At 44.5% G+C, this 71,894-nt stretch overlaps 1 protein-coding gene across 4 annotated transcripts; it reads left to right on the forward strand.

The window, feature by feature from the left end:
* Positions 1-7,751: 7,751 nt before the first annotated feature.
* On the forward strand, positions 7,752-36,771 carry CDH26 (cadherin 26). Of its 4 annotated transcripts, none has more exons than XM_028735369.2 (18): positions 7,752-8,055; positions 14,524-14,604; positions 15,265-15,381; positions 19,533-19,700; positions 19,795-19,942; positions 21,474-21,640; positions 22,895-23,023; positions 24,180-24,365; positions 24,566-24,831; positions 26,996-27,138; positions 27,574-27,807; positions 29,424-29,654; positions 30,373-30,506; positions 31,054-31,134; positions 32,945-33,049; positions 35,556-35,660; positions 35,845-35,931; positions 36,402-36,771. In XM_028735369.2, exons 1-18 carry the CDS (start codon positions 8,005-8,007, stop codon positions 36,594-36,596), a joined length of 2,628 nt encoding a protein of 875 aa, XP_028591202.2. In that variant the 5' UTR covers positions 7,752-8,004; the 3' UTR covers positions 36,597-36,771. The 4 variants fall into 4 exon arrangements, with proteins under 4 accessions (XP_028591202.2, XP_028591200.2, XP_028591203.2 ...); XM_028735367.2 differs by having other exon boundaries at positions 7,754-8,055; positions 35,842-35,931; XM_028735370.2 differs by having other exon boundaries at positions 7,755-8,055; positions 32,945-33,013; positions 35,842-35,931.
* The last annotated feature ends 35,123 nt before the right edge of the window (positions 36,772-71,894 follow it).

The following is a 71,894-nucleotide window of genomic DNA, read 5'->3' on the forward strand; positions in this document are numbered from 1 at the left end:
AGTTTCAGTGAAAGAGTTGCATCTCTCAGCAGGAATTATACACTGATGTTCCTTAGTGCACTGAAAATCTAGAGGTCTGTTTCAAGGCACGTTTTCCTATTCTCTTAATAAGGAATTTGTTTGAGGCCCATACAGCATTCTGCTCTTGGGTAATCTACGGGTCACTGTGTTTCTCCCAGTCTGTGGACTCTACCTGCCAGATGACCATTTATAACAGGATGGCAGATTAGGGAGTCAAGAGAGCCTTTGGGCTTTTAAGTGGGTAGTCATTCAGCTCACTCCAACCTCTGATTAACATCTTGAACGCGTGAGCAAATAAAAGGTTAAAGTTAACTCAGGGACTGTTTTCATTCCTGAAGCAGTTGACAGTCTATATAAACAGAAACAAATCCCACAACCCAAGCAATTGTAACTCTGGGATAGAAGCCTCTGAAATGGCAAACACTGATATAGTGGAGGTGCTTTCCCCCTTTCCTGACACAGGTCAAGGAAACTTCAAAAACAAAACAAAAACACCTCATAGTTCTCCATTCAACACAACACTTCCAACAGCCTGTTAATCATCAGCTGCAAAAAAATATTGGCTTGCTGGAGAAAGCTGTGACTGGCTAGTCCAGTAACAGTAATCGTTCTATTAAGTAGCAAGGATACATGGCAAAATTTTGTTGCATGTTCCACTTGTCCCCCCCCCCCTTTAAGTTTAGCACATCCCTTCATCTATCTTTCACTTTTTGCTATGTTGCACAAGTCCATCTCCTGGCTTCTTTGTTCCTTGAGCTGCGTTATGTCTGTAACATTATGTTCCAGTACAACTGAGGAGCAGCAAAACACTGGACAGAACAGTTAAAGCAATTCTCAATCAAAACAGGTTGTTATTGTTAAGTTGTGGGTGAACATATCAGACGACACAGCGATTCTTCAAACAGCTCTTGTTTATTCACAGGCCAGAACAGAACTGGGCTGAAGGGTTCAGCCAACCTGCTTATATAGAGCTCAACTACAAAGCAACAGTAACAGCTTTCTGTAACTATCGAATCACTGAAGGTCACTTTCAATTCCTTATTTGCATATGTGGACCTGAGTGTAAACTATCTACAGTATCCCCCTGCTGGCCCAGGGTGAGAACTTCAGTACATAACAGTTATCTCTTTGTGTTTTCACAAAGAGGCAGATGGAATAGCATCTTTGTAGCATCTCTAGGCTTTCTGCATCAAAATATTGCAGCTGCTGCTTGTGTTCATGATATATGAAGCTTGCAAACGGCTGGGCTCCAGCCAGTTTTCATAAGGCAATACACTTGCAATATGTAATCATTATAACGAGGTTTGTTTTTATATATATAAAAAAACTCTTCTCTTTTTTCACATAAGTGGATGGAATTTGCAGGCAAATTAGTCCCTCCAGAGTGGATTTAAGCAGATTCATCTAGGGGTTTTCATTCAGGAAAACTCAATTTTATTTGTTTGTAAAAGAATAAAAGAAAATGTCTCTAACTTTTTTTATTTTCAGCAGGAACTGGCAGGAAAAGCAAGCTGTTGGAACGCCGGGACCCTCAGTGAGAAATCTGCCAAAGGTCAGGTCCGTGGGCTATAGTGCTAGGCAATTTTATCTTCATTATATAAAAACACCTGGTAAAGTCACAGCTTTTCCCCCCACACCTCTTCCTTTTCCCTGGAACTCCATGCCATGGAGAGAAAAATAGAGCTTTAAAAATTGTTTAAAAAGGAACAGTTGAGCATTGGAAGCTACATTATAGTGAGTCTGACCACTGATTCATCTATCTCAGTATTGTCTACACAGACTGGCAGCAGCTCTCAGGGGTTTCAAGCAAAATATACATACATATAGAGGCTTAGTTTGGTCAGAATCAAGTACACACTTCCAGGTAAAGGTAAAGGGACCCCTGACCATTAGGTCCAGTTGTGACCAACTCTGGGGTTGCGGCGCTCATCTCACTTTATTGGCTGAGGGAGCCAGCGAACAGCTTCCGGGTCATGTGGCCAGCATGACTAAGCTGCTTCTGGCGAACCAGAGCAGCACACGGAAACGGCATTTACCTTCCCGCTGGAGCGGTACCTATTTATCTACTTGCACTTTGACATGCTTTCAAACTGCTAGGTTGGCAGGAGCTCAGACTGAGCGATGGGAGCTTACCCCGTTGTGGGGATTCGAACCGCCGACCTTCTGATCGGCAAGCCCTAGGCTCTGTGGTTTAACCCACAGTGCCACCCGCACCCCACACACTTCCAGAGCTAACACTAAATACATTACTTCTGGTAAATGAGCCACCATAGCTGTTTAAAGGTAAAGGTACCCCTGCCCGTACGGGCCAGTCTTGACAGACTCTAGGGTTGTGCGCTCATCTCACTCTAGAGGCCGGGAGCCAGCACTGTCCGCAGACACTTCCGGGTCACGTGGCCAGTGTGACGAAGCTGCTCTGGCGAGCCAGAGCCGCACACGGAAACGCCGTTTACCTTCCCGCTGGTAAGCGGTCCCTATTTATCTACTTGCACCCGGGGGTGCTTTCGAACTGCTAGGTTGGCAGGCGCTGGGACCGAGCAACAGGAGCGCACCCCGCCGCGGGGATTCGAACCGCCGACCATGCGATCGGCAAGTCCTAGGCGCTGAGGTTTTACCCACAGCGCCACCTGCGTCCCCTCACCATAGCTGTTTAGAGGGCCGTAAAAATTTGTGTCCCAGGCTTTTTAGACTCATCTACCCATCTGAAACCAAAGGGGCACATTGGTGGCCAGATGTGAAATATACTGGCATTGTTTTCAGCTCTCCTTCCCCACTAAATAGTAGAGCCGACCTTGTTCTTGGTTCACAGTTCCACTTTGCACATGTGAGGGCTCACAATCCACTCCATATAGAAAACTCAGGGCCTAGAATCATTCTCCCTGGTATTACGCCAAATGTCTGTGAAATAGCTGCCCTATCTCTTCTCAAAGACAGATGCATTGCTCATGTTTGTACATTATCTCACTAATGCCAGGGCAGCAGTTTACTGAATCTGGCAGCAACATGCTGTACCGTCCTGCCAGGGTGTCCTTAAGACTCCGTCTCAAGCTCATTGCTCACCTTCCCATAAGACAACCACAGCTGTACAAGCACAACTTACCAGGCGGTTGATTTTGAAAAGGAAGGAAGGCGGAAACATTAGCTAACTCTGATTTCTAGATAATTTGCTGTAGCAAGTCAGGACAAGCACTTGAAGTTTCTTTTGGGGAAAAAACGCTAGGGGGTGAAAGGCATATTTGGAGAGAGGCTAAACAAATGTGGTTTGCTGCCAGAAAGCCCTTCCCTGAGGCCTGGGGCACAACTTGAGGTGTTTTGGCTCACTTGCAATACATGCGAGTAAAAAGGTCTTGACTTTCAGGGTGTGTATCATGGCTCTGTCCAGCTGCTGAGCAAATTGTTCCTCAGGCACCGGGAGCAGATCCTGCAAGAGATTTATCTCAGGGTTCTTCCTAAAGGGATATACTGTCCAAATAAAACTTCCAGCCTGAGCCCTTCTAGGAAATCTGCACATGCCCAGGTACATCAATCCCTGGTATTTGTCAAAGCAACTGCAGAACAACTTTGAAGAGTTCTGCTCACAGACTTGCCATCATGACGGCAAAAGACTTCGAGAATTCCACTCTTCCTAGGCGCAAAAAGCCTGAACTACGTGCTGATTTATTACCGTATTTTTCGCTCTATAAGACGCACCAGACCACAAGACGCACCTAGTTTTTGGAGGAGGAAAACAAGAAAAAAATAATTATGAATTTCAGAAGCCAGAACAGCAAGAGGGATCGCTGCGCAGTGAAAGCAGGAATCCCTCTTGCTGTTCTGGCTTCTGGGATAGCTGCGCAGCCTGCATTCACTCCATAAGACGCACACACATTTTCCCTTACTCTTTAGGAGGGAAAAAGTGAGTCTTATAGAGCAAAAAATACGGTATGTTTTCCTCACCAACTTGAATCTCCTAAGGATTTCTACAGGACATCATGAAATCATTGATAATGTCAACAGCAGTTTACGAAACCACTTTTTCCTCAGATGTGTGGCAACATAGGAGCAAAATGGAAAAGTTTGCCACAGGAGTGGATGATAGTGTAGCTATTATTTTTAAAAAATTAATTAATTAATTAATTAATTAATTAATTAGGTTTACCATAGGTCTTTATTAAGGGCCTCTGAAGGGACTCATAGCAAAGGACTTCTATATAGGTAAAAAAAACATACAACTGTCAGACTTCAAACATAAATCAGGATGGTAGATAAGAGATATAATTTACGCTAAGTACTATAAAACTACTAAAACAAAGCACCATCTTCTCAAAGAAGTTCTTCCTTTCGGATTAAGAGAAATGCAAATTTAGGAGGACAGCCACGCTGCGGTTCTTTTACATTGCTTCAGAAAATGTGCATTGGGTAGATTTGCCTTTGAATGGAAACTGAATCAAATTTCATCCTAATCACGATGCACAGGATGAGTACAGTTCAAGAGAATAATAAACAAATCCACATGGGCACCTAAAGGCCTTTCTTCTCAGTGTCTGCCTACAACCCAGATGGGCAGCATGTTTCCTATTTGTGGCTTGGATCCTCCCTGTCCACTTTCAATCAAGGTCAAATCTTCTGTAGGGACCACAATTAATGCTTCTTCCAACCAGAAACATGTGTCTTTCTAATCCTGATAGATCCAAAGTCTCAGCCAAGCAATTTGAGTGGTTTGACAGTACCATAAAGATTAGGGAACGTAAGTATTAATAGCGGTGATCCCCAAGAACCAGGACGGTTTCAAAACAGTCCCATCTTTCCAAATTATGTTTGATCTTTTCAATTGCTCTGCTCCAGCTTAAGTTAAACAATGTTGATAGGTCTCATTTCTGCTTCATGCCTCTGCATCTAATGGAGTTGTCTGAGCAGTCAAAGCCCAGTTTGCTACAGACTCCAGAATGAGCTTCAGCTGAAAGATTTATTACAGACCATGCTGACTTTTCCTGACCCAGCTATTGGGCTGTAGCAATCCATTACATGGTAAAGATTAAGTTAAGGGGAGTAAGGGCTGCTCTAATGGCAGCCTTGCACCATCTGCAAACAAAGATAGGCTAGCTTGGCTTTGACCTACCCTAATTCCCCTAAAGTTTATTGTTTCTGAAATAAATGGTTAAGGCAAAAGAATGATTAAGGCAAAAGAATGTTTGGTGTAGGAGTTTGTACGGTGGTCTTGCACCTGGGAGACAAGGGTTCAAATCCCCACTTGGCAACACAGCTTGGACCACTCACTGTCTCTCGACCTAACCTACCTCACAGGGTGGTTAGGAGGGAAAGGGGAGGAGGAGGAAAGGGGGATATATAAATGTTATGTACTGAAGTTCTCACCCTGGGCCAGCAGGGGGATACTGTAGATAGTTATGCAAATGAAGGATCGAAAAGTGACGTTCAGTGATTGGATAGTTTGTATGCAAATGAAGGATCGAAAAGTGACGTTCAGTGATTGGATAATTTTAGAAAATGGCAACAGTTACATTGTTCTGGAGCTCTATATAAGCAGGCTGACTGAGCTCCTCAGTTTGTTCTGTTCCAGCTTACAATAAAGAGCTGTTTTGGAAGAATCGCTGTGTTGTCTGATATGTTCGCCCACAACCTAACAATAAAAGTAACAGTAAATAAATTAAAAGAACAGAGACAGTGGACAATCACGTCTTGCCCACCTGGTCAGTGAAATTGTTCAGCTTACTTATGAGCCTTACTTATGACCCTTTCTGTAGGAGTTTAATGTCCTTAAATTAGTCCAGTTTCTAAACTGTGTGCCAGCACTGAATCCTTCTGAACATTGAACCAGACAGCACACAGGAGATTGTGATTGTCTTAGCCCCCTCCTCTTTTTATAGTTTAATGTAGCTGGACTGGGGGACGCGGGTGGCGCTGTGGGTTAAACTACAGAGCCTAGGGCTTGCCAATCAGAAGGTTGGTGGTTCGAATCCCCGCAATAGGGTGAGCTCCTGTTGCTCTGTCCCAGCTCCTGCCAACCTAGCAGTTCAAAAGCACGTCAAAGTGCAAGTAGATAAATAGGTACCACTCCAGCGGGAAGGTAAATGGCGTTTCCGTGCGCTGCTCTGGTTCGCCAGAAGCAGCTTCATCATGCTGGCCACATGACCCGGAAGCTGTACACCGGCTCCCTCGGCCAATAAAGCGAGAAGAGCACCGCAACCTCAGAGTCAGTCACGACTGGACCTAAAGGTCAGGGGTCCATTTACCTTTACTTTAGCTGGACTGGAGAGGGGGTCCAGCTTTGGGGGAAAGCTCCCCCTTCCGCCTGTGTCATTTCCTCAGTAAAGATACCTGTCTGTTTTCCATCACGGGACAGATACCAGCTTGGGAGGGCAACTTAGATCTGAGAAACAGGGTTGTGCTGGAGGGGAAAGGGTTAAACCTTCTCCCTGTGTCATGGCTCCAAACTGATTCAGCCTCCTTTTAAGTTCCACCTGCTTTTAACTTGGAGAGGGGAAAACATACAGGAAATTAGGAGCAAAGTGTGATTAGAAACACTGTGTGTGTTGGGGAGCTGAGCTACATTTTAAGCCTTTAATGTGTACCCCAATTTCTCTTCCTCTAAATGTCAAAGCAACTTTTAAGACCTCAGAGAAACCGCTGTGAAGGTAGGCAATCTTTGCCTACTCTTTGATTAATTCCTCTAAAAATAATTCATCTGTTCTAACCTTCCTTAGGTGCTATAAGATTTAGTAAGTGGTGTTTAGAACGGTCACTGAAGCATCATTGAACCTTTCTTGCTTGGAAGATGGATGAGTCAGTCTATTCCTCTCTCTTAAGCTTCTAATTTTGTACTGCGAAGGAACACTTGGATCTTGAAATGCTGGTGGCCAGTGGAGCTCATTTTTGGTACGCACATGGCTGGCGATGAGAACTGGGTACATTTCCAGGAGATGGCCACGCGTAGTTCAGGCTTAAAATCTATGGTTTTCCCAGTAGTGATGTATGGAAGTGAGAGCTGGACCATAAAGAAGGCTGATCGCCGAAGAATTGATGCTTTTGAATTATGGTGCTGGAGGAGACTCTTGAGAGTCCCATGGACTGCAAGAAGATCAAACTGATCCATTCTGAAGGAAATCATCCCTGAGTGCTCACTGGAAGGACAGATCCTGAAGCTGAGGCTCCAATACTTTGGCCACCTCATGAGAAGAGAAGACTCCCTGGAAAAGACCCTGATGTTGGGAAAGATGGAGGGCACAAGGAGAAGGGGACGACAGAGGACGAGATGGTTGGACAGTGTTCTCAAAGCTACCAGCATGAGTTTGACCAAACTGCGGGAGGCAGTGGAAGACAGGAGGGCCTGGCGTGCTCTGGTCCATGGGGTCACGAAGAGTCGGACACAACTAAACGACTAAACAACAACAACAACAAGTGTGAGAGTGGCTCAGTGGTGAAGGAACAAAAGGCAATCTGTGCGTCCTCAGAGATTCTCTTGCTTGGTAAAGATTCCCTGCGCAGTCCTTTTGTTTACTAGATTTTAATCTCCTCAGGGTTTATCAAGTTACTGTGATAGTTAAGTATTGATAATTAGTTGACTATTGGTTATTAGCTGATTATTTGAGGAAGATTGCATTTTTATTACTGTCCTAGTCGTCTCTTGCTGTTTGTTTGTGTCAGTGAATTGAAAAAAGTGCCCGGAAGATAAATATTCAAGTGTCTCTCCCCCCCCCCCCCTTTAAGTGGGTGTAGCTGGTGTTCAAATGAGCCTGGAGGAGGTGGGGCCAGCCAAGATCAACAATACCTGTGGAAGGCATATATTCTCTCCCTCCGCCGGTTTGTGGAATTCCTGGTCGAAGACCTTGAGAGTCCTTTGTCCACACACTTCTCTCCATAGGAAGTACTTCGGGGCTCGGGAGGCGCATCTTCCTGCGGCCAACAGGCGGGTGCAGAGAAGCCCAGAGGATCGCCCCCTTTGCGAGGAGCCGCAGCGTCGTCTCCCCAGCCGCGAGCGCCGCGACGATGCCGCTGAGACGCGCCTTTTTCTCCGGCGCTGCGCTTTTCCTCCTGACGGTAGGGCTGGAGAGGGGGTCATGGGTGGTGGGGGTTTGTCTGGCGAAGGGGAGATCGGAGATGGGGCCTCCGGAGGCTCCACGCTTTGCCTTGTCTAGCCCAAGGAGGAGATCATGCAGCAGCGTCCTGGGATTCAAATATCCCCGTCTCCTTGGAAACCGCCAGGTAGCATCACCTGCTTCTTAAAAATAGTCCCTAGTGCGTCGGGGCGCGCACGGTACTGAACTCCAGGACGCGCTCTGCCCCTGTGCCTTTTTCTCCTCCGGGTCAAGTGAAAGCCACATGCATACAAACGTATATACAATTTTATTTCCCCAGGTTTTTTTCCGGTGCTTTTAAGCTCTTTTGGACTGCTGTTGGTCCCCATGGCATATTCAAATTAACTTAATTTGCTCATTTATTCGTCTGTTTTAAAAATATACTCATAAGGTTATTGCAATAATCCTGCCAATGTCAATGTTCTTATCTGTTTAGTTTGTAAATATTCAACAAACCATTTCTATTCTCTTATAATAAGTTTATTATCTTGATTTCTTATTTTTCCGGTAAGTTTCACAATTTCTGCACATTCCATAAGTTTTTGTATCCATTCTTCTTTTGCTGGGACTTCTTTCCATTTAACGTTCTTGCCACTGTAGTTGCATACATGAATACATTTCTATACAGTTTGGGTAGTTCCATCCCTATAATTCCCCAAAGGAAAGTTTTTGGGTTTGTTTGTTTTTTACAAACATTATTTCAAAAATATTTTCAATTCATTATATATCATTTCCCAGTAAGCTTTTTTAAACCTTACTACTGGTTAAAGGGACGCGGGTGGCGCTGTGGGTAAAAGCCTCAGCGCCTAGGGCTTGCCGATCGAAAGGTCGGCGGTTCGAATCCCCGCGGCGGGGTGCACTCCCGTTGCTCGGTCCCAGCGCCTGCCAACCTAGCAGTTCGAAAGCACCCCCGGGTGCAAGTAGATAAATAGGGACCGCTTACTGGCGGGAAGGTAAACGGCGTTCCGTGTGCTGTGCTGGCTTGCCAGATGCAGCTTGTCACGCTGGCCACGTGACCCGGAAGTGTCTTCGGAGAGCGCTGGCCCCCGGCCTCTTGAGTGAGATGGGCGCACAACCCTAGAGTCTGTCAAGACTGGCCCGTACGGGCAGGGGTACCTTTACCTTTACCTTTTACTGGTTAATATCATCAGTTGTTTTTCCTTTAGATAAGCGCAATTCAAGTTCTCTCCAGGTCTGGCACTTTCCTAAGCAGTCAGTATTCCTCTCATGTGAAGACAAAATTGTTCCAATATCCTTCTAGGGTTTTGAACCTGTTCTCCCCCCCCTTGTTAAATGAATGGGGGAAAATAGATCCCTTTTTCAACAACATCTAAATTGTTCCAAAATATGAGTTGAATTGGAAAGATACCAAGTGTGTCTAAAACATAGCTGCTGCTTCCTGAAACTACAAATCTAGATAAAAGTCAAATCTTTTTGCCTTGTGCACATTCTATCATCCCACTGCCCCAAGTAAGTACTAAAGCTTAGGACATTGTCTCAGTGTTACAAGAAGAATAATGCTGATGGGGGGGGGGGCTATTGCTTTTATTTTTATATGTATTTTGCGGTTTTATATCTTGATCTTACTCTGTGACCCGCCCTGAGACTCCCGGATATAGAGCAGTATATAAGTTCAATAAATCAATCAATCTAGGCACACATGCTGGGGAATGTGTCCTCCTGAACTCAGTGAGACTAGTGACTGTCAACAGGATTGCACAGTAACAGACCCTTCTTTGGGACCAAGAACTTTTAAGCTATTGGAAAGTGAAGTAGCCAGCAAGCTAAAAGCAATTCTGCATTCTTTTGTGGGGTAGGACAGATCCTCGCGGGACTCTGGTGTTCCGTCATGCTGTTGTTTGCTCTGTTTCCAGCTTGGCACCAGGCATTATGAAAACTTAAATTCCTGAGGTTTCAGTGACGTAACAGCATCAACATTCTGTAAAACAAGCTATTCCTTTAAAAATGTCTTGAGAGAAGGAGATTGTACAACTTTGCAGTGCAACATGTTCCACTGTCTTATCAGAATGGATTTCCCCCCACTGTGGTACAGTTCAGCCATAAGCTGCTAGAACCTAATGAATTACCTTTATTTTTATGTAGCTGGCTGCCCATTTTTCTTCTTCCTCCTCCTCTTCTGATATTAGTTTATCCCACACTCCTTCCAAAGAGATCAGGACTGCATGCATATTTACAACAAGATAGGTTGGGCTAAGTTGGAGATAGCAAGCATTCCACGGAGAAATCAACCAGTTTGTTTCATAGCTGAGCAGAAATGCGAATATAGGACTTCCTGACCCAAGTCTGACATTTTGTCTACAGTTATTCACAGCGCAAAGGGAACTGGCTAGAATAGAGCCAACCAGGTGGATTTCAATCTCTCTTCCGACCTTTTATGTTTTATTTACAAATAATTCTACTTGAAGGAAACTTCATTTTGTCCCAAATCCCACTTTAAGAAGAATTCTTCAACACCCTGCCTCAGAACACATGTAAAGCTCTCATTAACTTCTAGAACCATTTTCTTAAGGATTAGTAGTTTTGGGTTCTTTTGAAACCCTGCTGATAATTTATTGATGCCATCTCTGGAACATGTTTCCAGCACTGAGCAGCCCCTCCAAGCTTTTGTGGCGAAAGGATTGCTATTGAGCAGAGGGCTTTGTTTTTGTTACAAGAGATTAAGTGCATGCCTGCTGCAAAAAAGAAAACTGAGGAAGTGTTCCAGAACATGCCCCAATAGTCAACAGAAAGTTATTATAACTGAAGTGTGATATGCCCCAGTTAATGTGAATAGCACATGTCTTATTTCACAATTCCTAGGCTGATCTTCTTTCTTGCTTGAGGGAAGAAAAGGATACAGGCATCAGTGAGAATAGAACTTGGTTTAAACACTTCTTATCCTTGCATACAAATTCTTCCCCCCATTGTTCTTTCATGTTTACTCTTTCTTTGTTTTCATAGAATCCTAGAATCCTAGAATCATAGAGTTGGAAGAGACCACAAGGGCCATCGAGTCCAACCCCCTGCCAAGCAGGAAACACCATCAGAGCACTCCTGACATATGGTTGTCAAGCCTCTGCTTAAAGACCTCCAAAGAAGGAGACTCCACCACACTCCTTGGCAGCAAATTCCACTGTCGAACAGCTCTTACTGTCAGGAAGTTCTTCCTAATGTTTAGGTGGAATCTTCTTTCTTGTAGTTTGGATCCATTGCTCCGTGTCCGCTTCTCTGGAGCAGCAGAAAACAACCTTTCTCCCTCCTCTATATGACATCCTTTTATATATTTGAACATGGCTATCATATCACCCCTTAACCTCCTCTTCTCCAGGCTAAACATGCCCAGCTCCCTTAGCTGTTCCTCATAAGGCATCGTTTCCAGGCCTTTGACCATTTTGGTTGCCCTCCTCTGGACACGTTCCAGTTTGTCAGTGTCCTTCTTGAACTGTGGTGCCCAGAACTGGACACAGTACTCCAGGTGAGGTGTGACCAGAGCAGAATACAGTGGCACTATTACTTCCCTTGATCTAGATGCTATACTCCTATTGATGCAGCCCAGAATTGCATTGGCTTTTTTAGCTGCCGCGTCACACTGTTGGCTCATGTCAAGTTTGTGGTCAACCAAGACTCCTAGATCCTATTCACATGTACTGCTCTCAAGCCAGGTGTCACCCATCTTGTATTATATTTTTATCACTCTGACATTATTTCAGTTTGAATGAACTCTGTATTCCAGTTGCCATGTAGGTATGTGAAGGCAGATGACTTCAAGGATTTGTTTGTTTTTTCATAAATGTTTGGAATGATAAATTGAAAATATCCTTTGGCTACAGTTCCCAAAGATGGTTGGGTTTATATTTCTCCTTAGCCACAAACTTGGTAGGTGACCTTAAGCAAGTCACTGACTGCATTCAGACATTGTGCTAAACGATGGTTTGGTGTGTCCTGTGTGGAACATTAGGTGAAAGAAGCATGCGTATATTTACCATGCTAGGCATTACTTTTCACTTCTGATGTCTAATCACTGAAAACATTAAGGAGTTTTTGCACATTTCAGTCATTCCCAGGAACACCTGTATCAAAACCTCCCTGGCTACCTTTTCTCTAAGCTGAAAATATCCTGTGTTTTGCTTATCTTATCAGTTTGTTTGGGAAGTGATCATCTCAGTCGTCCAAGAACCCCTGCACTAGTATATCATAGTATTTGCATATGTTTGTTCAAGTATTGTCTCATCTGCCTTGAGTTAGCATTGCCTTCTCCAAGGACTACAACTTGCAGCATAAGTAACCAGCACAAACATCTGGGAGGATTACCGGGTTGGGCAAGGCTGGGTTGGAACATCCTTGGATTGTAGAATCTGAACAAGAGAAAAGTGTGTGTGTGTGTGTGTGTGTGTGTGTTAGCCTGAAGGTACACTGTGTTTGAAACTGCTACATTTGCTTGTACATTGGGATAAAATTACAGGTGTTGGTTAATGAAACTAAAATTTGATTGAGTCTAGACTTCAGGAGTCAGTTGAGTATTTCCATTACTTAGAAGTGCTGGTTGTGATCCAGTTAAAGTTGAGCACTTTGCATTCCTGCTGAAATCATAGGCGTACTTACCATTGTCTGAATTGTACTCATTCTTACAGATGGTGGAAAAACCTTGTTGATACTGAATTTTCTTATGCATCAATATCTAGGAATAATACTTTTTATATTGCTGTTCAATATACAGTTATCAGGGTAGTTTACGGCCGTTAAAATAAAATATGAATGCACCAGAACACTAGCAAAATCGTAAAGGTGCAGGGTAAAAGCAGTAATAAACATTCATGATTCAAATTCCTGCACGTGGCAAAAGTCTGGGGAAATAAAAAGGTTTTCGTATGGCGCTGAAAAGTGATTAAGGGTGGCAATCCTATACCCACTAACATGGAAGTAAAAAGGAAAAGGGACCCCTGACCGTTAGGTCCAGTTGTGACCGACTCTGGGGTTGCAGCGCTCATCTCGCTTTATTGGCTGAGGGAGCCGGCGACCAGCTTCCGGGTCATGTGGCCAGCATGACTAAGCCGCTTCTGGCAAACCAGAGCAGCACACGGAAACACTGTTTACCTTCCCACTGGAGTGGTACCTATTTATCTACTTGCACTTTGACGTGTTTTGGAACTGCTAGGTTGGCAGGAGCTGGGACCAAGCAACAGGAGCTCACCCCGTCACAGGGATTCGAACCGCCGACCTTCTGATCGGCAAGTCCTTAAGTCCCATCAAATTCAGTAGGGTTTACTTCTGGATACCATGTATAGGATTATTCTGTGATGTAGGGGACAGGTGAGCCTATCTGGGGTGAGACTTCTGTAAGTGGGGTTTCACAAAAGAACAGGTCTTCTCCCTGTTGTCCACTTGACTCATCTCAAATAGCAGGGAAAGACAAGCAGCTGCAGCTCTGAATACTGCCTCAGTGCCCAGGAAAGTTGGTGTGGAATTAGACATTTCTTCAGGTCCCAAGCTGTGTAGGGCTTTAAAAGTAAATCCTGGCACTCAGAAGCACTCCAGCTCCTTAAGCACAGGTAAGATATAATCCGATGCATGGCCCCAGTTACCGTAGTTGCTTTGTGCTTGCTTTCCTTACTAACCTTTTGCAACCTGGTGCCCTTCAGATGTTCTTGGACTACAATTCCCATCAGTCACAGCCAACATGGCCTTGCTGGCTGGGGATGATGGGAGTTGTAGTCCAAAACATCTGGAGGGCAGCAGGTCAGGCAAGGCTGTTCTATAATAAATCCATTTTCTGGACAGTCCTTAAACAGGGAAGTCATAGAGGAAGTCCCAGAGGAAGACTTATTGAGTAATTAACTGTTGAGCAGAGCAGCCCAGAGAAATTTGACGCAGGTACCTTGGAGATCAACAGGTTCAGCAACATTTCAGTGCTTGGCCAGATACAGTTGATTGCAAATGACAGTTACGTTATAGTTGAGTATAATCCTTAGGAAAACAGCTACAGTTCTGAGTAAGTTTGTTGCATCAAGGCAGATGACACAGAACAGGGAAAGCTGGTGACCTCTACAGAGTTGACTCATTTTTTGTTCAGTTTTTCAGGTGAATGGAAGGGCAACATTGGCATAAATGCTCAGGGCTGGGGTGAATAAAATAGGTTGGTGTTTGTTGGCAATTATTGCCTGGTTGAGGAACATGGGAAGACACTGCCGGGGTGTGGAAAGAGATTATGGGACATTATAGCATTATAAGCACCCTTGAATTTTGAAGCCTCTGTGGCCACAACAGCCTCAATCACCCAGTGAAAACATCACATTCCTAACAAAGCCAGATCTTTAATTGAAAAACGCACTCATTACAGATGTCAAAGTTGCCTGGCTTTTCAGGGTGTGATACTGTGGGTATTGCCAATGCAGCATCCTTCTTACTCTTGCCCTTTTCTTCATCCATTAAGGTTCTTGCCATCAACAGCTTCTACCATGTCCTGGGAGATGACCGCAGTCTAAGGAAGACCGTCCACAAGAGAAGCAGTCAGGTGGGGACTCGGTTAAGTTCTCCAGTAGATAACATTACAGTGGTACCTCGGGTTACATACACTTCAGGTTACATATGCTTCAGGTTACAGACTCCGCTAACCCAGAAATAGTACCTTGGGTTAAGAACTTTGCTTCAGGATGAGAACAGAAATCTCACAGTAGCAGTGCAGCAGCAGCTGAAGGCCCCATTAGCTAAAGTGGTGCTTCAGTTTAAGAACAGTTTCAGGTTAAGAACGGACACCTGGAATGAATTAAGTATGTAACCAGAGGTACCACTGTACTTTAAAAACCAGATAGACATTATCTGCAAATCTTTTTTTTTTTTTTTTTTTTACAATGGCTTGTGTGTCTGTTGATGGGGGAGGATAATTGAATCTGGGTCTATATTTTGATGAGGCTGGACAGATTTTAGATTCTGAGTCCTTAAGAAGTTATGTACATATTCATCTAGTTATGGCATGTGTATGAAAGTCCCACAGGTCAATGAACAAAGGAGGAAGCTTATCTTCTGTTACTGAACTTATCAGTGTGGGGCGGAAGGATATATTTGGAACATTATGTTAAGCTCCCTATATTTTAATGTTTGTTTTGAAAAAGAGGACCTGCTACAGTGATGCGCATAGGTGGCTGTAACATAAGTGCGCTCTTTTGACTCCCAGGATCTGAAGGTGCTCAACAGTCTTCGTCCTTTGCGTCGCACCAAAAGGAGATGGGTTATTACCACCCTAGAACTTGAGGAGGAAGACAAAGGGCCGTTCCCAAAACGTGTCGGAGAGGTAAAAGCCAATGTGTAACGTGTTGGAAAGCCCTGCATATTTATAGTCTAATATTTTGTGTTTCTGGCTGTCTTCCCCAAGGGCAATTTGCATCTGAGTCAAGCCTTCAACAGCTTGTGCCCTGATACGTTTGCTCATGTGTTGCAGGAAGAACAGCCAAGAACATTGTGTGTGCACCTTAAAGTGTGTGCATGTTGGGAGTTTCTTCTGCCTGAGGGCCATATTTGCCCTTTGTCAACCCTTCAGGGGCCACTTGCAGGTGGGGGCATGAATAATAATAATAATTTATTATTTATACCCCGCCCATCTGGCTGGGTTTCCCCAGCCACTCTGGGCGGCTTCCAAAAGAATATTAAAATACTGTGATACATCAAACATTAAAAGCTTCCCTAAACAGGGCTTCCTTCAGATGTCTTCTAAAAGTCTGGTAGTTGTTGTTCTCTTTGACATCTGGTGGGAGGGCGTTCCACAGGGAGGGCGCCACTACCGAAAAGGCCCTCTGCCTGCTTCCCTGTAACTTGGCTTCTCGCAGTGAGGGAACCGCCAGAAGGCCCTCGGCGCTGGATCTCGGTGTCCGGGTAGAACGATGGGGGTGGAGACGCTCCTTCAGGTATACTGGACCGAGGCCGTTTAGAGCTTTAAAGGTCAGCACCAACACTTTGAATTGTGCTCGGAAACGTACTGGGAGCCAATGTAGGTCTTTCAAGACCGGTGTTATATGGTCTCGGCAGCCGCTCTCAGTCACCAGTCTGGCTGCTGCGTTCTGGATTAGTTGTAGTTTCTGGGTCACCTTCAAAGGTAGCCCCACATAGAGCGCATTGCAGTAGTCCAAGCGGGAGATAACCAGAGCATGCACCACTCTGGCGAGGCAGTCCACAGGCAGATAGGGTCTCGGCCTGCGTACCAGATGGAGCTGGTACACAGCTGCCCTGGACACGGATTTAACCTGTGCCTCCATGGACAGCTGTGAATCCAAAATGACTCCCAGGCTGCACACCTGGTCCTTCAGGGGCACAGTTACCCCATTCAGGACTAGGGAATCCTCCACACCTGCCCGCCTCCTGTCCCCCAGAAACAGTACTTCTGTCTTGTCAGGATTCAATCTCAATCTATTAGCCGCCATCCATTCTCCAACCGCCTCCAGACACTCACACAGGACCGTCACTGCCTTCACTGGTTCTGATTTGAAAGAGAGGTAGAGCTGGGTATCATCCGCATACTGATGAACACCCAGCCCAAACCCCCTGATGATCTCTCCTAGCGGCTGCATGTAGATGTTGAAAAGCATGGGGGAGAGGGCAGAACCCTGAGGCACCCCACAAGTGAGAGCCCAGGGGTCTGAACACTCATCCCCCACCACCACTTTCTGAACACGGCCCAGGAGGAAGGAGCGGAACCACTGTATAACAGTGCCCCCAGCTCCCAGCCCCTCAAGATGGTCCAGAAGGATGTTATGGTCGATGGTATCAAACGCCGCTGAGAGATCCAGCAGAACTAGGAAACGGCTCTCACCTTTGTCCCTAGCCCGCCGGAGATCATCAACCAGTGCGACCAAGGCAATTTCAGTCCCGTGATGAGGCCTGAATCCCGACTGGAAGGGATCCAAATGGTCCGCTTCTTCCAGGCATGCCTGGAGTTGTTCAGCAACCACTCGCTCAATCACCTTGCCCAAGAATAGACACCTATTGACACCTTCTCTGACCACATCTTCACCCTACATTCAAAGCATTCTGATCACATAGGAACTGTAGTTTAATGGTGCTGAAAGCTGTTAGGAGACCCCTGTGCTCTGAGTTACAATTTCCAGAGTACCCTGGGAAGAGGAATTGATTGTTAAACTGCTCAGGAAATTGCAGCCCAGTGAGGGGCTGCTACATGCAAGGTGCAGATGTGGCCATTCTCAGATGCACACCACATGCCCACAGCTTCACAGCTTCCCCACATCTGACCCTTGTAGATAAGCTGAGAAGACGGCTAGTACCCCATCCCAAATCATTAGATCAATCATCTGAACTGTGGGGAGGGAGTGACCCTCATCTCCTAGGCCGGGCAGAGAGCTTAAAGTTTTTCTGCCAAGGTCACAGTGTGGATTGCTTTTAAATAAATGGAAATTGGGTCAGGGGCTGGCGAATCACCACCTTAAAGATGATCAAGAGTATCTGCACTCCACCCCCCAGAAGAATGTCAGTTGGAGTTACTAGGAAGTCTCCAAACCAAGGAAGACTCGGTTTGGCAAGTCTCTAAGTCCTCACTTTCATGCTTGTCACATGGATGACAGGCCCCATTGAAGCTTAAAACAGGAGGAAGCTACAATTGGAAATTTCAAGCCTGTGCATGTTTATAATCTTCTTCTTTAAATATAAGTGTCACTGGCAATGTTTACTTATCTTCTGGCACAATTTTTTTGTCTCCTCCCCACAAAACACACACGCACAGTCTCTGGCACTTTCTTTAAAATATATCTTAGGAGGCAATTTTTAAAAACACTTTAGAAAATTCAGAGTTGAAACGGAGCAAAGAAGTAGCGTATATAATTGCATCTCTTAGTCTGTGCCACTTAAAAATTGCACATATCTCATTTTTTTTTTAAAAAAATAGTTTCTATTAAGTTTTCAGGGACGCGGGTGGCGCTGTGGGTAAAAGCCTCAGCGCCTAGGGCTTGCCGATCGAAAGGTCGGCGGTTCGAATTCCCGCGGCGGGGTGAGCTCCTGTTGCTCGGTCCCAGCGCCTGCCAACCTAGCAGTTCGAAAGCACCCCCGGGTGCAAGTAGATAAATAGGGACCGCTTACTGGCGGGAAGGTAAACGGCGTTTCCGTGTGCTGTGCTGGCTCGCCAGATGCAGCTTTGTCACGCTGGCCACGTGACCCGGAAGTGTCTCCGGATAGCGCTGGCCCCCGGCCTCTTAAGTGAGATGGGCGCACAACCCTAGAGTCTGTCAAGACTGGCCCGTACGGGCAGGGGTACCTTTACCTTTACCTTATTAGGTTTTCAAGTTACACATCTCAAAATATGCATTTTACACAAGACTATATATCCATCGACTGCCCTCCTTCTCCTTCCCATGGTTGATTTCACTTGTCTATCATTCCTGCATATTTTACTGTAACCATTTTACTCAGCTCCCCAATTTAAATCATTCAAATATTAATCACACTGTTGAATTTACCTTAATGCTGCCAGCGCCTTCAGCTGTACACAGTTGTTTTACAAATACTCAGCAAAGATTTTCCACTCCTCTTTAAATAAATGCTTTCCCCCCCATGTCTTAAACCTGCTAGTTCTGCAAATTCTATCATCTCAAGTTGCCAGTCCTCCTTACTTGGGACCTCCCTTGCTAACAAAACTCTAGCTGACGTTGTTGCATACATAAATATACATTTTTTAATTTGTAAGTTCTATGCCCGAATTCTATACTTTGGATTTCCCTGTTTTCCCTTATATTCTGAAGTAATATTTCCAACGGCAAAATAAACAACAGTGGAGATAAAGGGCAGCCTTGTCTATTCCCTTTTCTTACTTGGCATTTGTCTGAGAGATTATTATTTACTAATATACTTGCAGATTGGTCATTATAATTGAAAGTACTCTCTTACCATAAAAGGACTGACTGTTGTGTGTCACCAAACTGTAACTCTTGGGATTTTGTTTGTTTGTTAAAAAAAGCCTTGAGGATTTCATTGCAATGGCATTGGCATCACTAAAACATCTGTCAGATGGCACAAGAATTAAGGCTGGGAAACTTTTCCTTAAGAATCATGCTGCTGATGGTGATAAATACTATTATTATTATTATTATTATTATTATTATTATTATTATTATTATTATATCTTTTTAAAAAAAAACAAAAAAAAACTACATTAGGGGTGGATCTACACACAGGGACCCCCCCCCCCCGCTATAAATAAGTCAGATATTAAATTGTTATAACAAAAGAAGAAAAATGCTCTGGAAAATCGCTTCAAATTTTTTTCTTGCTCTCTGGTGCCATCTGGTGTTGCATGTTTATAATGCATTCAAAAAGGTGTTTCTTGACTAATGTAGCTGAGTCCCTGGGATTATCAGAATAGTAAAATGTAAAAGAATCTTGCCATTAAAATATTACTCTGCTGATAAGATTAACCTTTAATCGACAGCCTGTTTTGCTTTGTAGCTCTTTAATGATGTATCACGCAAGCGTGATATAAATGTGAAATATTTAATCAGTGGACCTGGTGTGGATGAATATCCAGAGCCTGGACTGTTTTCTATCGAGGATGATGTGAATGGACATGTATCTGTGCACCGTTCCATTGATCGAGAGAGAAACCCTTCTTTCACGGTATTTACTTTTAACTTTTTTTTCTTTTTAGAAGTCCATAGAACACATGAGCCAGTCGCTAATTTAATTTTCTTGCTGATTGTCCATTGTTCAGATACGTTTTGATGTTGCGGATAGGACGACGAATGAAATAGTGGATAGATCTTTACTCTTCAATGTTAAAATCAAGGATATAAATGATAATGCGCCTGAGTTTTCTAAAAAGGAATTTAACATCACAATGAAAGAAAACCACGACAGAAGTGAGTATCCTGGATACTGTTGATAGCTTCTCTGCATATGGTCCTTGTCAAGGACAGTGTTGCTCAAACTTTCTACTCTCAGGGCCCACCTGAGATAGCTGCAGATTACTGAAGCCAACCCGTCACAAAATGACAGAGCAGTGGCAGAGCCAGTCACAAAATGGTAGCCAGTGCAGGCAGACTTTGGCATAATCGGCTGGCAATTACTGAGATCATTTTCTATTGCTATTTAATCCATCTTTGGAAACTGCCAACTTCTTTGGCACAGACAACATTTTCTTTATGGCTCAGCTTTCCTTAAGCTAAGTACAGAAATTTGATCTGGAGTTATTTTGACTCAGTTTTCCCATTTTAGGAAGAATTTGCTGACCCAGAGGATCTAAGTAAAGAAGGCTTTTTATTTTATATTGTTCCTTTTCCCACCCCATATTCCTAAAGCATTTTTACTCATCTCCTGTAATTTCTTCTCCCATTTGCCTTTCATCCCTTCTCTGGTCCTTTTACATTCACTTCCTCCTCCTATAGCAGCTTTCATCTTTCTTATCCTCTATCTATCCATCTCATTTACCACCGTCATCACACTCTTTGTCCTACCATCTAATTTTGCTGAAGACCTCCTCTTGCTCTTTATTCTCAGAAGTGAAAGACTCTCCTTTCTTCTCCACTCCACTTTTGAACCTCTCTGCTTCCCAGCCACCTTTACTCAGAATGGAGTTGCTGGCATTGGTGGAGCCTAAAGTCTATGGCATAGCTAGGGGTTGCAGCAGGCAAACGAGAAGGCACTGAGCAGGCTGTGGTAAAAGCTGGTGGCTTTGCTCTGATTCTGGTAACAAATTTGCCCACGTGTGGAGATTGCCAAGAGGTGGGCATAACTATACAAGTGCCAAGAAGGGAAGTACAGTCGTACCTCAGAAGTCGAACGGAATCCGTTCCAGAAGGCTGTTCAACTTCCAAAACATTCAGAATTCAAGACGCGGCTTCTGATTGGCTGGAGGAAGCTCCCACACCCAATCGGAACCCGCGTAACCCGCGTCGGATGTTCGGGTTCCAAAGAATGTTCGCAAACTGGAACACTCACTTCTGGGTTTGCGGCTTTTGGGAGCCAAAACGTTCGAGTTGCAAAGCGTTCGACTTCTGAGGTACAACTGTATAGTAAAGACACACTATAAAGATAAAGGGACCCCTGACCATTAGGTCCAGTCGTGGCCGACACTGGGGTTGTGGCGCTCATCTTGCTTTATTGGCCGAGGAAGCCGGCGTACAGCTTCCGGGTCATGTGGCCAGCATGACTAAGCCGCTTCTGGCTAACCAGAGCAGCACATGGAAACGTCGTTTACCTTCCCGCCCGAGCGGTACCTATTTATCTAATCGCATTTTGACGTGCTTCCGAACCGCTAGGTTGGCAGGAGCAGGGACTGAGCAACGGGAGCCCATCCCGTCACGGGGATTCAAACCGCCGACCTTCTGATCGCCAAGTCCTAGGCTCTGTATTATTCCCTTGCTATAAACACTGTACCTTCCCCAATCATAGATGAACCAGTGTTCAATGCCACAGCCTATGACAAGGATGAAGAAGGCACTCCGAATTCTCTAGTGGAGCATTCTCTGGTTTTGCAGACACCTCGTACAAAAGAACCTATCTTCACCATTGATCCTTCAAGTGGCCTGATTCGTGTCACGGGATGCTCAGATTATCAGGTATAGAACTTGTAAATAAAGCCTGTCTTCTTAAGCTCTGCCCCCCCCCCTTTTCAGCATGTATACACTTGTGAAAATAATTTTGCCTTCAGTATGTCACTCTTTAAATCCACTGCCCTAGTATTTCCTCTACAAATTGCCTTTCAGCAGCCTAATCTTTGTAAAAAAAAAAAAATCCCATGCAAGGCAAACAAATGCAGTGTAAACAAATGGGCCATCAATGTTGGTGTTGGGTCAGGGAGAACTGGCTCAGCCTGATCCACTTAGCAATGAGTCACTGAGTGACCTTTTGCCTTCACTTTGCTTCAGTAGCAGATGGGTGGTGGTGGTGGTGCAGTGGAGCTTACCTGACCACCTGATACTGAGCTGCTGCTTATTGGGAGGAAAAATGGAGGTGCTGGGGAGGTCAGCATGGTGCAAATGCATCAGCAGGCTCCTATTGCTGCATTTGCAGTGTGGGGGCTTCCCCAGAGCTCTGCTTTTCCCAGTAAGCAGCAGTGACTCAACAGCTGGGAGGTCAGATACGTGCCACCTCCTCAACATACCATACGTTACTGCTCTGTCCTACATCACTGGTGCTGAGAGAATGAAGAAGAGCTTGGATTTGATATCCCACTTTATCGCTACCCTAGGGAGTCTCAAAGCGGCTAACATTCTCCTTTCCCTTCCTCCCCCACAACAAACACTCTGTGAGGTGAGTGGGGCTGAGAGACTTCAAAGAAGTGTGACTGGCTCAAGGTCACCCAGCAGCTGCATGTGGAGGAGCGGGGAAGTGAACCCGGTTCCCCAGATTATGAGTCCACTGCTCTTAACCACTACACCACGAATGAGATGAGGGATGGGGAACACCACCACCACCATAGGGTCTAAATGCCATATTTATACAGAATTACGGTCCTGTGCAAATTACACCATGGAGCAAAAACATTTGAATTTACCCAAGGCCATGGACCTCAAAACTCATCTTTAAAGGTGGTCTCAGTTGTGGCCACACAACATGCATGGGGAAAAAAAATTGAATAAAGCTAATAGGTATCTTAGCAGCAGTATCAATCCAAAGTTTCTGGTGGCTAATTGTGGCCATTTCAGGAAAGCTGGATTCTAACTTGGTCATTCAGACCACGGGCCTTACGTTTTGCAAATGCATCTTTCCTCTTTGGAAAGTTTGCATGGCTTTGGAGTTAATGAATTCACACCAATATCATCTCGGACATATGGAGAGTGATGATGTTTTCATATTTTAACGTTTTCAAGGAGACCTCGACTTTCAGACTTCTGGTCAAAGCTACAGACCATGGGAATCCACGGCTGTCATCAACAGCAACCATTAATATTGCTGTGGAAGATTCAAACAACAACGCACCATTGCTTGCTAAAGGAACTGTAAGGACATATTGCTTGAGGGCTATTGTCAGGGTGGGAGAGAGTTTTCCAGGTCCCAGTTATGAAGTCAAATGGTTTGCCTTTTTAAGGGCATACTTTAAGGCATTATTTCCCATCAGTGCTGACAGCTCTGCAGGTATACAGCCTAATCAGAATGCTACTGCAAATTCTACAAAAATGTAAATTATTTGAACTCTCTTATTGTTTGAATCAGATTCACCCTGGCTCTTGGATATGCTTAAGTCATGCCCAGCTTTTCCCTGACCTCTAGGATAGGGCTCTGTCATTACTGAGTCTATTTTTGTATGCTGCTTGGAGAATCTAAAATATGAAGAAGATTGGAAATGCTTCAAAATAAGTAATAAACATGCAAATGCCAAACTCTGTACAGGGGTCAGTGGCATGTATACAAGCCCTGCTTCTGAAGTCATTCTGCATGTCATTGCCCTTGCGCTGACTTTCCCTAGTGTTGTGCCAGGAATTCAAGAATAGAACTCTCTGCATAATTGAGGACCACACTTTATCAATGCAACTGCACAGTCCAATCCTGGGGGCATATTCAATTAAATAGTTGCACTAGCAGGAACAACAACAACAACAACAACAAATTTATTTATACCCCGCCTTCTGGCTAGGTTTTACCAGCCACTCTGAGCAGCTCCCCAAAGAATATTAAAACCACGATAAAACATCAAAAACTTCCCTAAACAGGGCTGCCTTCAGATGTCTTCTAAAAATCAGTTAGTTATTTCCTTGACATCTGATGGGAAGGCGCCACTGCCAAGAAGGCCCTCTGCCTGGTTCCCTGTAACCTCACTTCTCACAGTGAGGGAACCACCAGAAGGCCCTCAGAGCTGGACCTCAGTGTCCGGGCTGAGCGATGGGGGTGGAGACGCAGTATAACATGTCCCACTTCTGCAGTTGGGTTTTCCCCCTGTCTCCACTTCCTACGCCTCAAAACAGTGCACAGTGGGAAGATAGGGGAAATCATTTCACCAGGCAAGCAGGATTTCCTTGTGCTTATAGAGGAATCTCCTTAGCAGTCCACTCCACCCTGGGTTATGTATCTTGGTCACATTGCAGTGTGACAGAAAATGGGAGGAAATGTTTGGAGCTGTCTTTTGTTCACTGAGATGCCCTGTCTGTGTCTTCCAAGCATTATCTGAACATCCCAGAAGGCAAAACAGAACATGGCATCCTTCGCCTCCAGGTGGAAGATAAAGATTCTCCCAAGACTCCTGCTTGGAGAGCCAAGTATAAGATATTGGGAGGAGATGATACAGAGAACTTCAGCATTGAGACGGATCCTGATACCAATGAAGGGGTTTTAAGCATCACAAAGGTAATGTAGATGGACAAAGCTATTGACAGGATTTGAAGAATTGTTCCAAGCATAGAACTTTTATCAAGATTTGGGTAGCAGCACGTTATCATTTACAACCCCCCACCCCACCCCACCCTACTGGTTCTTGTGTACAGTTAGTCAGAATTTACTAATGGGAGATTGTGATTTTGTGGTTGATCTGCATCTTTTATTTACAGCCTTTGGTTTACGACAAACATAACAAGAGGAGACTCGTGATTTCTGTGGAAAATGAAGAGCCCTTCTTTTTCTGTGAAGGCGGTCAGATGCAGAGTTCTCCAGGCAACCAAGAAGCATATGTGAACATAAATATCATTGATGAGAACGATGCTCCTCAGTTCCATCCTCCTGCTCTTGTTCTTTGGAAAGAGGAAGGGATTACCCCTGGGAACACGATTGCACATTACACAGCCAAGGATCCAGACACAACACCACACATCATAAGGTGGGGAAGATCTGCTGGTCATTCTTGTACGCATGTCCCAAATGATTGGGTCTTCCAAATGAGCTTGCTTTAGGGTTCCACTTCAGTGAGAGTGAGGAGGAATAGATTCAAGAACCGAAGAGTACAGGGAGTCATTGAACATTACACTTTGCCCAATCACATGTCCCATGACCGCCATTTTGCCAAGTGTGGTGTAGTGGTTAAGAACAGTAGACTCGTAATCTGGTGAACCAGGTTCGATTCCCTGCTCCTCCACATACAGCTGCTGGGTGACCTTGGGCCAGTCACACTTCTCTGAAGTCTCTCAGCCCCATTCACCTCACAGAGTGTTTGTTGTGGGGGAGGAAGGGAAAGGAGATTGTTAGCTGCTTTGAGACTCCCTAGGGTAGTGATAAAGTGGGATATCAAATCCAAACTCTTCTTCTTCCTTTAAGCATGAGTAGTCTACCTGTTTGAGTGCTGTGTCAAAACCTTTCTTCCGATTTTTCAAATGTTTCATTCCCCTGTGAAATTCGCTTCTCTTTTCCTGCTTCATTCATGGAGCACTTTAAAAATGTCCTTAACATGAAAAATAAATTAATTTGGACCTTACATTATTGTTGCGAGTTGACCGTGGGTAGTGTGTATGTGGTCACCATGCTCCCAAATTTAAAGTATATTTGCAGAACAGTATACTTACCTGGCTGCTTATGCTTCCTGATCTGAAAAGAAGTCTCATGGGTGGAGTTACAACATGGGAGCATCAGCATCAGGATGTCTTCCCCTAGGGCAGGCACAGGCAAACTTTGGCCCTCCAGATGTTTGGGACTGTTTGGGCAATTCCCATCATCCCTGACTACTGGTCCTGTTAGCTAGGGATGATGGGAATTGTAGTCCCAAACATCTGGAGGGCTGGAGTTTGCCTATGCCTGCCCTAGGGTATTATAGAAGTGGGAGATACTGGGGGAGAATGGTTACCACGTTAGTGAGATTGTTGCACACCCTGATTTTTGTTTCTGTAGCAATTGCAGTGCTTTTACTGTCAAAGAAGTTTTCTTTTTAAGAAAATGATAAACTGCGGTCTGGTGCATGGAAGACAGCCTCCCTGCCTTCCATCTCAGCTGTGGAAACCATGGGGATTTTAGGAGGCATAGCACCCAGGAAGGCTGCAGAATGCAGACTAGTGGAGAATTTTCTTTCCACGGCTGTTTGTTTTTCACCTAATACTATGCCATTCATCTTGCTGTCTGCTATTTAACATAGTTTACACAATTAATTCTGCCCTATTAATTATTTAATTTGTATATCGCCCGTCACCCAAAGATCATAGGGCAGTTCACAACATAGAAATACAAAAGGGGGACTTGCTTACTTCACGAATTTAACATACCGTATTTTTTGCTCTATAAGATGCACCAGACCACAAGACACACCTAGTTTTTGGAGGAGGAAAACAAGAAAAAAACTATTCTGAATCTCAGAAGCCAGAACAGCAAGAGGGATCGCTGCGCAGTGAAAGCAGCAATCCCTCTTGCTGTTCTGGCTTCTGAGATAGCTGCACAGCATGCATTTGCTCCATAAGACGCACACATATTCCCCCTTACTTTTTAGGAAGGAACAAGTGAGTCTTATAGAGCAAAAAATACGGTAATTAGTAACATTTTCACGCCATACATTTCAATGTAAACAAAATGTCAAAACCATACAAATAAACCCCACCACAAATTATGTATTGGCTGTAAGATTAAATAAAGACCCCCAATAATTATGTGAGCGAATAGCCACTGTATTTGCTAGATTGAGTTCTGCGCTGGACCTGGGACAAAAACGCGAGTGGCGGCAATTTTTGCTACTGCTTCAGGCTGAATTCCCTGACACCCCTACTCTCAAAACCCTGGAGCCATTTTGGAAGTAATGTAAATGCAACCAAAGCCTTCCACTCCCCCATGAGAATTTTACAGAATCTCTTCTTTCCACCTGACTTTTATGAGTGCAGTTTCTTTTTCTTTTCACTGTTGGAGAATGGTTGGAAAATGAAGTGGAAGGAAATGTTCAGCACAGCACAGCACTAAGTATACCCTTGATCTCCAATCTCTTGGAGGGTGGGAAAGCAAACCTTGCATGATAGCTACTCTGGAGCCTTCATCGCTCATTTAAAAATAAAACCTTTGATTTCCTCTTTAAGGTACAAAATAGCTTCTGACCCAGGTGGCTGGGTGACTGTTGACGAACACTCGGGGACCGTGACAAATGTGAAAACACTAGATAGAGAATCTCCCCACGTGAACAACAGCATATACACCATTGTGATTCACGCCATTGACGACGGTAAGCATCTTCTCAAACAATAATGGTGCAAGATGCAAAGTGTCCCAAGGCAGCTCTGGTTTAGCACCTAACACTCAGCTTTGAATATTTCCGGGCAGAAAATGAAAGCAACAGAATTATCTTGTGATGTCTAAAAATATGTTGAGAAGCTGTCTTAAAAATGCTTCCCAGTCATAGAGCCGTTTCTTGGGCCCCAGTGTAAACTCTGACCTAGATGATCCTTTCTTGAGAGTTTGCAAAACAGGTCCAGCTTGAATGATGTGGATGACCTGACATTTGCAACAGAGAAATACAGTGTGGGAAGCGTTTGCTCAGGAGGTCAGATGCCGAAAGCCAGTGGGTGAAATCCATTTCTCATTCTGTGAGTTCCTTCCTGCTCTGTAATATTTGCGCTCTCTCTTTTTTAGCATTGTGCTCATTTGTTCCCCCTATTAGGTGTTCCACCACAAACTGGCACAGGCACTATCCAACTTCATCTCTCTGACCTCAATGACAACGCTCCCATGTTAGTTACATCTTTGCTGGTGGTCTGCAGCGGAAAAGAAAAAGGCCCATTCCTTGTAAAAGCAGAAGACAAAGACTCTGATCTCTATGCAGAGCCTTTTACATTCCAGCTAGTAGAGACCAATGGGAACGTGCAAGACTCTTGGAAACTGGGACAGAACTTTGGTAAGCTACCCTCCTACTGTGACGTAGGGATTTTCCATGTTCTGCCCTGTACGGTGGTACCTTGATTCTCAAATGGCTTAGTTGTTGAACAAATCGGCTCCCAAACGCCACAAACCCGGAAGTAAGTGTTTCAGTTTATGAATGTTTTTCGGAAGCCGAACATTCGACGTGGCTTCCACTTGAGTGCAGAAGCTCCTGCAGCCAATCAGAATACGTGCCTTGGTTTTCGAATGGTTTAGGGAGTCAAATGGACTCCCAAAATGAATTAAGTTCGAGAACCAAGGTACTACTGTACTCTTCACATGCAGAACTCTATAGTATCTCATATGCTAAATTATGCAAATTGCATTGTCATTACATTATTCCACCCCATTCATTTCAGTGCAAGGAAAACTCAATGCAAATAGGGTTTTGTCTTGTACTGTATATGATTTTGATATTCTGTACATCGCTTTGACAGTCTTCAGACTAATAAAGCTATAGGAGCCATTTTTTAAACAGACAGAGTTCAGGTAGGGGAGGAGACAAAAGTTTCTGGCCTTTCAGCAGAGCTAATGGGGCTGCAGGATATCTCCATCTCCTCTTCGACTATAAGCCTGATAGAATGGCAGGTGCTGTTAGATGTGGATTTTGACCTCCATGCTCTGGCCTGTTGTCTGCAGCTTTTCCTGACACCACAGGTCGTCTTGTAAGTACCATCTTCGTACTCGGAAATAAGTAGGGCTATTTTATCCAGCCCACAGCTTTATGGGCTTTTCAATGGAGGTGGTTCAAAGTTGATTTAAGTAGCTTTGAAAGGGGGGGGGAGGTTTAAAAGTTTACCTGGCAGCTCCCAGAGTCTTTTACTGATAAAAGTTGGCAGATATTTTCATAGTTTGAGCCTTTTTATCAGGGTAATTTGATCATTAGAGCTCTTACTCACACAGCAGAGACTCAAGTTGAGACTTGACCCGGCGCCACAGGTTAATAAACTACCTATAAATGATAGGGATGCGGGTGGCACTGTGGGTAAAAGCCTCAGCGCCTAGGGCTTGCCGATCGAAAGGTTGGCAGTTCGAATCCCCGCGGCGGGGTGCGCTCCCGTTGCTCGGTCCCAGCGCCTGCCAACCTAGCAATTCGAAAGCACCCCCGGGTGCAAGTAGATAAATAGGGACCGCTTACTGGCGGGAAGGTAAACGGCGTTTCCGTGTGCTGCGCTGGCTCGCCAGATGCAGCTTTGTCACGCTGGCCACGTGACCCGGAAGTGTCTCCGGACAGCGCTGGCCCTTGGCCTCTTGAGTAAGATGGGCGCACAACCCTAGAGTCTGTCAAGACTGGCCCGTACAGGCAGGGGTACCTTTAACTTTTTATAAATGATAAGAGAAAGCATTTCTTCTGAAGTTTTCAAAGAAGGCTGGACAGCTAACCAAAGAATTGCCTAGAGGATTTGCAAGCAACCATTCAATTCTTAAGAACCTAAAAATGATTTAATTCTGGTTAATAATATTTGGAAGGGTTCAGCCTGCTCATCCTTGTCTGCACCATCACTATTGTCTCATTACCAGCATGGTATTATTATAATTAGCGAAAAGAAATAATGTAAGTATTCTTCCTCTCGCCCTTTCCACCCACTTTAGATGACTCAGTCGAGCTGTTTATGTTGAAAAGCCTCCCTTCTGGCATTTACGAAGTGCCGCTCCACATTTTCGACAGGCAGGGGTTTTATGTGGAACAGACCCTCCATGTCGGTGTGTGTTCCTGCCGGGATGGGATCACATGTGAGCAGGAGCTGAAGCTGGCTTCCATGTCGGTGGGTCTTGGAGCAGGAGCAGTCGCTGCAATCGTGGCTGGGTTCCTGTTACTGATTTGTGAGTGATGTCGTAAAATTGCTTACTGGCAGAAATAACGTGCTCAGATCTTGTGCAGAGAGAATGTAAACATGTTATCCTTGTTCGTCAGTGACTGATTTTTTTTAGTGGGTGCTCAATTTCAATTCAGAGTGCATGCACACGTAGATTAGTAGGGCGAGCTGCTTCTTCATGGGATTAAACCACTGAGCCTCTTGGGATTGCTGATCGGAAGGTTGGCACTTTGAATCCACCTGACGGGGTGTGCTCCCGTTCCTCCATCCCAACTTCTGCCAACCTAGCAGTCCAAGAGCACACCAGTGCAAGTAGATAAATAGGTACCGCTGCGGCAGGAAGGTAAACAGTGTTTCCGTGTGCTCTGGTTTCTGTCACGGTGTCCTGTTGCACCAGAAGCGGTTTAGTCATGCTGGCCACATGACCCAGAAAGTTGTCTCTGCACAAATGCCGGCTCCCTCGGCCTGAAAAGTGAGATGAGTGCCGCACCCCATAGTTGCCTTTGACTGAACTTAACCATCCATGGGTCCTTTTACCTTTTACCTTGACCTATTGAATTAATTAATTCAGGCAATTTCTATATGCTTAAGATATAAATATATCTTTAAACGGTGTACAACAAACTAACCGGGAGGTGGAGGGGATCCTAGGATGGATTTTCCCTCCCACTCATCCAAAAAAGTGTTAAAGCTCATCCTTTGTTTTTCTTTTCCTTCTTATGCAGTGGGCTTAGCTCTCCTACTTTGGTGTTCTTCAACACCAGAATTGAAGAAAGGCCCTCCCTTCATTCCATACGAAGAAGGCAACCAGACTCTGATCCACTACAATGAGGAGAGCCAACAAGCTTTGTCTCAGGTGGTAAATAATACTGCTATCCATTGTGTTTTTAGATGGAAAACAGCACAGGGCTCTTGCAGTTGTATAGAAGAGGGAGCTTCTGCAACAGTAGCTTTCAATTCAGATATTAAAGATGTAGGGGTTCTGCTGTCTTTCGCACCTGCCCACCTTGTACTCTCTCCCTATGATGGTCCGGGGCAATGCTATTGGGATTACTGTACAATCATCATGTGAGATTCATTAAGCCGAATGGAATTTATTCCTATTGAGTTGTATAAGATGGTAGTCTTTGATTCTTTGGGACCAGAGAGCAGTGGAGACTTGGAGTGCCTTTGTAACATCTGCTTTCTTTGCATATATACTAGCAGGACAAATAGGCAAGCAGGCACTCCTTCAACAGGCAGCAGATCCCCAGAGAACATTTGTGTCGACCTTTTCCAGGAAGGCACCCACAATTTTAGTAGTTCCAGCTAGATTCTTGTATTGCTCTCTGTCGATTCAGAACAGCTGCTTCACACGCAACCAACGTGTAATAATGCATTTGATTTTGACTTAATGTCCCATTTAGGATACACCCGATATGGGAGATCCTGCTACATCATCCACAGTCTATGCACAAATTTCCAAAGAGAAAGCACAAACAATTAAGGTAACCACAGAACTCCTTGAGCTTTATTGAATGTATATTTAAAGGGCCTGTAATGGAACAGTACAGTTTCCTTGCCTGGTGTTGCTCTTGTTTGTCCTCCCCCCTCCCTTTCTATTGGGTATATTAGGAGAGAAATTTATTTCAGTTTGCTTTTAAAGGTGAACTTGCCTAACTCACACTTTCCCCAACAATATATGAACTGTAAGGAAGCCGTCCTTCAAAATTCACAGTTCTCTGAATTTTGCAATGAAGTTCTTAGGCCAAGTAATGTGTACAAAAATGCATATACTAGGGCACAATTTTGATTAAAAATGCATACCTTGCTGAAAATGACATACCAAAATGTATGCTATGGGGAAATCGCATCCATAAATGTGTATACTCAAATGCTCAAATGTACACGAGGGCTTTTACAAAAAAATTCGCAGACTGACGTGGTCGTGAATTTAAGATTGGAAAAATGAGAAACACTGAGAAACTAACGGCAGATCCACCCATCTCTAGCATAGAGTGCATATTGGACTAACTGGAAAGCTATCCGGGGGTCTCTGCCTTGCTGAAAGATAACTGCTCTGACCCTCAAACTCTGCTTGTTCAGCAAAAGTCTCTCCTCTTGTAGGCTATTCTTAGAGGCACTTGTGTAGGTGAGTGGGAGTCTGCATCATGAAGGGCCTCCTGATCATGTGGAAGATCCTATACAAAAGCTACTGGCTCCCCTTTCAGACCAGCTCACGGAGGCTGGGGTGGTTCTCAGCAGGCCATTAATGCCAGAGGCAGGGATTGACCTGGAGGTCAGAGGCCTGTAGGTATCTCATAGCCTAGGATGTTGTCGAAGGCAATCACTCAGGGCTGAAATCTGCCTTGTATGTTGGGATTGAGCTCCTTCAAATTGTCCTTATACAGTGGTACCTCGGGTTAAGAACTTAATTCGTTCCGGAGGTCCGTTCTTAACCTGAAACTGTTCTTAACCTGAAGCACCACTTTAGCTCATGGGGCCTCCTGCTGCCGCCGTGCCACCGCTGTGCGATTTCTGTTCTCATCCTGAAGCAATGTTCTTAACCCGAGGTACTAGTTCTGGGTTAGCGGAGTCTGTAACCTGAAGTGTCTGTAACCCAAGGTACCACTGTATATGCTTGTTTATTTATTGTCCGATGCTTTTAATGCCTTGATATTGTCTTGCATCCCATGCTGCACCAGCAGGGCTTTGCTGACACCCAGGGCCGTCTTAAGCTTATCCAGCGCCGTGGTGCAAAGATCCCTCCAATGCACCCCCCCATTTCCCATAGTTGCTGACCTTTTTTAGGGAGGACGGCACTGCCAGCCCCCAGCTTTGCTGGAGGGCAGCTCCTCTGGCGGGGAAGAGGTGGAGTCTGGATACAGCGGCTCCTGGTCCAGCTGGTTGCTTCGTGCCATGGTGGCCATGGCAAGCAGAGGCTCCAGGTGTGGTGCTGCTTCGGCAGAGCATGGCGGAGGCAGGTGAGGGCGGCGAGCTGATGCTGGGAGGCGCCGTGTCCAGCCTCTGCCTCTTCCCTGGCGCCCTCCAGAACTTGGCTCCCTGCACCACTAGCCTATATGGGTAAGGCGCCCCTGCTGGCACAAATGGAGTTTTGTTTCCTTTCTTTTCCCCATGTGCCTCAAAAATCTACTCTAGAAGGTCTCCAACCACCTGGAGCTGATTTTGAGGGTGGAGTGGAGGAGGCAGGAGAAGGAGGGAAATTGACTCCATTGCACATGTGGAAGTCTTGTTATGTCAGCAGAGCTACAGCGCTGGATAGGGGCCAGTCATTTCTTTTGGCATTTTATTTCTTAGAGGCCAACTGGAGCGAGCACCTCACATTCACGGACATCCAGTCAAGTACACTATGAACAAAACCTACCTGTGAGTAAAATGTGTACGAAACCACCGTTGCTTCAGGTATAGAAAAATGTATGATGGTATGCAGTAGTTCACGGGTGCTAGATTTTGTTGTTGCTTTCAGTTTGCAATCATTTATCATCATCATCATTTTAGTTGTATGCTGCTTTTCCATAGTTAAAACCATGGGTAGGCAAACTAAGGCCCGGGGGCCGGATCCGGCCCAATCTCCTTCTAAATCCAGCCCGTGGACGGTCCGGGAATCAGTGTGTTTTTACATGAGTAGAATGTGCCCTTTTATTTAAAATGCCTCTCTGGGTTATTTGTGGCATAGGAATTTGTTCAATTCCCCCCCCCCAAAATATAGTCCGGCCCCCCACCAGGTCTGAGGGACAGTGGACCGGCCCCCTGCTGAAAAAGTTTGCTGACCCCTGGTTAAAACAATTCTCAAGGCGACTTACAGAATGACAAGATTTACATAATTACCTTTATCTTTAACAAAAGTCACCAACGATAAATCACATCAGAAAGTACACAATTTCCACATAATTCATAAAATCTAAAATTAAGAATACAGCATTAATATCAGTCACAATTCAAAATGACATAGATAAAAAATAAAAGCAATTAAAAAAAACAAAAACAGAGCCCTCTCTGCGCAGCAGCAGCAGCAGTACTCCTTGTAGAGCCTGTCAGGCCCTGCCCCAAGCCAGGTGGAGAGAACCAGGACAGGGCCGTGTTAAGTTGTGGGTGAACATATCAGACGACACAGCGATTCTTCAAACAGCTCTTGTTTATTCACAGGCCAGAACAGAACTGAACTGAAGGGTTCAGCCAGCCTGCTTATATAGAGCTCCACTACAATGCACCAGTAACAATTTTCTGTAACTATCCAATCACTTAGCGTCACTTTCAATTCCTTATTTGCATATGTGGACCTGAGTGAAAACTATCTATAGTATCCCCCTGCTGGCCCAGGGTGAGAACTTCAGTACATAACAGCCCTTCAGGCTCCCAGCAGGTCAGTCCTGGGCAGCAGCAACAGCGGCAGCAGTTCTTTATTATGCCCCCAACTTTACATTGCATTTCCTTTGCATTAAAATGAATGGGGTGGAATAATTAATGGCAATGTAATTTAGGGTTTTTATGTATTTAATTATGTAAATTACATAAGTTACATAATTTCACCATATTTTTGCAGAAAATAGTTATTCATTTTATCCTTATACTGCTTTATATTTTTTATGAAGGAACCTACATTAAAACATCAAAGCATTCAAAAACAAAACATTACAGGAGATCAGATTTAAAATATGAATCTAAATATAGTTAACAGGAAACAAAAATATTGCCTTAAATGTTTCACATTAAGACATTACAAAGGAAGGCCAATTACAGAACACCTTAGAAAATGAATTGCAGAAGGACATAAGCAGCACTGCATGCAATGAATATAAAAGAATACGTTGTTTGTTAATTTATCGTTCAGAATATTGCTCAAGGTGGCTGACAATAAAATGGAAATTTATCAAACTAGAGTAAAACACTTTAAGCATATTAAAATACATGATAAAAATCACGCAGCACAGAGATGAAAAGCCCTTACAGCAAAGAGGAGCACTTGTCATAGCTACAGGCAGCAGAAAGGTTTGTAGCAATTGTGACTTTCTGCTCCCAGAAAATTATCAATATTCTATGACCACCACTGCAAAGTTGGAGGCAGGGATTTTGAATTGAAATGGGCGTCTGAAAGTCCCTGGCAGGCAAGGTCACCTGACACCATTGAGGCATTGGATAATTGACAGCTGGGTGGCTCCACACACTTGCCATACTTGGATCACAAGGGTTGGGGGAGATGATGATGATGATGATAATCATAATAATAATAATTTATTTATATGCCACCCTCTGGCTGGGTTTCCCCAGACACTCTGGGCGGCTTCCAACAAAATATTAAAATACAATAGTCTGTTAAACATTAAAAGCTTACCTAAACAGGACTGCCTTCAGATGTCTTCTAAAAGTCTGGTAGTTGTTTTTCTCTTTGACATCTGGTGGGAGGGCGTTCCACAGGGCGGGCACCACTACTGAGAAAGCCCTCTGCCTGGTTCCCTGTAACTTGGCTTCTCGCAGCAAGGGAACTGCCAGAATGCCCTCGGAGCTGGACCTCAGAGTCCAGGCAGAATGATGGGGTTGGAAACGTTCCTTCAGGTATACTGGACCGAGACCGTTTAGGGCTTTAAAGGTCAGTACCAACACTTTGAATTGTGCTCGGAAATGGAGAATCTGACCCACTGGGCGAAAAAGGTTCTTCACTCCTGTTCTGTTCCATCTGTCCACACACCAGAGGACAATGTGTTTTATGTGGCAGTCATGTTTGCATGCTAGTGTTCTGCAGGACTTGAGAGAGCAGTTTTATAGTGAACTGTCCTGAGGCTTTCTGCAGTTTCATGTCCTAATGTGTTTCAAATATTCTAATTTTAAGGAGAGTGGTTTTAGCAAGATGCATGGAAATACCTGGACTGCAACTGTATTTTTATAAGCTAACCTTCATTTTCTTTTAAAGGATGACCATAGAATGACCCAAGCAAAGCTGACAGTGCCTGTTGGAAGTATAGCTTCACCCATAACCATCCCAGAATATTTCCAGATGATCCCTGGCTGGCATCAGGTTAGATAAATCACAACAGGATCCCGCCCCACCCCCACACTTTTAATCTCTAATAACTCAAGATGTGTCACGTTACAAAAAATTGCTATCTGTAGATTTCATAGTTTCCCCTTACATTTGAAGAAATTCTGGATGGAATGTAAGCAGGTGATGGCTCTAAAATTCATTTTCTCTGCTTCAGCAGACAACCTTGCTCCCCCAAAACAGTAAGAAGCGCTGGAAGAACCCACATGACCGGATGCTGGAAACATTGGATGAAATCTTAAATCAAGTGAGAAACAGGAAGAGGTTCATCAGTTCCCCTTCTCCAAGAACTATGAAATGCGTCCAGTGGAATGAGTTTCAATAATGGCTCAAATTTGCTTTTGTTAATGCAGAAGCCCAAAGATCTTCTCCTGCCACCAAATTATTTTAAATCGGGGAGGGTAGAAAATCAGTCTAGGGAGCTCCTGAATGCACAAAAGATACTCTACTACTGAGCTGTTGTCCTTCTCCCTGAATGTGCTGCAGATAACAAAGATTTATTTCATTAAGCAGGGCTGGGAACCTTTGGCTCTCCAGGCCTGTTCTGAACTCCAGTTCCCATCAGCCCCAGCTACAGCACGGCCAATGGTCAGGAATGATGGGAGTTGTAATCCAGCGATGTCTAGAGGGCCACAAATTTCTCATCCATGTAGTAGAGGCAGGAAGGCGCTCTTGTTTAGCTATCTAAATGCTCTTTTGCTTACTTTCTTTCCTCAGAAACTTAACCACATCGCAGATCTAGAAGATAACGGGGTCTCTTACGCTCCTCATGTTTATGCAGAAGAAGGAATTTTGGAGAAAAGTGAATCCGTTCTCTCCCTACCAGTTGTGGATGATCACAGCCTACCTCCCGATTTCTTGGCTACTTTGGGGCCGAAGTTCACCACTCTTGACAAAATCTGCAGCAAGTGATTCCTTTAAAGCTGCCCTATGAGCAGCTGGGAATCCTCCCAGTTTAATTTGAAATGGAACTATAGCTATGCCGTTCATAAAGGGATTTTTGCCAGCATTCATTCTGCTGAATTTTTATACTTGAATAAATGGATTCTTTTTTTATCTTGCAATAAATACCGTGTTTTTAAATTTTGATGTTGCATTGTGGGAAATGTTGTGCTTCGCATTGTCTTATCCAGAAAAATAACATAAAAGCTTAAGCTACCCTAAGCCAATTGTCCTCAACTTGGTGCTCTCCTGATGTTTTGGAATACAATTTCCACCATGTGTGTTGGTTGGGACTGTTGCCTGATGGAAGCTGTAGTCTACAATGTCTGGAGGGCACCATGTTGGATGCTGCCCCACCAACTTATCTGCTCTCTGCCAGCTCTGCCTATCACTGAAGGTCCATGTTAATGTTGAAAAACCGCCCGGGAAGGCCACCACCTTCCCAAGACACCGGGGTGTCTCTCCGGTGGTCACCCTCTGGCTGTAAATCTTCCCCAGTCCAAAGAGACCGGTGATAAGCGACCCCTCCCTCCTGAGAGGAGCACGCTCGTCTTCTGGCATCTCATTGCAGAAGAAAAAGACATCATAGTTTTAAAACTTCCGGTACTTTATTTACAGCCAACCTAGCAGTTCGAAAGCACGTCAAAGTGCAAGTAGATAACCAGGTACCACTCCGGCGGGAAGGTAAATGGTGTTTCCGTGCGCTGCTCTGGTTCACCAGAAGCGGCTTAGTCATGCTGGCCACATGACCTGGAAGCTGTCTGTGGACAAACGCCGGCTCCCTCGGCCTATAGAGCGAGATGAGCGCCGCAACCCCAGAGTCGGTCACGACTGGACCTAATGGTCAGGGGTCCCTTTACCTTTATACAGAGACTCCATCAGCTCTCTCAGCACCAGTACAGAACAGCAGCTCACACTGAAGTGAAAGTAACTTCTCCAGCAGTACTGAGACTTCCTGTCTCACGCTCTCAGACACTCACATGATATAAACAACCATAGTGCTACTTGCTGAGCAGCACGGTGAGATAAAAATCCTAACATCACTCCCCCATTTTTAGGTAACCCTTGCTGCGAAAGCTAGTGCAGCATCAAGTGACATAAACAAACAGTTGTCATACACATAGTATACCCCTGCCGTACCAGTTCCATTTTTGGAACCACCTGCAACAGGTTTATGCCATGTTGCTGAAGCCAGCACCGTAACTTAAACATGGTTACTGGGTTGCACCGGGCAGCCATCAGGTCTCTGAGCACTGCAAAATTCATTAGAAAGAAGGCTTTAAAAAAGAATAGGAAGACACTGTGATGCAAAATCTACAGTGTGCAGAAAAAGGGGTGTTGGACATTCCTCTCTTGAAAATGATTCATGCCTTTGATCCTTTCCTCTAAACCAGGGATGGGGAGCCTGTGACCTTCCACATGATGCCAGACTACAAATCCCATCAGCCGCAACCAACCTCGCCAATGGTTGGGATAATTGGAGCTGTAGTTCAACGTGTGGAAGGCCACAGGTTCCCCATCACTGATGTAAGCAATGTATAACTGTAGTGGGGTTGACTTCATGTTCACAACAAGCCTACAATGGAGACAGAAGAACAACGACAGCGGAGTTGGACTACATGACCTATGGCACCCCTTCCAACTCTACAATTCTATGATTCTGAAACCTTCAATGGGTTACAGCAACAAAAAGAATTTCTTTGTTGTTGCTAAAGGCTAGCACCCAAAGCTATGGTTAAAGCTATGGTTTTCCTAGTAGTGATGTATGGAAGTGAGAGCTGGACCATAAAGAAGGCTGATCGCTGAAGATTTGATGCTTTTGAATTATGGTGCTGGAGGAGACTCTTGAGAGTCCCATGGACTGCAAGAAGATCAAACACATCCATTCTTAAGGAAATCAGCCCTGAGTGCTCACTGGAAGGACAGATCATGAAGCTGAGGCTCCAATACTTTGGCCACCTCATGAGAAGAGAAGACTCCCTGGAAAAGACCCTGATGTTGGGAAAGATCACAAGGAGAAGGGCACGACAGAGGACGAGATGGTTGGACAGTGTTCTCGAAGCTACAAACATGAGCCTGACCAAACTGCGGGAGGCAGTGGAAGACAGGAGTGCCTGGCGTGCTCTGGTCCAGGGGGTCACGAAGAGTCGGACATGACTAAACAACTAAACAACAAAGCACCCAAATTAATGGCTGTTAAGAGTATGGAAAGACTGAGCAGAGAACATCTGTCTACAGTCAGTAGCTGCAGAGCTGTGGAAGGTTGAGGTCCTCTGCTAGTAGGGTTGCCAGACCCCCAGGGCTAACCTGAAGTCTCCAGATTTGCTTGGCTGCCCCAAGGTGGTTGGGAGAGGGCTTGAATCTCCAAGTGCGCAGGTCTGCCTTTATTTATTTATTTTAAATTAAAGATTGTGTGCAGCTTGCAAGCTTCAGCCCAGCAGAATGTTGCATAGACTCTCTGGGGACCCTTAAATATCTGCGGCCTTGAATGTGTGGAATGTTTTAATCCTGTCTTTATTATTAGAGTTTTGTATTTTTCTGTTTTGCCTGCCTCAACGAACACACTCGTTTATATTTGGCTAGTTGCCCTGTGTTACCGTGGTAAAAAAAGGCAACCAATCAGTTTAAATAATAAAAACAATAATTAATAATAATCCATGACCTCGTGGATCCCTTCAGATATTCCAAGCACTGTTAAGCTACCATCTATCACAACATCCTACAAATTCTCAAAGACAGGGAATGAATGAATGAATTCAAAGGCAGTTGAATTAATGAGACACTTTAAGAGAATGTTACCTACTTCAGTCTTGCCTGAGTTCATTTTTTTGTCAAAAACTACTCCTCGGCTATCTTTCCTTCACTTCCTGTGTTTTGCTTATCTTGACAACCTGTGTGGTGAGGTTTCTGGATCACTTCATCCCAAACCTCCAAAAACAGCTGTGCTAAGGCAGCATGTGATGGGATTTGTGTGCCTATAATACGCAGTCTTGTCAGCTTTCTGTTGGTACATCCCCAGAGTACGGAATGTGCTTGCAAGATACTTTGGCTCTCAGTGGAGTCAAGCACATTGTGTACACAGTCATTTCCTTCCACAAAATAAATTGCAATAAAATCATATTTAAATAAAGGTGATTTCCTCCCAGTTAAAGGATACATGCATTTGCCTTGGGTTCAGTTTATTTTCTATTTTTATTTTTTGGGTTCAGTTTAGAAGGGTTGGAAGAACCAAGGAGCAGAAACGACAGCAGCGCTGATACTACTGGCCCAGGGATGGAAAGAAGATAAAGTCCCAACCAGAGATGAATGGTTGATGAAGATGATGGACTACGCAAAAATGGCAAAATTGACCGGGAAAATCAGAAACCAGGAAGAGAAGAACTTTAAGAAGGAATGGGAAAAAATTACAATGTATTTAAGAGAATACTGTAAACAACTAAAAACTTTGGCAGGATTTGAGTAATGCTTGTAATGTACGAAAAACTATGGTAAAAATGGGTTATTTTTTAAATAGAGAAAATAAGAAGCAGCTGAGAAAAGATTGATAATGGTAACCATGGAAGGGCAGAGGGGAATCGAAGGAATCTGGGAATCAAATGATGATGTTGATGTTTAATGTTTGAATTTAAATTTGCAATGTAAAACTCATTAAAAACATTTGACAAAAAATAGAAGGGTTGGAAGAACATAAGAACAGTCTTAACACCCTCTTCTTTTTCTGAGTTAATTTTTTTATTAAAGTTTTTTACATTATACGATAAGAAATAGTACATTCTTTTCTCACAGTAGCCTGTGGGAAGTCTTGGTACTGAGAAATGATTTTCTTCTGTCATTAGGGTTTTCACTAAGATTTTATACATGCTTGAATTGAGCTTTCTAAAGAAAAATAAACATTACCTTAACAATGCTTTTGCTACACTATGGAAGATGCAGAACTCCTTTGACTTTCGTTCAGGCCACTGGAAAAGCGCTGCTGTAATTTTTAGTAGCAGCTGAAAACGCAACAGTTGTGACTTAGCAGTGTGTTCTGCTGTCTCCTTGTGTCTGTTTCAGGTAGTACAATTTTGCAAACGGATGTCGTGCCTTACATTAGAGGAATTATTTTCAAAGTCCCCCTCTTTTTCCACACCATTCATAAGCTCATAAATATTGTCTGCCACTCATTTAGGGGGAAAACAACAACCCCTGACTCCTAAACTATTAAAATCTTGAATATGTGAAAAAAAGAAACCATTGAATGCCTTCCTCCCAAAGGAGGAAGGATGGGAGATAAAAATATAGCAAGCAAACCAGCAAAATAAACAATCAAACAACAACAAATTCTCTCTAAAAGAGACTTTGGGTGGTTGCATGATGACAAGAGGGAAATATCAGCATGTATCCCAAGCTATGCATGCAAAAGTACAGTGGTAGCTCAGGTTAAGAACTTAATTTGTTCTGGAGGTCCGTTCTTAAGCTGAAACTGTTCTTAACCTGAGGTACCACTTTAGCTAATAGGGCCTCCCGCTGCCCCTGTGCAATTTCTGTTCTCATCCTGAAGCAAAGTTCTTAACCCGAGGTATTTCTGTTTTCATCCTGAAGCAAAGTTCTTAACCCAAGGTACTATTTCTGGGTTAGTGGAGTCTGTAACCTGAAGCGTCTGTAACCTGAAGCATATGTAACCCGAGGTACCACTGTACAATACATCACCAGAAATGGTCCACCTCCAAAGTCCTACAAAGATGCAACATGCTTAGGAGTCCCTGAATGTTAGCAACATACGCAGCTGCCTTATACTGAGAGTGATTGGGAACCTGGCGCCCAGTGGTTCTTGCTTAGGCCTTGTCCTTTAAGTAGGTTTTAATCCACACCAACAAGCCGGCAATGGCATACGCTCCAACATTCCTCAGATGAAAATAGGGACATTTCTTTTTTAAAAAGTATTTGGTTTTTCAACTTAAAATTTTACAGAAATATATCAAAGATAAATCATAAAAACAAGATGCCAAGGAATCTCCTGGACTTCCACCCTTCCCTATGTGGGTCCTATTATTAATCATTTCCTCCTGCATCTTTTATGATAATCCAAACCCTTCACCTCTCCATTGGGTCCAAAATTCACCATTAAACTGCAATTGATATTCCTACTAACGATTTTAACTGTTTACAATGGTCTTTAAGTTATAAATCTTTCCCATTCCTTATTACAATGTTGGTCTTCCCGATTTCTAACTCTTCCGGTCATTTTAGCCATTTCAGCGTAGTCCATTAACTTCATCTGCCATTCTTCTCTGGTAGGGACTAGATATTCTTTCCATCTCTGGGCCAGTAACATCGGTGCAGTTGTGCTCACATACATAAATAGTCTTTTCAGCACCTAGAATTCCTAAAAAGAAGGCTTCAGGTTTTTTAAACAAAGGTTATTTTAAACATTTTTTTTCCAACTCTGGAGCATCTAAAATGGTTCAGGGGATATGCGAGGAACAAGCTGGAATAGCTAGGCTTCTAAGAGAAGTGGCTCTACACAGAAACGGAAGGTTAAGCCTCATTGGGTCAGGGCCAAGGAAGGAATGCTTGCATCCTAGGTTTTACACCAGATACCTTCCTCGACAAGGAAGCATAGAAGTTTAAGCCTGCCAAGGCCAGCAGCATGGAAGCCATGCACCCAGGAAGAGAAGGGCTACCAAAGGACACATTGGTGAGAGCAACCTGGGATACAGGTGGAAGCAGGTAAGCAGGTTATGATACTGGGCTTGATTAAGGATCCCCTTACACAGGCAGGAGGTCTGATGTGTCTTTGAAGTGCTTCCAACTGTGGAAAGCTACAGTAGGGAGTCTGGATCCATTCCAAAGTTTAATGTGTGCTTCAGTTCCATGATAGCTTGAAGCGACACATTTAGGCTCATGCGGTGAATATTATTATTCCTGGGCTATGACTGTCAGTCTTTTGTGCCAGTGCAATCCAGCTGTGCTTCTCCCATCCGTTGCCAATCAGTATGTGCATCTTGACTAACTTGCTATCTGCCCTCAAGAGGGACCGAAAAACAGAGTCCATTAATCTCAAGTGGGCTGAGAAACAAGGAACATCTGTTCCTGCTTTTCCAGTGGCACCTGCCTCCAGGGAGCTAGGAGTGATGAGTTTAGTGCTCACCGCTAGATACCCACTCGGAAAACAAGCTATTTTAGAGGTTTTCGAGAGACACGGTAATAAATAATTGGAATATCAGAAGGCAGAATGAAAGCTTGTTGTTGTTTAGTCGTTCAGTCATGTCCGACTCTTCGTGACCCCATGGACAAGAGTATGCCAGGCACTCCTATCTTCCACTGCCTCCCGCAGTTTGGTCAGACTCATGTTTGTAGCTTCAAGAACACTGTCCAACCATCTCGTCCGCTGTCGTCCCCTTCTCCTTGTGCCCTCCACAGAAAATACAAAATACAAAAATACAAAACTCTAATAAAAGACAGGATTAAAACATTCCACACATTCAAGGCAGCAGATATTTAAGGGTCCCCAGAGAGTCTATGCAACATTCTGCTGGGCTGAAGCTTGCAAGCTGCACACAATCTTTAATTTAAAATAAATAAATAAAGGCAGACCTGCCCACTTGGAGATTCAAGCCCCCTCCCAACCACCTTGGGGCAGCCAAGCAAATCTGGGGGTTAGCCCTGGGGGTCTGACAACCCTACTAGCAGAGGACCTCAACCTTCCACAGCTCTGCAGCTACTGACTGTAGACAGATGTTCTCTGCTCAGTCTTTCCATACTCTTAACAGCCATGCCTTTGGGTGCTTTGTTGTTTAGTTGTTTAGTCATGTCCGACTCTTCGTGAACCCCTGGACCAGAGCACGCCAGGCACTCCTGCCTTCCACTGCCTCCCGCAGTTTGGTCAAACTCATGTTTGTAGCTTTGAGAACACTGTCCAACCATCTCGTCCTCTGTCGTCCCCTTCTCCTTGTGCCCTCCATCTTTCCCAGCATCAGGGTCTTTTCCAGGGAGTCTTCTCTTCTCATGAGGTGGCCAAAGTATTGTCCTTCCACTGAGCACTCAGGGCTAATTTCCTTAAGAATGGATGCGTTTGATCTTCTTGCAGTCCATGGGACTCTCAAGAGTCTCCTCCAGCACCATAATTCAAAAGCATCAATTCCTCGGCGATCAGCCTTCTTTATGGTCCAGCTCTCACTTCCATACATCACTACTGGGAAAACCATAGATTTTAAGCCTGAACTACACGAGTTGTACTTCTCTGTCCAACCATCTCGTCCTCTGTCGTCCTCTTCTCCTTGTGCCCTCCATCTTTCCCAGCATCAGGGTCTTTTCCAGGGAGTCTTCTTTTCTCACGAGGTGGCCAAAGTATTGGAGCCTCAGCTTCAGGATCTGTCCTTCCAGTGAGCACTCAGGGCTGATTTCCTTAAGAATGGATGCGTTTGATCTTCTTGCAGTCCACGGGACTCTCAAGAGTCTCCTCACAATTACCTTCTAGCTATGGCTGTGATCTTGTCAGGGGTGGGTGAGGAGGCACTGGCCTTTACATGCACCTAGGCATGGGGAATAAATTTTATTCAGTTTGCATTTAAAGGGCAGCCCAACTCATCCACACTTTGTGATACAGTTTGCAAACAGAAAATGCAGCCATGCTTTGAAATTTGCTCTCCTCCAAATTTTACTATGCAGACCTCCAGCCAAGTAACATCTACAGAAATGAATACTTTAATCTTTTTTAAGTTTATTAAGTTATTATTTTATTTTAATTAATTGCCAGTGCTGTCAGACCATTGGTCCACATTCAGCTCAGTATTATCAATAATGATTGGCACTGGCTAGCACCGACCTTCCAGAGTTTCAGGCAAGAGTGTTCCCTACCAGAAGCTGCCAGGGATGGAAAATGCGACCAACATGTATCCCGGGGGTTGGCAATGTTTTTGTGTCTTGGGCTGGTTCACGGTCCTGCAGATGCCACGGTGGGCCGGAGTTTGCGTGCGCGTGCACGTGCAAACACTATTTCCAGAGCTCCTTCTAGCGTGGAGGAGGCATGCACAGCTTCCCATTGGCTGCAGGAGCTTCCTGCAGCCAATGGGAAGCCAGCCAGCGTCGCTGAAGGCGGTCCGTGCTCTGCTCTGCACTGGTTTAGCGCGGCGCACAGGAGCCAACTGAGCAGGTGGTGGGGGTCCCCAAGCCAGTGGTGGAGGTCTCTGGGCCGATTAAACGACCCCCATGGGTTGCTTGGGGCCCATGGGCCTTAGGTTGCCGACCCCATATGTATTCTATCTGACAGAATATATGTGTTCCCTTCAGAAGTCCTCGCTTTGATTCCTGGCACCTGCAGTCTGGCCTTGAGCATTTCCCCATAGGACATAGTAACCAAGAGGCACTTCATAATGCTAGGCCGCATCCTGCCACTGGAATTTAAAGGACAGAACCCATTTGCTTGCCTTCTTATCTATCTGGACACATCTTTCTGGGGCAGCCTTAATCATTTTTGTGTGCGTTTTTGTGTGTGTTTTGCTGCCACCTCCTGGTGGGACTCAGAGCCAAGCCGAGAAGCATTCGGAGAATACACTCACCTATGCAAAACCATTTTTAAAGTACCATAAATATCATGTTTCAGGTTCAGTCTTGCAAAGGCTGCTCTGCTTAATGAGGTGCAGTACAGGCACCAATATGCCTCTCAATACCAGTTGCTGGGGATCACAGATGGGCAGAGTGCTGCTGATCTCAGTTCCTGCTTGCAGGATTTTTATAAGTAATTGGCTTGCAGTTCTATAGGTAACTGTGCAAACAGGATGCTTGACTAGATGGGCTTTTGCCCTGATCCAGCTGCTTGTTTCCTTATAAAATTATGGAACACCCCTACACTCTAATTGATTCAATGAATTCAAATGGTAAGAATTCCTTACCATAGTAATTCCTGGTAGCCTATACTGTTCAACAGTGGAACGGACTGCCTCAGGAGAGTTTTTCACGAGACATTTTGAAGCAAAGGCTAGATGGTCAGGGATGCGGCAGGGGCACATTTCCCTGCATCAGCAAAGTGCTTGAACTAGATGACCTTTGAGGTATCTTCCTAATCTATAATTCTACCATTCTGGCTGCCCTGGGGTTTGCAGAATTTGTTGCCTCCTTGGGCCTGGCGGAACTCCATTTACAAGCCTCCACAATTGCTTTGAAAAGCAATGGAGAGCCAACTGTGACTTTAAAGAAGAATGGGAACTTTTCACAAATTACTTAAAAGGACAACAAAATGAATTGGACTCCTTGGCAGGTTTCGAATAAACATACACAAATTTATTGATTGATAACATGGTAGACAGATAATGCAAGGATTCGCATAATTTTATAACATGCAGAGAATAATACGTGTTGAGAAATCAGAGAGAGGAGCTGAGGGAAGTCACTGGGGGAGAGGAGGGAGGGTTTAAGGGGTGGGGAAAAGGGGGAAAATAATGAATATGATATGTTTTGATAAGCTGTTATGTTGAAATTGCTAATAAAAATCTTTTTTTATAAAAAGCAATAGAGAGCCAACACAATAGGTCAGGATCAAACACCTGTGAAGCTGATAGGAAGCTGCAGTTAGTAACTTCCAGATGATTTGCATGAAGCATATGTAAGGAGCCCATCATCATGAACTTCCGCATAAACTGGGTCTGGGGCTCTGGTGCCAGGGCAACCATCCAACCAACCAACCAACAGAAATGCAAGCGTCGCAACCAAGGATTTTCCTAGTGTTATCCATTGGAAAGGTCTGTCGCAATGCCGGTTTGTGACTGCCAGTCTGATCATGCTCAATCCTATACTTTGGGCTTGGATTTAGAGTTGCATATCTAGCTCACAACACAGACCGCAATTGACTAGCTGTCCTAGGTATGGGGCTGAACTACCCTGCCTGTCAGCTATCTGATCAGCTTGCAATTATTGGCCAAGATAGAAACCCGTGTTTGAAATAACTCTCTCATTAGCCTCAATTTTCAGCACTAGCACACATGCAAAACAAATAAATAAATAAGAAATCACCCCCCCCCCCTTCAGCTGTCATTAGTATTTGGAGTGCAATGGCTGAGGAATGAGAAGCTGCCTTTTAAGAGTAGCAAAAGTTTCTCGCCAGAGTGGAGCTGAAAATTGAACATTGATGCAGACGACCTATTAAAAGTCTTCCCTCTCCTGCAGGCTGTGAAATGGCCCGAGGAAGACTGAAAGTGGTGGAAACCCTGGAATTAATGGGTCCTAACTTAACCTTTAGGGATGCGGGTGGCGCTGTGGGTTTAACCACAGAGCCTAGGACTTGCCGATCAGAAGGTTGGCGGTTTGAAACCCCGCGACGGGGTGAGCTCCCGTTGCTTGGTCCCTGCTCCTGCCAACCTAGCAGTTCTAAAGCACGTCAAAGTGCAAGTAGATAAATAGGTACTGCTCCAGCGGGAAGGTAAACGGTGTTTCCGTGCGCTGCTCTGGTTTGCCAGAAGCAGATTAGTCTTGCTGGCCACATGAGCTGTACGCCGGCTCCCTCAGCCAATAAAGCGAGATGAGCGCCACAACCCCAGAGTCGGCCACGACTGGACCTAATGGTCAGGGGTCCCTTTACCTTTACCTTTAACTTAACCTTTAAATTCAATGGGTCTACTGTGAGTAAAACTTAGCTGAATGCCACCCTGAGTGGGGCTGCTGTGGTGGTGGTCCTGAGGAATGACAAGACTCGAGTTACTGCCAGACACAGGAGCCAAGGCAGCAAACTCGAGTTGGGAAGTTGGCATGGAAAGCTCTTGTGCCCGACTTAATGGAAACAGAACATCTTGCCATCTTCTGTGGTGGGGTCATCACTAAGTGGTGCATGGTTTAAAATATTCACTCCTTGGCCCAGCTCAGAACAGACTAAGATCTTAAACTGGAGAAAAATGGTGCTTCCAGACTAGGGATGTTGGAGGAATCCATGGAAAATGGACTATCAAACAAATTTCATTCTGTCTGAAGCCTGCCATCACGCCAAGCCACCTTTTCACCTTTCAGTGTTCCTCCTTTCTTGCTGTACTCAAACTTCTCCCTCTTGCATTCCTCCAGTGTGGTGTAGTGGTTAAGAGCGGTAGTCTCGTAATCTGGAGAACTGGGTTCGCACCCCCGCTCCTCCACATGCAGCTGCTGGGTGACCTTGGGCTAGTCACACTTCTCTGAGGTCTCTCAGCCTCATTTACCTCACAGAGTGTTTGTTGTGGGGGAGGAAGGGAAAGGAGAATGTTAGCCGCTTTGAGACTCCTTTGGGTAGTGATAAAGCGGGATATCAAATCCAAACTCTTCTTCTTCTTTCACCACATCGTACGAGTAAGATGAAGTATGTACAGTCCACAAACTTCTGCCATTGTTTCAAGCTACCACTGTTCCTCTCTTAGTGCCCCTCTCTTCTCACTCCCAAGCCATGGCTGCTGCTCTTATGCAACCTGCCTTCATTTCCCCCCATACCGCGCCCTGACTTCATGCAAATCCAGGATTGTGAATCAGCAGTAGAAATCCTCCGATGGGGGTTGCCCAATCACATTCTTGCCTTTCTTTTATATACGGAGAAATGAGGTGAGACAAAGACAGGGGACTCAACTGCCTGGTGATATACTAGCACTACTGGGACCCCCTCTGGCTTCTGCACAGCAGGAAAGGGTCAGGAGATTCACAGTCTTCTCTCTGGCTGGGAGCACTTAATTGAAATACTGTAGCCCATCAAAGTCACTTAGCAAACCTGCCAGCCAGGAAAGTGTTTCGTTAATGCAGAGTTTGAGCAAAACCATACTTTCTCCATCCGTCTGCCACATGCATGCCACTTATGCTGCCAACCTGCTATGTCTGTGCAAATACACACAAATAGTGTGAGTGTCTGGAGGCGGTTGGAGGATGGATGGCGGCTAACAGATTGAGGTTGAATCCTGACAAGACAGAAGTACTGTTTTTGGGGGACAGGAGGCGGGCAGGTGTGGAGGATTCCCTGGTCCTGAATGGGGTAACTGTGCCCCTGAAGGACCAGGTGCGCAGCCTGGGAGTCATTTTGGACTCACAGCTGTCCATGGAGGCACAGGTCAAATCTGTATCCAGGGCAGCTGTTTACCAGCTCCATCTGGTACGTAGGCTGAGACCCTATCTGCCTGCAGACTGTCTCGCCAGAGTGGTGCATGCTCTGGTTATCTCCCGCTTGGACTACTGCAATGCGCTCTACGTGGGGATACCTTTGAAGGTGACCCGGAAACTACAACTAATCCAGAATGCGGGAGCTAGACTGGTGACTGGGGGCGGCCGCCGAGACCATATAACACCGGTCTTGAAAGACCTACATTGGCTCTCAGTACGTTTCCGAGCACAATTCAAAGTGTTGGTGCTGACCTTTAAAGCCCTAAACGGCCTCGGTCCAGTATATCTGAAGGAGCGTCTCCTCCCCCATCATTCTGCCCGGACACTGAGGTCCAGCACCGAGGGCCTTCTGACGGTTCCCTCACTGTGAGAAGCAAAGCTACAGGGAACCAGGCAGAGGGCCTTCTCGGTAGTGGCGCCCGTCCTGTGGAACGCCCTCCCATCAGATGTCAAAGCGATAAACAACTACCTGACATTCAGAAGACATCTGAAGGCAGCCCTGTTCAGGGAAGTTTTTAATATGTGACATTTTATGTAGTTTATTTTTCATCTTTGTTGGAAGCTGCCCAGAGTGGCTGGGGAAACCCAGCCAGATGGGCGGGGTACAAATAATAAATTATTATTATTATTATTATTATTATTATTATTATTATTATTATTATTATTATTATTGCTTCTGTATTGGTAAAGAAAGATCACTTCTAGCATAGCACACACAAAGCTGCTAGGAAGAATTTTGTTTTGATGATGCATTTCCCCCCAACCAAAGATGGACAGCCTGTGTGCTATCTCACTGCAGTGGGGGCAGTGGGGAAAGTACCTGGCCTGGCATGAATTTGCCTGGGCTCACCAGGGTGATGTTGACTGCCACAACACCATTTCTTTCTTTCTTTCTTTCTTTCTTTCTTTCTTTCTTTCTTTCTTTCTTTCTTTCTTTCTTTCTTTCTTTCTTTCTTTTATTATTAATTATAGGCATGAGACAGCCGGTCAGGCATATTACATTGCTATCGATGCTCATTTTATTATACATGCAGGTCCCGCTTACCAAACACAATGCGTTCCCTGGAAATCATTCCTTAGGTGAGCGGTTGCATAACATGCCGACAGTTTCCATCGATTCCTGTGTGAAAATTTCGAATGCATTCCAGACATGGATTGGATTAGGGAACATTGCTTTGCAAAAATGTGTATGTGTGTGTGTATTAGGCAAAAGAACCTAAAATGTGTGCCGGTATATTTCATGAGGACTTATAAAAGAGCACAAACTGATGTGAAATGCTGAGAACTGAACTGAAGGCTGGATATGGGTCTGTTATAAGTTTTTTTTTTTGGGGGGGGAGGGCGTCAATCTGGATCATACCCTGGGTCCCTTTCAGTTCTTGGGATCCTATATCTGAGAAGGTAGGATGCAAACGGTGAAGAGTCAATGCTGCTGCAGGACTTTTGGTCATTTGCGTGGCAAATATTTATAGTTTGTGAATATGCTCCTGTATTAGTTATAAATGAAATATACACAACAGCAACTCGTGCTTGTAATAAGAAAATAGATCCTGGACTTCTTCAATAGTTGCAGCCAAGTGTGTGAAAACATTAACAGCTGAATGCTATAAATTCAGACCATTCTACAAATGAGCCAGAAGATGGCAGACATTAGCTTGGAACAGAATAAATGCGGTGTTGGTAGTAGAAGAGTGATTATTTTGCTCAAGTTCAAGATATCGCTGTTTGTATACTTCTAAAGAATATTCATTTCCAAAGCACTTTACCTGTGTTGTTTTCATCCAGTGCCCATTGTGCTCCTGCCTCCAGACATAACTTTGCAGGGTGTGTGTGTGTGTGTGTGTGTGTGTGGTGGTCCTGAGATTGCTTGCATGTTTGTACACCTTGCTGAGAAATGTGTTCCGGTGTTTGTATCAGATGTAGAACGAATGGATGGTGGATGAATGGGTGGATGAATGAATGAATGAAAGGGGAGAAAAAGAAAGAGAGAACGAATTCATGACCACTGCCAACATGATGTGGCCCCAACCACTTCATCCCAGGGGAATGCTGGCCTCAGCCCCAAAATGGTTGCTCACAACTTCTGCAGCTAATAGTTGACTGGTCCACTGGGCTTGTACAGGAAAGGCTGGAAATACCCCTTGCCCCAAACCCCAGAGAGCCACTACTGGTTACTGTAGACAGTGCTGAACTATATGGACCAATGGTCTGACTCTGTACAAGGCAGCTTCCTATATTTCCTAGATGGAGAATAAATAATGATCATTCTAGGATGATCTAGGAGTTGGTTCTGTGGCTCCACATTCCTGCCCTTCCAGTTGGGTGCAGGAATTGTCTTTCTAAACACCAGCAACTTCACTTTATGCACCCTACTTTCTGGACCCGTAGGGCGAAAGAGAAGGAGGAGAGGGATCATCTTATCTTCACAGCGTGGGATCTAAGCTAAGCTGGGCAGTCAGCTGTTTGCTTTATTATCCTCCCCTCTTGCCATCTAAACTTTTGGTATCCTTACAATCCCTTGTGTCTTATTTTGGCCTTCCTTTTTGGAACGAGATCAGTGCTTAGAAACACGGCGGCTGCGGCTCAGACGGGCGGCAAACCTCTCCGCTCAGCTTTGCCGAGGCGACTCAATCCTGACTTGCAGCAAATGCGCTAATCCACTCCCGTAGTCCTCTGCTTAGGCACAGCCAGCCAGTGTTGATGAACCACAGCAAATTGCAAAAGAAGCTAGGAGAAGGCCCACTGAGCTCATTTTCACTGGTGGCTTAAACAGGATTGGAACCCTCATCCCTGAGGAGGTGTTTGTTTAATTGGCTCTCCCAGCTCCCGGCTTCTCATTTCCCGAGCAGCAAACACAGGCAGCTGAACTCTTGACTTGGCAGAGCTTAATCCAGGCCACATGCTGTAGACCACGCAAGTGGGTGGATTGCCACGCTACTGTTACCTATGGCTTAGAAGCATACGGAATGCTGCAAACAGAAGGTTGTTATTCCAATGTTGCTTTTCCAGTAATATCCAAACAGCTAGACTGAATCAGAACTGGTGGGGGTGGGGGAAGAGAAATTTTAATATAAAGCAGAACACCACTGGGTTTGCTTATGGAGCCCATCTGTGGTTCTAGTAGGGCTCAGCCTCCTTGCACCATGTGAAATGAGATATTATGAATGCATTTGCACTGACGTCTTTTGCTGGAAAAGGGTCTCGCTGCTGCTTTTCTTTTTTCCATAACCAGGAAAGCCACAACTGTGTGATTTTCCTCTCATGATGTGCGGCTCGAATATGGGTCATTGCAGATAAGTGTCCTAAGCAGGCGTCAGGTTGTCCTCGTTAGATCTATACAAAGAAAAACAAAGTGAAACAAATCTTCTACCTGGCAATGAGATGTGTAAGCCGATATGCTTGCGAGCCATCTGTGGATAATAGCATGCATGGAATGCCAACAAATGGGAAGGTGGAAGTATCCATGGAAATAAAGGGTATCTCTATCACACACACCCTCGGTGCTAGCTGCTTTAAAAACCACGGCCACTTGCCTTTCCCACAAAGATGTTGTTGTTGTTTAGTCATTTAGCCGTGTCCGACTCTTTGTGACCCCCTGAACCAGAGCACGCCAGGCACTCCTGTCTTCCACTGCCTCCTGCAGTTTGGTCCAACTCATGCTGTAGCTTCAAGAACACTGTCCAACCATCTCGTCCTCTGTCGTCCTCTTCTCCTTGTGCCCTCCATCTTTCCCAACATCAGGGTCTCTTCCAGGGAGTCTTCTCTTCTCATGAGGTGGCCAAAGTATTGGAGCCTCTCCCACAAAGATACAGAGGAGCAAAGGCCACGTGAAAGCCTGTATGGGCCTACTCCCAGGTAAGCCCCACTGAATTCAGTGGGGCTTACTTCCAAATAAGTGAGGACAAGATGGCGGACTTGGCAGGCCAGGCTACCAGTCCATCTACCAAACAATGGAAAGACAGCAACAGGTAGGCTCATGGAGGACAACTCTGTCAATGGCTGTTAGACCGTCTTGATGCATCAGTCCACCTCTGGATCAGGCCACAGCAGTCTGTTCTAACAGTGGCCAAACAGATATGTATTGGAAGAAGTTGAGCACAAGAGCACTCTCCCTTTCCAGGGTTCTCAACAACTTGTATTCGGAATCAACTGCCTCCAACATTGGGTTAGTAGACATGGCCAGCTTTATCATCCATGGATTTGCCCAAACCTCTTTTAAAGCCATTCAAGCTAGTAACCACCAGTGCTTTTTTTTTCCTGGGGGGACGCAGGGGTATGCATACCCCTAAACATTTTGTGAATCTAACGCGAGAAGAAACTAAAAATCTTAATTTTTTTAGTTTCTTCTCTAGCACGGTGAATCGTCAGTTCCATTGCTACCCCTGATGGTGGCCTCATTTCCTGTCACCGTGTTTCCTGAGTCTCAGATGGAAGCGAGCATTTAATGTGTGAAGTAGGAGTTGGAATCTAGCATGGTGGTTGGTCAGCTTCGTTTTTACCACCTCCGATGGCGGCTTCATTTCCTTTCCTGGTGATTTTCTTGAGTCAAAACAAGAGTACCCCAAAACATTATTTTTTAGAAAAAAAGCACTGGTAGCCACCATGAGTAAACCCCATAGTTTCACCATGAGGTGTGTGGAATAGTGATGATGATGATGTTGATGATGTTGATGATGTTGATGATGATATGAAGTAGTGCTTTCTTTTGTTTGTCTTGAGTCTTCCAACACTCACCTTCATTGGATGGACACAAGTTCTACTGGACAAATTTAATGATATTTGGAATTTGCTTTTATAAATACCGTCTTAGATTAAGGTCTGGTTAACTACAATAACTAGCCACCCACCCCCGCTCTTTTGTAATATACACAATATCTTTTCTTCTGTTTTGTTTTCCACATGGGTACTGTTTTTTATTTCTTCTTTGTGTGTGCCTTACTCTGTGCACCTGCGATTTTGTACTTTTTTATTTTTCAATAAAGAATATAAAATAACATAAAAAGTTACAGTGTTAACTCTATCCAGTTTCTCCATGACATGGATACTTCCAGGTATTCCTGTCATGTCACCTCTTGGTCACTTTTTCTCTAAACTAAAAAGTCCCAAAGGCTGCAAATTTTCCTCATTGGAGAGTTGCCACACCCCTTTGCTCATTTTGGTTGCCCTTTCCTGAACCATTTCTAACTCTACAATAACCTGTTTGGGGCTAGGTGACCAGAACTTTGCAGAGCACTCCACTACAGGTTTGTAGAATGGCATTAGGATATTGGCAGTTCCTTTCCTAAAGGTCCCTAGCATAGAATCTTGGAGTTGGAAGGGATCCTGAGAGTCATCTTCTCATAGTCTGAAAATGAACATAAACAGAACCCTTTCTAGCCCAGAATCGTGGCCAACCAGGCACCTCCAGGAAACTGCCCAGCGACTTTGTGGCCAGCGTGAGGCTCCTTACCCACGATGCACTGCTCACTCTCTAGTCAAGGCAGGCAACTGACGCTGGGGTCAGAGAGAAGCCCGTCTGTCTCTTAGCAACCACTCACCCCTCTTCTGGGAGGCCTCCTGACGAACGGATGTGCGCTGTGCAAATGTGAGATGGAAGTATTGATTTTAGGTGTTCGTGGAATATTAATGTTTATGAATCAAATAAAACCAAGCACAGAGATTTCATTCCCGCCCCCCCCTTCCAAACGAGCTGAATAAATATTAAGAATGTGGGTTTTCTTTTAAAAAACACCTGATTTGATTTGCTTTCCTACAGAAGAGCAGCAGTTGCTGTGGGGAAGGGGTAAGCGACCTGTTTGTTACCACTGGGTGGGGTTTAGAAAAATCTCTTAAAGATGAGATGCCTTCTAAGTGTCCCGTTTTCCATTTTCTTTTTTTTGAAGATAATCTTTATTGATTTTTATGATTACATACTATACATATACACATTACTTTTCATTTACATTTACATTTACTCCTAAGAGTTGACTTCCCTCCTTCCTTCTTCTGGCTTTTTATGTTATCTCTAAGTTTTTTGCATTGTCTTTATCAATTTTGTATATTGTTGTTCTTCTTTCAACTTTATCCGTACCGTGTCTATATACAAATAAATCTTTCTGTATATACATGACTTGTTGTTTGTCTATATTCATTTACAGATACAATTAGTTACCTTGATTGTATTTCACATTTTAATTCATATTGTCATTTAACATCCAATAAAGTTTTTTTAATTTCCCATTATGAGATTTATTTCCATTCTACTGATTTCACTATTTCACCTTATCCTATGTATAACATAAATTCCCCCCATTCTTTCTGAAATGTTTCATCGCCCTGTTATCAAATTTCCCCCATTAATTTGACTATTTCCGCATATTCCATGACCTTGTACTGCCACTCTTCTACTGTTAGCAATTGTTGTTGTTTCCACACCTGAGCCAGCAGTAACCACACCGCTGTTGTTGTGTATAGGAACCAAGTGTCCCGATTTTCCAGTGTCAATCCCGGATTTATGAATGCCATCCTGGCTTCTGATTTGATCCCGGAATGCCACTGAGCCATGGGTAGAAGAATGAGCCGGCGCTTGTCCTGGTCGACTGTGGTTGTTAAGTTGTGGGTGAACATATGAGACGACACAGTGATTCTTCAAACAGCTCTTGTTTATTCACAGGCCAGGACAGAACTGAAGGGTTCAGTCAGCCTGCTTATATAGAGCTCCAGTACAATGTAACTGTAACAATTTTCTAAAACTATCCAATCACTGAACGTCACTTTCGATCCCTTATTTGCATAACTATCTACAGTATCCCCCTGCTGGCCCAGGCTGAGAACTTCAGTACATAACAGTGGTGGCAGTGGCGGCTCCAAGGGGGCACCCCACTGCCTCTCCATGACTTGTTGCTTCCGGTCTCCTCCCTTGGGCAGCTCATAGTGGTTGCTGGAAAACAGGAGAGGAGGAGAGGCTGAGGCCCAGCTCTGGTGATGTGCCAGCTCTGAGGAACAGTAATATCCAAGGCAACATGATGACCAAGTACAACAATGCGATATCAATGTGAACTCTTTATATAATCTATACGGAACATTGAACAATATGAACTATATGAAATATGCACTCTCTGCAAAACCAAATACAGTGGCACCTCAGGTTAAGTACTTAATTCGTTCCGGAGGTCCGTACTTAACCTGAAACTGTTCTTAACCTGAAGCACCACTTTAGCTAATGGGGCCTCCTGCTGCTGCCGCGCCGCCGGAGCACAATTTCTGTTCTTATCCTGAAGTAAGTTCTTAACCTGAAGCACTATTTCTGGGTTAGCGGAGTCTGTAACCTGAAGCGTATGTAACCTGAAGCGTATGTAACCCGAGGTACCACTGTAAACAGAAATCTATAAATCTCTTAAAGCCACAAAATATGCACTCTTGATGGATTCTCTTGAAACCACAGAACCAAATAAACATAAGTCTTATAAGTCTCTGAAAGCCTTTGTAGACTATGCAAGTCTCTGAAAAAAGCAATGGGCCAGATTCTTATCTGGTGAAAACAAGCCATAAAGCTCTGAGGGTCTTGCAGAGGGAAGGGCCACCCTGGGCAGGAAGAAAGAGAGAGTGGAGCGCAAGGAGTTTTCCTATTTTTTATTGGGAAAAATACTTTGTGCTTCTGTGCCTAATCTTGCCCCTTTCTAAAATCTGTTTTTTGGTGTGTATTTTTCTTTTGGTAAATCTGCCAAAGAATAAGACAAAATAAAATTGGGATTAAGGGGTTTTCCTGGACAAGATAAACAAATTTAATAAACAACAAGAATAATGAGGAGGCTCAAATCAGTGTTGTCCCATAGTTCTAGTGACTTCAGCGCCCTTTGGCTTCCCTGTGGATGGAATTTAATCCTTTCTGAATAGCGTCCGAAGGCCCTGCAGAGTTCAAGGGCAGTTCATCTGCCTCACATACTGAGAAAGAGTTGCAGCGCTATTAACAGCCCTTTAGCTTCAAGCACACTATTTCTGTACCATCTGAGAACAAGATGACCTGAGGGAAAGGAAAAAAGTGTGTTGTCTGTTGCTACGGAGATACTCTATTTGAAAAGATGAGGACATGGAATCGTGCACAGAGCTGGAGAGTTAACACTGTTTTGACCCCAAATGATTTTTATTCTAATTGCCCAAGACCAAACATGCTAAGATTTGAGTCACACAGACTTTTGCTTTTAGTCATTAGGCACATCCCAGCACTAAAGCTATGGCAACACACACACACACCTTTGCCCATGGGATGTTCCCAAATTCTGTGATGCCATTCTCTGACCCAAAGTTGTGTCCAAAAATGTGTGCATTAGGGGAATTCATATTCAGTGGAATCTCACCCACTCCAGTGCATTACATTGCTTATGTATTATAATGTTTATATGCTGCCTTTCCTCAGATATGCAGATGTCACCACCTTGATGGCAGAAAGTGAGGAGGAATTAAAGAACCTTTTAATGAGGGTGAAAGAGGAGAGTGCAAAATATGGTCTGAAGCTCAACATCAAAAAAATGAAGATCATCACCTCCTGGCAAATAGAAGGGGAAGAAATGGAGGCAGTGAGAGATTTTACTTTCTTGGGCTCCATGATCACTGCAGATGGTGACAGCAGCCACCAAATTAAAAGATGCCTGCTTCTTGGGAGAAAAGCGATGATAAACCTAGACAGCATCTTAAAAAGTAGAGACATCACCTTGCCAACAAAGGTCCGTATAGTAAAAGCTATGGTTTTCCCAGTAGTGATGTATGGAAGTGAGAGCTGGACCATAAAGAAGGCTGATCGCCGAAGAATTGATGCTTTTGAATTATGGTGCTGGAGGAGACTCTTGAGAGTCCCATGGACTGCAAGAAAATCAAACCTCTCCATTCTGAAGGAAATCAGCCCTGAGTGCTCACTGGACGAACAGATTGTGAAGCTGAGGCTCCAATACTTTGGCCACCTCATGAGAAGAGAAGACTTCCTGGAAAAGACCCTGATGTTGGGAACGATGGAGGGAACAAGGAGAAGGGGACGACAGAGGATGAGATGGATAGTGTTCTCGAAGTTACCAGCATGAGTTTGACCAAACTGCGGGAGGCAGTGGAAGACAGGAGTGCCTGGTGTGCTCTGGTCCATGGGGTCACAAAGAGTTGGACACGACTAAACAACAAATGCTGCCTTTTCTCCGAAGTGGCATTCCCGGTTCTCTTCTCATTTTATCCTCACAACAACCCTGCGAAATAGGTTAGGCTGAAAGACAGTGTCTGGCCCAAGGTCACCCAGTGAGTTTCATGGCTGAGTGGAGATTTCTACTCTGGTTTCCCAAGACCTGTTCCAGCACTTTAACCATTACACCATATTTTCACAAAAACTGTTTGCTGAGAATTATCTATTAGGCAAGACTGCATGCCCAAAATGTATTAGGAGATTAATTAGGAGATAAATCCTGATAGTATTTTTTTGGGTGAGGTCTTTTTAATAATAAAAAAAATGCAAACAGATGCAGAAATGTCGAGAACAAAATTTAGGATTGGGGAAATGAGAAACGAAAACTGTTTCTCCCATCCCTAGGATTGAAGTTTGAATGTAAAATATACCTTCCATAAATGCATTGTGCCGCTAAAATGCAATTTCCTCCATTTGTGCCTCCAATATTTTACCCCGCTGCTTCCACCGCACTGCTGATTACCATATGCACGGCCATGAGAGTGAAGGGGAAGACAGCTGGGATTTCTGACTCCCTTCTTCCCAGGAAGGATCAAAATGCTAGATTGAACTGCGACTCACTCCTAAATGGCCACAAACTTTTAGCCTTTGTTCCCCTGGCATAATGGAAGGATTGCAACTGAGTGATCTTTGCATGTGGAAGGTCCCAGGTCCAGTTCCTGCAATCTCCAGGTGTGATGGGAAACCCTTGCCTGAAAACAATGGCATACTCTCCAAGTGTCCTGATTTTCCAGAGACAGTCTCAGAATTATGAAAGCCAACCCGGCTTCTGATTTGATAGTGGAATGTCTCTCTTTCCCCTGCCAGCGCCTAGCTCATGGTGGAGGATGAGCCAACACTTGTCCTGAGTGCTGGCAGTGGTGGCAGTGCTTGCTGCAAGGAAGCACCCTGAAGCCTTTCCATGGCCTCCACTCTTGGCCTCCTCCCTCGGGCAGCTCGTAACCAAAGCCCATAACCAAAGATGTTGGCTATTAGTTGCACTGCAGAAGGCATGCTGGGGAGACCACACATTACAAGGAATGCAAAATAACTTTTGCTAGGCTTTAATAATAAAACCAAAAACTCCTTTTACATTAAATATATCAATAAGCATGCCCCATCCACCAACCCATTGTCGGAATCTCTGCTCTACAGAGCTACTCCTTCTCTGGTCGAGTCCTTCAGAATTGCCTCCGATGACAATTAACAACCTGAGCCTTTGATGAGGCTCCAAGCACGTTCCCTCGTTACACAGAGAATCAAAGCAGCAGAAGTGATGAGATTTATGAGCTACATCGTAAAGAGCATTTTATTTCTAACTATGCAGACAGAAAAGAAACATCCTCTCTCTGTGAAAGCAGAGAGCAACTGAAAAAAAAAGGAACAGGAAACAGTAACATCACATCCGTTTCCTGCGAGACTTCCAACAGCCTGGAATGTCTGGAATGTAAACAGAGTCTTGTGACTCCAAGCAACTGCACAGTGGTACAAACAGAAACTAACACCCATTCCCCAGGGTACAGAGAGAGCTTCGTGCTACTCTTTATATACTATACCCAACAGCTTAATTAACATAACAGCACCTGCTATACTGCTTCACAGCTGTAAAACTAGGTCACATTATTTGCTCTGGCCCTTAAAGAAATGCACATCTTGTGGAACAATAATGAACCTTCAAATTTAAAGAGACCATTCAACAGGAGAGGCTGCTGCCACGGAGGACCAGTCCCGTGTGATGCGCCAGCTCTGAGAGGCAGGCAGAGGGCAGGGCTGCCCCAGGTGGGAAGAAAGTGGGAATGGAGAAGAGTTCAAGGATGGTCAGGGGTGATGGGAGTTGTAGTTTGGGACATATTCCTCACCCCTGTCTTATAATATAAGCCAAAAGCAACCTAACAGACTCCTGTTGGAAGTTGGAAATTGGTGCAGATGCCATTATCGCGTCGGAATCTGTGGGTTGCTGAGGAATTTGTGAGCAACTGCTAAAACACTCCATCTCCTGTGTTTTGCTAAATTCTCCCGTAAATGGTGTACAATTGTTTTGACATTTCAAACAGCAGAAAGTTATGCTGGATAGTCCCTGGGTCTCTCTCTTTTTTTGTCCTATCTGTTTTTCCAAATCCATTTACATTTTTTAAAGGATAATTCCCTAGGATTTGAAATTATTTCTGAATGCAGGAGGTGAGGGGGATAAAAAAAAGAGAGAGTTATCTTCTTCTAGCAGGAGAGGGTGCCAAGACCCCGCCATCGGAATGAGACTAGGTTACAGCAGGTGGAGAAGCACAAAGGAGAGGAAAGGAGAGCAGCAACACAAGAGGTTGACTGGCTTCTTGACGTTTGAATTATAGCAATTATCCTCCCACGCTATTATCACTCTGCAGCTCAGTCCTGCCACCCTTATTCACATAACTCCAAAACGAAGGTGGCTCTGAGCGGTGGATTCCCCCACCCCTTGCCTGGCTGAGAAATCCAGGATTAGAATCTCCCTATGTTTTGGGGCCCCTACAGAGGATGAAAGTGGTTTTTTCTGTGTGATATAATTGGATTTGTAGGAACAGCATGCAGCTGGGAGCACTTGAGGGCAGAGATTCTTTCACATACTCCACTTGCTGGGCAAATGCCGGATTTGAGGGGAGTCCAGGCAAAGGACCCTTCCTACCTAATGAGTTCTGCTGGACTTATATCACAGAGGTGGGTGGGTAGAGAGTTTTGCTTTTGGTCATGTTCTTATTTTTTCCAGTCTTCAGGACCTCACAAAAAAAGTCATTAGCATGTTGTCTGAATATGCACATTTTTTTCTAAGCAATTTTTCCTAACATACACATTTTGGGGGCAAGTATTATTCTTTAACATGATACATTTTTGTTTGTTATTTTCATGAATATATGCATTTTTTGTATACATTTCCCCCAATAAATGCATTTCTGCACACTTTTTCTTGGTCCGCCATAAAATTCAGAGAAGTGCAAATTTCAAAGGCTGTCTGTGTTTCAGCTCATTGTCTTTTGGAACGTGTGAATTACATAGGTAGGTTCACATTGACATGCAAATCAAACTGCATTTCTCTGCCTGCCCTAGTGACAATCCAAACAGCGCTAGGTAGCTGGAGAGACTACCATTTCAATTCTCCCAAATTCTCTTGCATTGCATTGTGGGAAATTAAAATGGGAGCTAGACCTGATTGGTGGATAGGATTATCGAAAATGAAACCCCCACCTCCACATGCCAGTATAGAGACTCCAGCCCAGAGTCATCCTTGAGACCTAAAGTATTCTGAGCTGAAATTCAAATTCAAATGTTATTGCAAAAAATATATGCACCAGACTCACAGTTCAGCTAACAAAATACAAGTAAAGCCTATTTTTTTTTACTATGTTAAGAAATCTCATAGATTCATATTAACACACACAGTGTCTGTGTGTTTTGGCTCAAGTCACAGAGGGGGGAAAAGACAAGGTAGAGACTAAAATAATGAATGTGAATGTTTAACATCATCACTTCAACAGTCAATCAGTGAGACAGAAGCTAAAATGAATACGTGTTTCAGCAGTAAGACAGTTCAGATTAGACATCAATGATGATGGTAGCTAAATAAATTGTATCAAAAACAATGTTGTGAAAAGTGATGAAAGTTGAACCCAACAGATCAGGGTCCCGGCAAATTTTATGTTTGCAATCTTTCAGGTTTTAATGTCTGTCCTGTGAGCTTCAGATGAAGGACAGTATAGTGGTACCTTGGTTTAAGAACAAACTATTCGGTATAACAACTCTGCAAAACCGTAAGTAGTGTTCCGGTTAGTGAACTTTACCTTGGTCTAAGAACGGAATCTGAATGGTGGAAGGGCACCGGCAGCGGGAGGCCTCATTAGGGAATGCGCTTCAGTTTAAGAACGGCTAAGGTTTAAGAACGGACCTCCGGAACAAATTAAGTTCATAAACCAAGGTACCACTGTATACAGATTTAATTAATAAATATAAAATGATTTTCTAGATCCATTTCAATCGGGTTTTGGCCCAGAAACTGATTTGGTTGACCTCTGTTGGGAGAGAGACAGGGAAATGTCTGAATTCTTTTTGACCTCTCAGCAATTTTTGTAACCATCAACCAAGGTATCCATCTGGAATGGCTGTCTGAGTTAGGAGTGAGTAGCTCCACTTTGCAGTGGTTTCGGTCCTACTTGGACGATCGTTTACAGAGAGTGATGCTTGGGGAGTGCTTTTCAGCCACATGGAGCTTTCCATGTGGGGTTTCTTGCTCTTCAATTTCACCCCCTTTGGTATTTAACATCTATATGAAACCACTGAGTAGGGTCATCCGGAATATGTTGTCAGCAATATGCCAATGACACACAGCTCTACTTCTCTTTTATATCTGAAGGTGTGGCAGTAGAAGTGCTGGACCAGTGTCTTGCCTTGGTAATGGACTGGATGAGAGCCAATAACCTATGGCCTTTTAAATTGTTTGTGGTGGTGGAGGTGGGGAGGAGTTATTGTTTTAGTATGTTAATATGTTATATACAGTGGTACCTCAGGTTAGACTCTTCAGAAATAGTACCTCAGGTTAAGAACTTTGCTTCAGGATGAGAACAGAAATCGCGTGGCAGCGACAGGAGGCCCCATTAGCTAAAGTGGTACCTCAGGTTAAGAACAGTTTCAGGTTAAGAACGGACCTCCGGAATGAATTAAGTTCTTAATCTGAGGTAGTGATTTTATATTGCAACCCACCCTGTGATCTTCGGATGAAGGGCAGTATAGAAATTTAATAAAATTAATCATGATGATGATGATAGATAATAGATAATACCAGTTGCTGGCAACTACAGGAGGGGACAGTTGCTCTTGTGCTCATCTTCTGCTCGCTGGTTTCCCCCAGGCATCTGGGATGCAGGCTTCTAAACCACTGAGCCTCTTGGGCTTGCCGATCAGAAGGTTGGCGGTTCGAATCCCCACGATGGGGTGAGCTCCCGTTGCTCTGTCCCAGCTCCTGCCAACCTATCAGTTCGAAAGTATGCCAGTACTGCTGTGACAGGATGGTAAACAGCATTTCCGTGCGCTCTGGCTTCCGTCACGGTGTCCCATTGCACCAAAAACGGCTTAGTCATGCTGCCCACATGATGTGGAATGCTGTCTGTGGACAAATGCGGGCTCCCTCAGCCTGAAAGTGAGATGAGCGTCGCAACCCCAGAGTTGTCTTTGACTGGAGTGAAGTGAAGGACATGAGGCAGGAGTTGATGATGCAGGTGAGCTGCGCACAGGTGAGCTGCAAGCAAGCTGCTGGCCAGCTCTGTGGAGGCTCCTTTTATTGACACAATATGCAAACCCAGGCAGATACATTTTGGGCTGTGACCTTTACACATCTTCCAGTCCCGAGATCGTGGGGTGGTACAAAGTTTTTTGGCACCTGTTTCCACCGTGTCATTTTCCCCTTGTACAATGTATGATGAAGGAGACAAAGGTCTCAGAGACAATGGTCACAGACAGGACACAGCAGACTACTGAGATCGCAAAAGGTTAGACAGAGGGCAAGATGTTCAGACAGCTGTGGCTTTATCTGTGAGAGGGAGTGTGCCCTGCACCCCAAGGTCACGCATGCAGGCAGCTGAGGCTGCCCGCGGGCAGGGAGTGTGCTCCGCACCCAGCAATAATTCCTACGCAGGGGTCCTTTACTTTTTACATTTTACCTGGTTGGCCGCTGTGAGAACAGGATGCTGGACAAGATTGGCCACTGACCTGATCCAGCAGGTGGTTCTTGTGTGGGTGAGTTCAGGTGTGGCCTTGGAGCTCTTCACAGCAGGTTCCTCATGTCTTCTGGCTACTGACATGGGCAAGCAAATGGCCAGAAGCAGTCACAGGGAGAGTCGTGTGTGGTGCCTCCACTACGATGAAGGAAGATCAACAGTGGTGGCTGAAGCCCAGCACCAGGTGGAGACCCTCCTGACACCTGAGACTTCCAGCTCTTGCCCATTTGCCATGTGCTGCCTCTGAGCCTGCTAGGATGGAAGTGGTTTGTGTGCGGAAGGGACCAGGAAATAAATTATATGACAGCAGGAACCAAAGGGCAAACTCTTTGCAGCTTGGACACTTTCCCCACTCCTTTCCTCCTTTTATTGTAGCCTTCGTTACTCACGTGAAGACTTGGGCAATTTTCAGCACCATTTATCAAAAAAAGGTAGGGAAAACTGCTGCTGGTTTTTTTTTTTTTTGGTATTGTTAATGGGAATTGCACAGATAATGCTCCACTGGAAATTTACTTCTCGAGTGCGATTTCAATTTAGCAGGTGGACCGAGGCTACAATCAGTGGCAACAGAGTTTCCTTCCTCCAGGAAAATTTGGAGGTCATCACTCGAGTCTTTGGTGTTGAATATATGATTGCATTATGTTCCCCAACAACAACAAAAGTGGAAAATAGGTTAGGAAATTGCAGGGTAAAGGAGCTAATGCATAACCCATTATAATGCTCGACTGCTGTACAGCCGAATGCCTCCTGTTTAATTATGAGGTGGTGAAATCAGCACAGTGTAGTGACATTAATCACTGAAGTAGTGGAGCATTTTTACTTGAAAAGGAGAAATTCTTCTTACGGGTAGATTAACCTTCACCTCCACGTCCTCCTTCAAATTCAGAATAATCTATGGCAGTTTTGGGGAGCTTCTGGGTCTTCCAGATGTTGCTGGACTGCAACTCCTAGAATCCCTGATTATTGGCCATGCTGATTCAGGATGATGAGAGCAAGAGTCCAACAATATCTGGAGCACTACAGTTCCGCCATCATCACCCTCTGGGTTAACAGAGGAAGAGACTGCTAACTTTTGGTCTGGGTTCTTGTTTCAGCCGGACTACAGAACCTGTGTAGTGTAATGGTTAGAGTGTTGGACTATGACCTGGGAGAGCAGGGTTTGAATCCCCACTCAGCTATGAAGCTCACTGGGTGACCTTGGGCCAGTCAACGTCTCTTAGCCTAACCTACCTCACAGGGCTGTTGTGAGGATGAAATGGGGAGGAGGGGAACCATGTGACCACCTTGAGGTCCTCAGGGGAATAAAAAGGCACATAATAAATAAATAATAAATAAAACAAAACTCACCAGGTTGTTTTGGACAGGTAGCAGGTTTTACGGCATTACCGAGTCTCTTAAGCATGTCTACTCAGAAGTCGACCTCATGGAGTTCAATGGACTTTACTGCCCAATAAGTATATTTTGAATTGCAACCTGAAATTGTTTTCACATCTTTTTTTTTTAAAAAAAATAAACTGCTTTGAGCTACTGCTTTGCGCTGCATGCGAGTGCCATCATTGAGAGATGCAGCACAGAAGGAAAACGGGCACACAGGACTGTAAGATTTTATTGTTTTCGGTCAATGACAATGTAGGTTTTACAAAACGATGTGAGGAAAATCCAGCAGAAGCCTCACATGTACAAGTGCCCACAGCTTCCCACTCTGCAACATGAGACTATATCTATGTTTAGATTAAGGTTACCAGATTTTTTTCAATGAATTTGGGGACACTTTTCAACTTCAATGGATTTTGTATGGGGGTAAAGGTAAAGGTACCCCTGACTCTTAGGTCCAGTCGTGGACGACTCTATAGGCCGAGGGAGCCGGCGTTTGTCCGCAGACACCTTCCGGGTCATGTGGCCAGCATGACTAAGCCACTTCTGGTGAACCAGAGCAGCGCACGGAAACACCATTTACCTTCCTGCCAGAGTGGTACCTATTTATCTACTTGCACTTTTGATGTGCTTTTGAACTGCTAGGTGTATGGGGACTGATTTGTAAATCCGGGGACTGTCCCCGGGAAACGGGGACTTCTGGTAACCTTAGTTTAGATCTAAATGGCTGCGCATGTTAAGGCTAAAGGTTGGCTGTTGCACTTGAGAGAGCAGCTTCACATCATCCTAGCCACCCACTAAAATCTTTCTTGGAAGGCATGCTCTGCGTCCAACTGTTGGCATGTGGATTTTCTTCTCCTTTTGAGGGGATTGCGTGCTGGCAGTGGGTGGAGACAGAGGCAATGATGGACAGAGCGAGAGACGAACGTGTCAAGGATTAACTGATCTGGAATAAATCTGCTCCTATTTTCACCATGGCTACCTCAGATTAGAATTATTAATCCCAGGCAAGTCTACTCAGAAGCAAGCCTCACTGGGTGTGATGGGGTTACTTGCAGATGTGTATTTAACAGACCACTAGAGTTCTGGAAAGTAAGTGGCAGCAATTCCTTTCTGACTTTAGGGTGTAACACACACACACACACACACACACACACACACACACACACACAGTCTATCCATTTGTTCTTGGGCAGCTGTGGAAAAATTACTGTATTTTTTGCTCTATAAGACTCACTTTTTCCCTCCTAAAAAGTAAGGGGGAATGTGTGTACGTCTTATGGAGCGAATGCAGGCTGCGCAGCTATCCCAGAAGCAAGAACAGCAAGAGGGATTGCTGCTTTCACTGCATAGCGATCCCTCTTGCTGTTCTGGCTTCTGAGATTCAGAATATATTTTTTCTTGTTTTCCTCCTCCAAAAACTAGGTGCGTCTTGTGGTCTGGTGCGTCTTATAGAGCGAAAAATACGGTACATCATGTCCTCAAGCCACTTAACCAGCAGAATTTTTTCAGCCCTTTCCAGTTGCTTTGAGATAGAAAGAGGGAATTCATACTTTAAAATAAATAAATAAATAAGGAGGAAAAGAATGGGAAGGAAGGAACTCTGATGTGGGACGCTGGGCAGGGCCTTCTTGGTTGCTGCACCGAGACTGGGGGATGGCCTTGACTCATTCTTTGTTGATATTCCAATGCTTAGCAAAGCCCATTCCTTTCAAAGGTCTCTTCTCTTATCAGTTTAGTTATCCCCCTCCACCCTTGTTTGCTGTGGGCTTGCTCGCTGGTTATTTCTGCTCCTTCGTTTCTGCCGTTTCTGATTTCACCGCTGCTCTTCGTGTTTTGTTTTACGAGACTCTTTTTATTGTATTGATTGATTGTTTTACATTTTTGTCGCTGTTGTTGCGCCATGCCTTGAGGGCCCTTTTCTTGAGAGGAGAAAGGCTAGCCTATATGTTTTCATTATATGAATAAATCGCATAAACATAAATGCACATGGCATTTTTAGTATTTCTTAGAGGGAGAAATGGCAGGCCCCTGACCCCCAAGGTGATTAGAATCTAAATCTGACCATGTGGAAGGCAAGAGGAGGAGAGCCTGAGTCCAGGGTCGCAGGAGATGGATGTGAGTCCATGTAGCTACATTCTGGCTCCGTTCAGGACTGTAAAATCACACAATGGAGATCACGTGAGGAGCAGGGGAGAGGAATGAGCCAGTTCACCCCACCCTCTCCACTGCATCTGTGCCTGGCTGCAGGTTCTAAATTGCATCTTAAAAAGCAGAGACATCACCTTGCCAACAAAGGTACGTATAGTTAAAGCTATGGTTTTCCCAGTAGTGATGTATGGAAATGAGAGCTGGACCATAAAGAAGGCTGATCGCCGAAGAATTGATGCTTTTGAATTATGGTGCTGGAGGAGACTCTTGAGAGTCCCATGGACTGCAAGAAGATCCAACCTCTCCATTCTGAAGGAAATCAGCCCTGAGTGCTCACTGGAAGGACAGATCCTGAAGCTGAGACTCCAATACTTTGGCCACCTCATGAGAAGAGAAGACTCCCTGGATAAGACCCTGATGTTGGGAAAGATGGAGGGCACACGGAGAAGGGGACAACAGAGGACAAGATGGTTGGATAGTGTTCTCAAAGCTACCAGCATGAGTTTGACTAAACTGCGGGAGGCAGTGGAAGACAGGAGTGCCTGGCGTGCTCTGGTCCATGGGGTCACGAAGAGTCGGACACGACTAAATGACTAAACAACAACAAGTTAAGAACAGAATCTGGTGAGACAGCAGTTTTGCCTTGCTCCATCTAGATACCTAGATCTAGGTTTAGGGCAAATATTATCTTGGTAAGAGCCACAGCCGATATTTAAAATCACAAAACGTGCAGCAAAGTAAAGTGTGGAAATATAGGCCTGTTAGACCTGTAAAATATCCCCCTTTCTTCCCCTTTAGCACAGAAACGCCCATATAGCTTGGTAAGCTGGGGAAAAAAAAAGGTTTTTACTTACAAACTTTTGAAGGTTCATGTGCTTTTCCATACAGCAGTCAGAAAACACATGTTGACAGTCACCCAAAATCCATTGCCAACGTTTGCCAGTGTGTGTCTGGAAAAGGGGGGAAATATATACATACAACATTCGTGACATTCGTCTGAGGTTGTTAACAATTGCTGAATTCAGGATATTTACGGTAACACATATATCGATCAGCATTACAAGGGGTTTGCAATATTCCATCAAGGTGAAATAATTCAAGCAGAAAGAGCACACAGAGCTACAAGCCAAGGATGCAATTGTGTTTATGCAGCACGCTATTGCTGTAATGCGAAAATTATTCAAGTCAGGAACAGCCTTGTGCTGAGTCTTTTGAAATGAAACCTCTGGGACTCTAAAAGGGCTAAAGGGCAACGGTTAGTTCTACTATGGCATCAATCAGTAGCTTTGCATTGCAGTTTTCTCACTTGTGAGATTGAAATAATAATAATAATAATAAAGAGCTTCATCTCATTTTCCAGGTCGGTGGCTATGCTGGCTGTCCAGCAGGTGGTGCTCCTTACCTTGAAGATGCAAATCTCTTTTTCATTACAGGAAACCAAGGCGGTTTGTCTCAACTCTTGCAAAATTAACAGCTCCAAACAGGTAAATCATAAAAGCGCGGATCAATTTAATTAGTGTCCTGTCAACATGGGCAGCCACCCTTTTTGATCTATGCCCATATGCTGGGATCTGACATGTTTTCCATAGTTATTCAAAGGTGTGGATTGCTAGGAACCTGAGCATCTGCCCGTCCTCCTTCTGATCTCTTAACTTGCAAAACTAGTGGCTATGAGCAGTCAAGGCCAGTTTGCAGGCCCTTTTCCTTTTATATATGAACGGTCCTGACATGTGTCTGCTTGCTTACAATGGGGATAAAAAGGTAAAGGTAAAGGGACCCCTGACCATTAGGTCCAGTCGTGGCCGACTCTGGGGTTGCGGCTCTCATCTCACTTTATTGGCCGAGGGAGCCGGCGTACAGCTTCCGGGTCATATGGCCAGCATGACTAAGCTGCTTCTGGCAAACCAGAGCAGCGCACGGAAATGCCGTTTACCTTCCCGCTGGAGTGGTACCTATTTATCTACTTGCACTTTGACGTGCTTTTGAACTGCTAGGTTGGCAGGAGCTGGGACAGAGCAACGGGAGCTCACCCCGTTGCGGGGATTCGATGTTGAATGGTTTCTTTAAATGTAAAGGTTCATCATTGTTCCACTCAATGTGTATGTCTTTAAGGGGCCAGAGCAAGGGCCAGAGCAAGATAACGAGACCCAGCTTTACAGCTGTGAAACATAGCAGGTGCTGCTGAGTTGTATTTGATTAAGGTGTGTCAGCATTTGGGTGTAGTATATAAGGAGCAGCACCTAGCTCTCCCATTACCCTGGGGGATGGGTTGGTGGTTGGGTCATGGTTTGTTGTTGATCTATTTAGTGTAAATGGAGTTTTTGTTTTTCTTATTAAAACCTTGTTTAAGTTATTTTTGAGTCCTTTTCTTTTTAATGCATGATCTCCCCAGCAAGCTCTCTGCAGCGCTACCATACTGCAAAAAGCCAACATCTTTGGTTATGGGCCCAGCTGCTGAGTGGATGACTGCATATTTTTGGACTCTGAAAAAGGTTTGAAAACTCCTTCTCCTGTTAGCGTAGTTCTGTGGGTCTGGAAGAGTTCCAGAATGGTTGACCGGGTTCCTGAAGCTGAGAAGGCTCTGGTCTTCCCACAGCTAACAGATGAGAACTATAGTTTATGGTCTTTTCGGGTGGAGGCGCTTTTGACCTCTAGAGAAGTATGGACCTATGTAACTGATGACCCTCCTAACCCTGTGACTAATGCTTGGTCGAAAGGAGATGCAAAAGCCAGGGCGATAATTAATTTGGCAGTCAGCGACCAGCAAGTAGTCTATATAAGAAATAAGAAAACTGCCAAAGAAATGTGGGACAGTCTTGCAGCAGTGCATGTTAGAAAAGAGTCAGCGTCTGCATTGACGTTTTTTAAGCAGTTGTACCAGACGAAGTTGCAGCCTGGTGGTGATTTGGCAGCACACTTGAGACGTCTGGAGGCAATACGCTGCGAATTAATTCAAAGGGACATGGAGATACCTGATATTCAGTATGTTTTTATCATCCTTTGTTCCCTTAACAAGGACTTTGATCGTATAGCTAGCCAGATATCTGCCGTTCCACCAGCACAATTAACTGTGGAAGGGGTAACGGCAAGATTAATGGGCGAGTTGGACAGAAGGGAGGCTTGTGCCATAAGCACTCCTGTTTCCAGAAAGAATGAGGAACGCCATATGCAAACCTGTGGTGATACAACTGCATTTAAAGCTGCAAAGCGTTGTTGGTTCTGCAATAGGCAAGGACATTTTGCAAAGGACTGCAGAGCCAAAAGAAAGCAAAATACTCCTGAGTCTGTTTCTGTTCGTCAGTCACGGTCGTCAGCCCAGCAGCCGACATCGTACCGTAAAGACAGAAATGAGCCACGAGCTTTTCATGCTCGGACTACAGATCGTAAAAGAATTAAAGATGCCAAGTGGAAGTCTTTTGTTATCGACTCAGGAGCATCTCAGCACGTTTGCAATGATCGAAGTTTGTTTATTTCTTTCGAAGAGGAAATTGGTAATGTACATTTAGCCAATTCACAAGTCTTGCAGTCGCTTGGCAGGGGTACTGTTAAACTTGACTCTTTAAACATTACTATAGCAAACTGCATTTACTGCCCGTCAGTGGACAATTTATTGTCAGTAAGGTGCTTTGCTCGTCAAGGCATAACTGTGCGTTTCTTAAAGTCAATGTGTGAGTTTTTCGATGGGAACAAACGTCTATTGTATGCCCGGGAATCTGATGGTTTATATAGACTGTATTTCCGCACCTACTCACAATTGCCTATAAACTGCAGAGCAGCACAGTCAAGCCAGGGGTTGAGGAATGTAAGGCCTCATTCCGGGTGTGTCCATGAGGCGCACAGAATTCTGGGACACCTGAATTTTGCTGTTGTAATTAAGACAAAGAATATTGTTAATGGCCTCAACTTAAAACCATGTAAATTCTTTATGCAATGTCTATCCTGTTGCAAGAATAAGATTAAGGTTGCACGCAAGGGTAGGTGCTCAGATAGGAAAGTAACTGAGCCATTTGAGCGTGTACATTGTGATTTAGTTGGGCCACTCCCACCATCATTAGGAGGTTCTAAGTACTGGCTTACTCTGATAGACCAGTATAGTAGATATTGTTGGATTTATGCAATAGCTGAGAAGTCCCAAGCATTTGAAAAGTACAAAGTTTTTTGCAATTGGGTAAAAACGCACTTTAACAAACCAATTAAGAACCTGTTTTCTGACCGGGGTGGGGAATTTGTTTCTGAGGATTTTGAGAAATTCCTGGAAGCGCAGGGGACTACTCATGAGTTATCTTGCCCCCAAAGTCCCTGGCAAAATGGGCTTGTTGAAGTTGTGCAGCGTGACCTGCAGGCAGGGGTTAAAACTTATCTGCACGATGCTAATCTGCCCAAAGACTTTTGGGCTGAAGCGCTTAATGCGTTTTGTTATGTTAGAAATCGCAGTTATCATTCTGGTTTAGATGTCACCCCCTATGAGAAGCTGTTTAAAAAACGCCCTAATCTGAAATACCTATGTATTTGGGGTTCAGATGTAATTATGCATTATCCTGCTAAGCAGAAATTGGGTGAACGTAGTGTCCAGGGAAAATTAATGGGCTACCAGCAGGGGGCGTACAGAATTTACATACCAGCAACTGGCAAATTTCATATTACCAGAAGCATGATACAAACTGTAAATTGGAATGGAGTTGCTGTCTTCCAAGATACTGATGGTATAGATAATACTGAGGAAGAAGAGGAAGAAGCAGCAGCAGCAGG

This window comes from Podarcis muralis, chromosome 5 (assembly GCF_964188315.1).
Source record: "Podarcis muralis chromosome 5, rPodMur119.hap1.1, whole genome shotgun sequence".
NCBI lineage: Eukaryota > Metazoa > Chordata > Lepidosauria > Squamata > Lacertidae > Podarcis > Podarcis muralis.

Coding starts and splice junctions, on each gene's coding strand:
- CDH26 (XM_028735367.2), top strand. CDS start 8,005: ATGCCGCTGAGACGCGCCTTTTTCTCCGGCGCTGCGCTTTTCCTCCTG. Junction 30,507..31,053: donor AACAAGCTTTGTCTCAGGTG/GTAAATAATACT, acceptor TGTCCCATTTAG/GATACACCCGATATGGGAGA. Junction 35,661..35,841: donor TGATCCCTGGCTGGCATCAG/GTTAGATAAATC, acceptor TCTCTGCTTCAG/CAGACAACCTTGCTCCCCCA.